Consider the following 72,089-nt stretch of genomic DNA (forward strand, 5'->3'; position numbering starts at 1 on the left):
TCTAAATGTATGTTAAATTTCACCTACAAATATAACACACTTTCAATAAAGATTAATGTTTCTATGGGTGAAATGCTCCTTTAAAGCAGGAAGTAGAGGGCTGTGGTCCAAACGGGCCATTCGCTGTAGGCTTTGAAAATAAATTCTGTTAAAGAAAATATATCGCCTGGCATTGAACATTGACCTTTATAATTTTACAGGTATTATTTATGCTTTTATAGCAACATTTCACAATAACTAGGGTTTTAAAAATGGTATCAGAAAGAACGTGAACTTTAAATCTTATTTTGATTGAATTTTCCCATCATAACAATCACTTTGTGGATAGTTTTATACAACTTAATCACGTTGTGACTAGCCGCACATGCTAACCACACATGACATCACATGTGATATTAGATATGATCATTCACCGAGATTCAGTGAATGTTCTTTCCGTCTCGGGATAAAATAAAAATAAACCAAAATCTCCAGCAGTTCCTTGAAAATATACACAGAAACTCTTAAACAAACTTTAACAAATAAACCGTTTTAAGCCATATTTTAACGAGTTAAGCTTCCCACTGTTCACATCTTAAGTTTGCATATCCCTCTGTTCTCTCACAAATCGACTCGCTCCATAAGTGGGCGGAGCTATAAATATTTTTAATCAATCACAAATTTCCTTCATAACTCACTCAGCTATCGCTAAGCAGATCTACAGAGTTCGGTTTTACACTTAACTATGACTGGTGGATTTTCTTGTATGTCACACACTAACAGAGAGATATAAACAAACACATTGGGCCCTGTCTTTGTCAGTGACGCATGTATCATTCGTATTTTGCACCGGCGCACAGCGGGTTTTTCCCTCCACAGACGCACGTCGGCAAACTAGGGAATGAACTTGCGCTCCCTGGGCGCTTCAGCGATAAAAAAGAGGCGTGTTCCGGCGCAAACCAACCCTGATGCTATTTTGCAGTTTCAAAAAACAATTGCGCCACTGACCAGAAAAAAAAAGTTTAAAGTCAGTGGCGCGTTGCGCGCTGTTCATTATGCTATTTTAAGGGCGCATGCTTGACCATAATGTATAGCGTGCACAGCGTGCATACACTTTGCATACAGATGCAAAAGCTATTTTTGCAAATCATAAATTTTTACACTTAAAAATATTAATACACGAGATAAGGGGAATCATAGTGGTGAGCATTGTGGTGATAATTTTTATTTATTGTGTGGCTGCGTTAAAAAATTCTCATGCAAATAACGATTAAAATATTTTCATAAGTTTGTTGTGTGGCTGTATTACGTTTTTTTATGTAAATAATAATTAAAATGGGGTTGAACCTTGCTTGCGTTTCTTGGGTCCGATTTCAAAGGCCCCAAACCCTTTCAGCGGTGAGGGTGGACGCAGCGATGTCCTCTGCTGGCGTCAGGTCATGTGTAGGCAGATCCACCTCCCGTTACACGGCGTGCCCGATTTATGCTGGCAAGCTTGGGATTCCCCCGTCTCCTGACATCATTGTAGCGCTTGGCGCAACGATGCGGATGCCAGCTGATGAGACTGTGGCTATTTCCTCTCACGCCTGTTTAACCTACACTGATTTGGGCAGGTTTCTCCTATCCCCATACAAAACAACTTCTCTGTCTTTGACTGCTCTTACAAGAACGTTGGTCTCCTCGACTGTGAACCGCTCCTGGCGTGCGCCTGATAAATCCGTCATAATAATAGCAACCCGCCATGGAACTTGCGCCCTTGCGTTTAAAGGGAATGTTGGATAGCGTTCTGATTGGTTTATTTGACGTTACGCCCAAACCACACCTATGAATAATGAACCTACTTCAGACCAACTCCTTATTGATTTGCGCCCGGCGCAAGAGTTATTTCTCACACCGGGACAATAGCAACAGCGCCCAAGATCCGCCCACAAACTCACTTGCGCGTTGCGCTTCGCACTTGCGTTTCAGATAGTTAAAATAGGGCCCATTAACTCCTTCATGTCAGGACCATTTTCCAATGGGGTTACACCCTCGCCTCTGAACCAACACGAGTCCTTTCATGTTATTAGACTACATAACAATTTGACATCATAGGATTCATTAAATTATTCTGTCCTTCTATTAAAGTAGCTTGATAAAATTCTAATACAGTCTGTGCAGATGAAATTATAGGCTTCCCTAATATTGGATAATGGAACAATCCACGAGGCATACAGATTATTTCAGATCTGCGTACCAGACATTCACCTGATTATACATTTATAGGGAACTCAGTAGCAGCTTCGGGTGCATTAACCTCAGAATCTGGCATATTGACAATAGTATCCAGTGGAATACTTTTTACAACTTTATAAAACTCAACTAAAATGTCAGGCAATTTCTCAGTCCTACTCACATTTCCAGATGTCTCAACTATATCTCTCTCATCAGTTGAAATAGGAGGTGAGTAGTTCTGATTTTACATCTCATTTTCTGTTTGGTTTATGACAACTGGGTCACCACCATGCGGTTCCACATCTTTCACTTCAGCCAAGGATTGGTCTCTTATGCCAACTTTTGGAACAGTTTGAAGTGAGTTTCCCTTGTAGTTTCCCATCTCATTGAACTGATTCGAAACATGAAAGTATACAACCAGTATTCTTCCTCATCTTCTGAATCAGGTTGGTAAAGCTGAATACAATCTTGTCTTGTTTTTGGCTTTCTAGTTGAAATGACTACTACCTCTGTCTATTTTGTTTCCGGAAGAAATCCACAGGGAAGAAGGTGATCACGTTTAAGCGCCCGTACTGCCCCAGTGGCATTCTCAGGTATAACGGAGTACACTGGTAAGTCTCCCATACATTTGGTCACAATGTAAACAGTAGATATCTTTAGTGTTCCGACTATCAGGCTCCAGTGATTGGAAATCCATGCACACCAGTTCCATGGCGCTGGTAGTGCATATGTTGACAAGAGGAGCACCTTAACTAGGCTGAGACTTCCTTTGGATAGACCTACCACAGGTTTTAACCTTCCGTTCTACTTCCAAAGACTTTTTGGGCCAATAAAACTTGGATCTTACTAGGTCAAGAGTTCTTTCGATCCATAAATGGCCCATATCATTATGATGTTCCTGGACTACTTGAGGTTGTATCACGTATGGCAATACTAGCTGGAAAACAGTCTGGCCATTACACAGCCGTGTGCGGTACAGTAGTTTGTCCTTCAGCTGAAGGCAATCCCCTCTCTCAGCATCAACTGGAGGCCAGAATTGTCAACCTTCTGTTATGACTTCGGTCTTTCGGCTGTTCTGTTTCTTTGTTTTGTTCTGTGTGTGTGTGTGTGTGTGTGTTTTGACAGTTCTCACGTGCGCGTCTGCCACCGGGGCGATCTCATCATCATCACTGATTTCATTCACCTGCGACACTCACCTGTTTCTCATTTACCTCCCCCCATTCGTTTGGTATTTAAACTCTCTGTGTTTGTTGCTCCTTGCAAGTTCATCATTGTTTTGTTACTTCAGTCCTGTCATGTCGTGTTCGCCGTTTTTGTTGGATTAATTTATTTTTTGCCTTTTTTGCTATTTTTTGCTCTGCCTGCTCTGTCTGCTTTCTCTCATTTCCTCTCATTAGGACTACAGCACCTCCGCTCCTCTCCGCTTCAGTGGATTATTTCTCCTCTCTCTGCCCTGCCGGTCATCTGCCCTGCTGTCTCTCGTGTGTCCGTTGCCCTGTTGTACTGGGTGAGCTCCTCTCCCCCGCTCTGCTGTTTCTATCGGACTTCATGCTGTTCGCTGTCCAGCGTACTGGTAATCCCTGCTGTCCAGCAGCACTGTGACGGATCGTTTGGTGTCCAGCCTGCAGCCGGCTATACTGCCGGGCTGTCATCTAATCTCTCCCCGATCCGAATCGGTGGTACCCCACACCGCGCAGGGCGCGCGATCTCCAGTGCACGACTGAGACTTCTTTCTTCTATTTCATCGCAGCGGCTGAGATCTTTGGACAGTTTTCTTGGACTATCTATTACCGGCAGAGCGGTGGTTGGATTCCCCGTGTGTTACTCCAGTTTATCTCTCTGGCTAGCCCAGTGATTTTCTCTGTCTATTATTTGATCTTTATTAAACGTTTTGTTATCTGCAATTGGATCCTTGCCTCTACGTGTCCTGACAGACGAACTCACCACAGATGGATCTAGCGGATGCTGACAACGTACGCTCTGCTCTGGCACAACAAGGACATGGCTGGGACAGCAGGATGCTCAACTCTCTACTACATCGTGGGTGGTGGAACGTCTTGCCGCTCGAGTTGCCATTCTCAGCTTGAATGCATGTGGTTGGAGGGCTCCGTCCCTCACCGTTCATCTGATCCTGAGCCCCATGTTACCAATCCACCCACATACGACGGAGATCCTAACGCCTGCCGGTCTTTTTTGTCCCAATGCTCTCTGATTTTTTCCCTACAACCACGCAGATATGCTGCAGAAGAGACACGAGTGGCATACGTCATCACCTTGCTGACCGGCAGGGCGAGAGAGTGGGCTACGGCGGTCTGGGATGCTCGATCTCCTTTCTGTCAGACTTTTGAGGACTTCCGTTTGGAGATGTTAAAACTATTTGATCGGTCAGCACAGGGTGAAGCGGCCGCACCTCATCTGGTTCGCCTAGCGGAGGGTAATCGCACTGTCACGGATTATTCTATCCATTTCCAGACGTTGGCGGCGGTGTATGGTTGGAATGAAACGGCTCTTTGGGCTCAGTTTGTAGAGGGATTAAGAGACGAGATTCAAGATGAGATTGCTACTCATGATCTCCCACAATCTCTCGATGGTCTTATTGAGCTCGCTCTGCGAATAGAGAATCGTCTCCTGAATCGTTGCCATCGCCGCTCATTACGTCATCGCGTATTGCAGGATGATGCGGTCGATTTACCCTCTCATTCTCCATCTGTCCCTTCACCTGTGCTGAGCGAACCTATGCAGCTGGGAAGAATGAAGCTGACATCTAAGGAGAGGGAGCGGAGGTTGCTAAATGGACTATGTCTGTATTGTAGCAAACCGGGACATCAGGCACGGAACTGTTCGCTAAAAGACACTGCCCATCGGTGAGTCCAGGAGTCCTGGTGGGCACGGCCGCTTATGAAATCTCCTCTGTTTCCAGCACTCTTCTTCCAGTCCTTTTGTCCTTCGACGGGATGGAACATCGCTCTCGAGCTCTTCTCGATTCGGGAGCGGAGGGCAATTTTTTGGATTTCGAATTGGCACAGAAGTAGGGAGTTCCTATCGTTCCTCTCAAGGTCCCGTTAACTGTATGGACTATGAAGGGAAAGCAGACAGCACAGGTTACCCATTGCACCCCACCCGTTATTTTGCACATATCTGGTAATCATCGCGAGGAGATTGTGCTGTACCTTCTGCATGATTCTCTTTCTCCCATTATTTTGGGACATGCATGGTTGGCACAGCACAACCCTCACCTTGATTGGCAGCATAATGTTATTTTAGCTTGGTCACCGTCTTGTCATGCGTCTTGTCTTCTTGGGTCTGCTCCTTCTGGTTCTGTTTTTTCTGTTTCTCAGGTTCCGACGGTCGATCTGACTGGAGTCCCGGCGGAGTATGCTGATCTATTTCTGGTTTTCAGTAAAGCCCGGGCCACCTCCCTACCTCCCCATCGGTCCTATGACTGTGCCATTGAGCTTCTCCCAGGCACTTCTCCAAATAAAGGTAGACTTTATTCTCTATCTGGTCCTGAAAGGGAGGCTATGGACAGTTATATCAATGATTGTTTGCGTGCTTGTCTCATTCGTCCCTCTACCTCTCCCGCTGGAGCTGGATTCTTTTTTGTTAAACCCGAACGCTCCGTCCGTCTTCCAGGCTCTGGTTAACGACGTGTTGAGAGACATGATAATCAAGTTTTTCTTTGTGTACCTGGATGACATTCTCATCTTTTCCCCTTTTATGCAGGCACACACTCAGCATGTTCGCAGGGTCTTACGATGCTTGCTTGAGAATCAGCTGTATGTTAAGGCGGAGAAGTGCGAGTTTCATAGGAAGTCGGTTTCGTTCCTGGGTTTTGTCATTGCCGTAGGGGAGATTCGTCCTGATCCGGCTAAGATCAAAGCGATCGTCGAGTGGCCAACCCCCGACTCGCGTAAGGAGGTTCAACAATTTCTGGGTTTTGCTAATTTTTATCGGCGATTCATCAGAAATTTCGGTCAGATTGCTAAACCTCTTACAGCACTCACTTCCTCTAAGGAGTGTTTTTGCTGGAACAGGGAAGCTCAGGAAGCCTTTGATATGTTAAAGTCCTGGTTTATCACTGCGCCTGTGCTTTCTATTCCAGATCCTACGGCTCAGTTTATTGTTGAGGTGGATGCATCAGATGTCAGGGTAGGCACCGTTTTGTCTCAGCGGTCCTCTAAGGACGGGAAGGTGCATCCTTGCGCCTTTTTCTCCCACCGGTTAGAGTTGCTGGCCGTCAGACTGGCTTTGGGCAATGGCGTCACTGGTTGGAGGGTGCCTCAGAACCTTTCCTTGTCTGGACGGACCACAAAAACCTAGAATACATCCGTTCAGCCAGGAGCGACAGGCTCGTTGGGCCCTCTTCTTTGACCGATTTAACTTCACTCTCTCGAACCGGCCGGGTTCTAAGAACACGAAGCCCGATGCTCTCTCTCGCTTGTTCGATTCTCCTAATACTAAGAGGACCGAAACCATCCTCCCGGAGGGGAGGGTGGTGGGTGCCCTCCGCTGGGGAATCGAGCAGCGGGTGAGGGAGGCCGGCCGAGAGGGGGAAGTGCCAGAGGGGTGCCCGGCGGGTCGGTTGTGGGTCCCTGTTGCGCTCCGTTCCGAGGTCATCCGGTGGGGCCATGAGTCCAAGTTTGTTTGTCATCCTGGAGTTCGGAGATCGTTGGCTACCGTCCGTCAACGATTTTGGTGGCCTTCTATGGCATCAAATGTCAGACAGTTTGTATTAGCCTGCCAGGTGTGTGCTCGTAATAAGACCTCTCATCAAGCTCCCGTTGATCTGTTGAAACCCCTTTCTGTTCCCTCCCGCCCCTGGTCACATTTAGCCGTAGATTTTGTTACCGGCTTACCTAATTCTAAAGGTAACACTGTTGTTTTGACTGTGGTGGACCGTTTTTCCAAGGCGGTTCATTTCATTCCCCTTCCTAAGCTGCCCTCTGCCAAAGAAACGGCCCAGATATTGATTGAATAGTTTTTCACTTACATGGTCTGCCCTCGGACGTGGTATCTGATATGGGTCCTCAATTTATTTCCCGTTTTTGGCAAGAGTTCTGTAGACAGATCGGCGCTACCGCCAGCTTATCTTCAGGTTATCACCCTCAGACCAACGGGCAATGCGAACGGGCTAATCAGGATCTCGGTCGAGCACTCCGCTGTCTGACTTCTCAATTTCCGAGCTCCTGGTGCCAACAGCTTCCCTGGGTTGAATATGCTCATAATTCCCATCCTGTTTCTTCTACCAACATGTCCCCATTCGAGGCGTCGATGGGTTTTCACTGGGACCGACACTGTGGACCTGCAACCCATTATATTTGTGGGCAGAAGGTATGGCTTTCCATCCAAGGATCTGCCTCTCCGAGAGCATTCTCGCAAATTGACTCCTCGGTTCCTTGGTCCATACAGTATTATTAAGGTCGTTAGTCCGGTGGCGGTTAAGCTCAGATTGCCTCCTGCTCTCGGTCGGATTCACCCTGTTTTCTATGTGTCTAAGGTTAAGCCTGTGTTCTTTTCTCGTATTAACCCCATTCCCTCTGCTCCTGCTCCCCCTATCCCTCTGCTAGTGGACGGCTCTCCTGCCTATTCTGTGAGAACTTTACTAGATATGCGTAGACGGGGCAGAGGTTTTCAGTATTTAGTTGATTGGGATATAAGAATAGGAGTTGGGGGTTTGGAGAGGCAGTTCAGCTGTCATATCTCTTTGATGATCATCAGGCTGAGCCAGTATTGTGCTTCTGCTGTCTAGATACAATTCTTTAATAAAGCCAATTGTTTTGCATATCTCTCTACTGCATCCATTATTCCATCTGGAAAATCCATGACAACTTTTCTTTGATATTAGGAAACAGTGTATCACTCTGACCTCTTTCAAATGTGAGGAATTGCCAAACACTCGTGCATCATGGACTTTTCCCGGCCAACCCACATTTATGTCCCAAAATTGAAGTTGATGGTCAACCACACCCTGCAGGATGACAGAGTAAAAACCTGTACGATTGTAATAGTCTGCACGGTAGTCAGGTGGAGCCAAGATCCCAATATGAGTACCATCAATAGCATCCCCACCAGTCACGGAAGCCCTGAATTATGGTTTGCATTTCATCCACTGAGGGTGTCCGGATATAAAGGGGCAGCAACTTGTCCACTATTACGCCTGTTTCACACATACTCTGTATGCAGTGCGTTTGCGTTGCGTATTGCAGTACGTATGCGGTGGGATCCGTCAAGCATTCGTTGTGCTTTCACACATACTCCGTTTGCAGTGCGTTGCTAACCGCTGCTTCTGCATATCAAATGATCACGTGATTGACACTTTCTGTTGAAAAGCGCCTCATCAATAAACAATATAATAGCCGGCTGTGTTTTTATCACAAAACAATATACTTTAGATATTATTTGATAGACTAGTTATGATGTTTAGAATCTCTAGTGTAGTGGTCAGGACACATGAATGGATCAAAGGTCTATTTATCTCCAGATATATCATAAATACAAATTAGCATTATAACTTTTGAAGAGAAAATATAGGTGACAGGCATGGTTACATTATAGGCTACATTTTCTACTATTTATATATTTGCATAGACGAGAGTATTTATATAATGGCAATGAATGTCTCATATGGCAAGAAATATTCTCACATAATTAAAATAACAGCATAATAACATGAATAAACAGACAAGGAAGCAAGAGTGACATGCAAATTGTATTATTATTACCGGAAAAACAGCAATATTACTGAAATAAACTCTGAAGTAAATATGCCAAACACGCTGTTATAACTGCAACAAGTCTAAATAAGCTCAATAACAATTGAAAAAAAAAACATTATTATCTCCCAAAACGTTATATGACAAACATTATATTTAAAGCAAATGTATTCTTACAATCATTCAAGATCCACACATCAAAGTCCTGCAACGGGTCGGGTACCCGCAAAGTGTCTCAAACGGGTGGATTGTGACATTCCTAAAATTCACGGGCGGGGCCGTGGGCGGATAATTAACTCCGTGCGGGCGGGTAGTAGTGCAAATGAAAATATGTGCAAAATTTGTATGTCTAAGGATGTGCACACCAAACTTTGAAACACGGCTGTTTTTTCAGCCAAGCGCTTTTTAGCTGTGATACCTAAGCTGTGAGCCGGTTGGTTGTTGTGATACTTGTCCCGCCCTTTCTCCACTGTGATTGGACGGCAGTGTGACAACTGACATTGACGAGCGGCGCATTTCACCCAAACTTGAATCTCTTTCAACTTTCGACGCTCAGCGCCGAGCGCGGAAAAACCGCTGACCGCCGGCTTATTTGAAAAACGGCCGCGGGGGTAAAAGCTTTGGTGTGCACGCCCTAATTACCATTACACGCGGAACATATGACATTTGACCCATCACGTCACCACACTACAACAGTGCGCGACCAGTTTGTTGATTCTTCTCGTAGCCTAGTTGGAGCGAGCGTTGCAGGACTCTGGCATAAAGTTTTGCTGTTGATAGCCGGAAGCTGAACGTCTTCTCTTAGAAAGCATTTCGAGACGAGACTTAGGAGCACAGCAGGGGTTGTGTAGGTAGGTTGTTCTTTTTCTTGTTTTTTTATTAATATGTCTATTTCTGTATGGTTATCAGGTTCCATTTGTACTACTTAAATGGCACAATACAGAGCGCACTTTAGCCTGTTTTATTAGCCTATTCATGACGCTGTTGTGATGTTGAGAGAGGTACCAGATAAAAAATAAAGCACCTTAATTGGAATGATTTTAGCGTGTGTGATTTATGCGGGTACGGGTCGGGTAACGGGCCAAATATTAACGGATCCGGATTTAATTTTGATATTATCACGGGTGACGGGTCGGATCTGGTGCTGAACTTTGCGGGTACGGACGGACACGGGTCTCCAAAAATGGACCCGTGCCGGACTCTGCCAGACATTATTCCATATTACTCCCGTTACTGAGCACGTTCGTCTCTAGCCTCGCTCTGTTATAATAGCACTGATTGACAGGTGCGCTTCCCCATCTTTCAAACAGATCATTTTAGGCTATAGTTCTCCTTAGAAAAAATAACCATAATTGTAATATAATGTAAACGGTTTTTGTCAGATTAATTACGATTTGTATTACCTTAGTTTAACAAAAAATTCCATGGTTATTGTGGTGAAACAATAGTAAATTTGGTTACTGTTTTACAAATAAAAAACTAAGAGACTATGTTAGTATAATTAAACAATAAAAATAAAATTAAAAGCATTCTTTATGTATATGTATATACATGGTAGAATATTTAACAAGATGTTATACATATCATTTTTCAACTCGTGGTAAGTTTTGCTTTAATTGCTTCATACTGGGATTAAACAAATAAGATTACAGAAAAAACTACTGAAAACTTTATTTACATCCATTTAGGGTGAAATTACTGCATTTTTGTTTAAATCCGTGTTCATTCTGACCACAAAACATGCGCTATAACTTTAAATCAGCGCATGCAGCTTGCGTGCTGTACAGCAAAAATAGACTCGCTGCCGAAACGATCGCAGCACTGCTGCACCGCACCGCATCTGCAACAGACCGGACGGACCGCATACGTATGCTGTGTGAAAGCTCTAACCTGTTAAGATGGCCACGTAAAAAATTACGCACCGCAAACGCACTGCATACGGAGTATGTGTGAAACAGGCGTTACTGATCCAACATGATTAGCAATAGTGACAGCAGTTGACTGTCCAATCGCAAATAAATGGGCGATGGTCCTGAACTCTATGTTTGTGGCTAGTCTCCAGATGCTGATCGCCACACACTGTTCCACAGGCACTGGTTTCCTGAAAGTTTTAGTCTCTATGAAGGTATGGCCGAAGGATGTTGCACAATTCCTAGAACATTGTCTTTCTCATTCTGAAATTGATCCTCCATTCAATGTCCGTCCAGCTTGTGAGAATGTGTTCCCACCACACACCATATCTGTCAGGAACAAGAGAGAGACTCAATTGCAGGTAAAACACAAATTTATTATAAAGTTGGAAAACAATGAAAAGTCTCTTAAAGCTCGGCTCAGGATTGGATGGATAGGCAGAAACAACCAGGCAGATGACCGGTGGAGAACCCAGATCCTCAGTGCTGACTACAAGGCCAACTGGAACCCCAGTGTACGGCAGCGTCAGCAGAGAACCATATATCCGACCTGGGTGGCGAGCGTTGAGGTGTAGAGGCAGAGAGGCTGGGCTGAAGAGTAGAGGTAGAGAAGCCTGGCTTGACTGAAGAGGCAGGGAGGCTCGACTGGACTGAAGAGGCTGGAGAGAGGATGAGACTGGTGGGCAAACTAAAAGAACAAAAGAAAGAAAAAAACAGCAAAAAAAACCAAAAAGGCAAGGAGTCTAGAACGAATGACAAAAACTAAACTTAAACCAAATCAAAGTATAAACAAAAGATAAACCTGAACAAACAATAAGACTGGAAGACTAGACTTAAAGATCAGCAATGCTAGAACAAGAGAACAACACGGTCTGACAGAGACAAAGGGAAACATGAGGAGAATTTAAATGGTGTTTAATCATTGGGAACAGGTGTGGTGATGAGTGAATGAATTAAGGTCAACGAGGGGGCGGGGTAACAAACGAGACACAAAACACATGTCAAACAAAGACCATGTGCTCCACAAACAACAAACACACAGCCATGGTTCATGACTGAGCTGACCTGACCAAATTCCTAACAGTACCCCCTCCCCCAGGAACGTCACCAGACGTCCCAGGAAGAGGACCATGATGCCGGCGGAAGTCCCGGATCAACGACTGGTCCAAGATGTCACGGCCTGGAACCCATGACCTCTCCTCAGGACCGTAACCCTCCCAGTCCACCAGGTACTGAAAGCCCCTTACACGACGTCGCACAGCAAGGATTCTCCGTACAGTATAAGCAGGAGAGCCATCCACCATGAGTGGGGGAGGGGGAGCAGGGGCAGAGACAGGAGTACTGTGGGGAGAAGACAACACAGGTTTAACCCTGGACACATGAAATACAGGGTGAACCTGACCAAGAACAGGGGGAAGCTTGAGCTCGACAGTCACCGGACTGGGACCTTAGTGATCCTGTATGGCCCAATGAACTTAGGAGCTAGCTTATGAGATGAGCCCCTGAGAGGCAAGTCCTTAGTGGAAAGCCATACTCGTTGACCACAGATATAGGTGGGTTGCTGGGTCCGATGTCTGTCAGCGGCTGCTTTGTTCCGTCTTGAGGTCTGGGCCAGGACCTTTTCCGCCTTCCTCCAGGTGCGACGACACCTCTGGACAAAGGCAAAGGCAGATGGAACAGCAGCGTCGGGTTCCTGTGAAGGAAACAGAGGGGGTTGATAACCTAAAGATGTCTGAAATGGGGACATACCTGTCGATGCCACAGGTAATGAGTTATGGGCATACTCAATCCAAGGTAGTTGTTGACACCAGGAGTTCGGATTATGAGACGACAGGCAGCAGAGGGCTCTTTCGAGATCCTGGTTGGCTCGTTCAGACTGCCCATTGGTCTGAGGGTTGAAACCGGACGACAGACACGCAGAGGCCCCGATCTGTCGACAGAACTCCTTCCAAAACCGTGAGACAAACTGGGGACCCCTATCTGAAACCAGGTCAACAGGAAGACCATGAATACGGAAGACATGTTCAACCATGATTTCAGCAGTCTCTTTAGCAGTGGGGAGTTTGGGAAGTGGGATGAAATGAACTGCTTTGGAGAAGCAGTCCACCACTGTCAGTATAACAGTGTTACCTCTCGACAAGGGAAGCCCTGTGACAAAGTCTAGAGCAATATGTGACCATGGGCGAGAGGGAATGGGAAGGGGCTGGAGCAGACCAACGGGAGGCTGATTAGAACTCTTGTTCTGGGTGCATACAGAACAAGCCAACACAAACTGCCTGACGTCGACCTGCATAGAAGGCCACCAGAATCGTTGACGGATGGCAGTCATCGTTCTGCGAACACCTGGGTGACAGACCAGCTTGGACTCATGACCCCACTGGAGGACATCAGGTCGCAGCACCTCCGGCACAAACAACTGACCCGCTGGACACCCCCCCGGCACTTCAACCTCTCGACCAGCCTCCCTGACCCGCCTCTCAATCTCCCAAGAAAGAGAGCCCACCACCACACCCTCTGGGAGGATGGTCTCAATCGGACTCTCCCCCTCAGGAGGCTCAAACAAACGAGAGAGCGCATCAGGCTTAACATTCTTGGGACCTGGACGATACGAGAGGGAAAAGTTAAACCGGCCAAAGAAGAGTGCCCAGCGGGCCTGCCGCGAACTAACCCTCCTGGCTGAACGGATGTCCAAATTCTTATGATCCGTCCAGACCAGGAAGGGTTGTACTGCTCCCTCCAACCAGTGGCGCCACTCACCCAATGCCAACCTGACAGCCAACAACTCCCGATTCCCTATGTCATAGTTGCGTTCGGCTGGGCTGAGCCGGTGGGAGAAAAAGGCACACGGATGCACCTTCCCATCTTTGGTTGAACGCTGAGATAAGACCGAGCCTACCCCGACATTGGAAGCATCCACCTCAACAATGAACTGGAGGTCAGGAACTGGAACAGAAAGCACAGGAGCAGTGACAAAACGGGACTTAAGCTTATCAAAGGCCTCCTGAGCTCTATCATTCCACTTAAACTGAACCGTAGAGGAGGTGAGTGCTGTAAGGGGTGCAGCTACCTGACCAAAGTTCCTGATAAATCGCCGGTAGAAGTTGGCGAAGCCCAGGAATCGCTGCAGAGCCTTTTTAGAGTCGGGGACTGGCCACTCGGCAACAGCCCTTACCTTAGCAGGATCGGGTCTAATCTCTCCCACCGCAATGATATGGCCCAGGAACGAAACTGACTCTTTGTGGAATTCACACTTCTCCGCCTTGACAAAGAGCTGGTTCTCCAGCAGCCGTTGAAGGACTCTGCGGACATGTTGAGTGTGTACCTGCTTAGATGGGGAAAAAAAATCAAAATATCATCCAGGTACACAAAGACAAACTGATTGATCATGTCTCTCAACACATCGTTCACCAGAGCCTGGAAGACAGCGGGGGCATTAGTAAGCCCGAAGGAAAGGACCAGGTATTCAAAATGTCCCGTAGGGGTGTTGAAAGCTGTCTTCCACTCATCTCCCTCCCGGATCCGAACCAGATGATAAGCATTGCGGAGGTCTAATTTGGTGAAGACCTGTGCTCCCTGCAAGAGTTCATAGGCAGAAGACATAAGAGGTAGGGGGTACCTGTTCTTAACTGTAATGTCGTTCAAACCTCGATAATCAATGCAAGGCCGCAGGGAGCCATCCTTCTTCTTCACGAAGAAGAAACCTGCACCCGCCGGAGATGAGGAGGGACGGATGAGACCAGCTTTGAGAGATTCTTGAATGTATTTCTCCATAGCCTCTCTTTCAGGACCAGACAGGGAAAATAAACCCTTAGGCGGAGAAGTGCCTGGGAGGAGATTGATGGCACAGTCATACGGCCGATGAGGAGGAAGAGATGTGGCTCGAGACTTGGAGAAAACCAGACGAAGATCCAAATACTCCCCCGGCACCCCAGAGACGTCGGCAGCCTCCACCTGAAACACAGAAGAACAAGACACAGAAGAAGAGGCAGCACCCAGACATGAACCATGGCAAGACGGACTCCAAGCCAAAATAGAATTGCCTGACCAATCAACGTGAGGATTGTGCTGCTTCAGCCAGGGATGCCCCAAAATAATGGGGGCATGAGGTGATTTCATCACTAGCAACTCAATTTCCTCACGATGATTGCCCGACACAACTAGACCTACCCGGGGAGTGCAGTGAGTGATAACAGAAATTAGACGACCCTCCAGGGACCAGGCATGAACAGGTGATGAGAGGGCGAGTAAGGGTATACCCCACTGCTTAGTTATGGCATAATCAATGAAGTTTCCTTCTGCCCCGGAATCCAGCAGAGCCAGAACTTGATGGTTGGACTCCTTAAAGAAGAGAGAAACGTCCAAATGAGTCCGAGAACAGGGAAAAGAAGGAAGACGGCCCACCAGTACTCCCTGAATTACGGGTGGACCCGGGCTTTTACTGGACATGTAATGGCAATGTGGCCAGCCTTCCCACAGTACAGGCATAACCCCCGAGTCAAACGGTCTTGTCTTTGCTGGGGAGTTAGACGAAGTCGCCCCACCTACATGGGCTCAGGAGCTGTCGGCGAGGAAGTAGCTGGTGAAACCGCAGGTACCAGAGAGGTATCCTCAACCTCCATCTGAAACGAATGGAGGCGACGACGGTGTTCACGCCGACAGAGACGAGTCTCAACACGCAGTGCAAGGGCCATAATAGAATCCAGACTGCTGGGTAACTCCAGTCCCATGATCTCATCCTGGATGGAATCAGCCAGCCCCTCCAGGTAACGAGAACGAAGAGCGGCCTCATTCCATTCACAAGAGGCTGCCAAAGTTTTGAAAGTAATGGAATACTCGGTCACAGAACGAGACCCCTGAGACAGGCGTGTCAAACGAGATGCTGCTTCCTCTCCTCTGGCAGAGCAATCAAACAGTTTTATCATTTCAGAGCGAAAACCCTCAAAAGAGTTACAAAAGGAGGCTTCAGAGTCCCAAACTGAAGTTCCCCACTCACGAGCTCGGCCAGACAATAGTGTTAGTACATAAGCTACCTTCGATCTCTCTGTGGGGTAGCGACGAGGTTGCAAAGCAAATACTAAGGAGCACTGAGATAAAAATGCCCGACAGGAATTAGGATCCCCATCATAAACGGGTGGGTTGTTGGCATGGGGTTCAGGCTCGTGACGAGAAACAGCAGATGATTCCGTGGATGCAGGACTGGCAGCAGCGCCCCGTTGGATCTCCTCGATCCGAATGTTGAGCTCCGCCACCCGGGAAGAGAGTTGGACTACCTCTCGTAGAGCAGCATCGAGCTGGGTGGCCTGTTGTCCTAAGAGTGCACCTTGCTGCGCGAGAGCTTGGCGAATCTGATCTTGACCTGCTGAGTCCATGTTGGTCAGACCGTACTGTCAGGAACAAGAGAGAGACTCAATTGCAGGTAAAACACAAATTTATTATAAAGTTGGAAAACAATGAAAAGCCTCTTAAAGCTCGGTCCAGGATTGGATGGATAGGCAGAAACAACCAGGCAGATGACCGGTGGAGAACCCAGATCCTCAGAGCTGACTACAAGGCCAACTGGAAGCCCAGTGTACGACAATGCCAGCAGAGATGGAGTAGATAGCTGATAGGCTCTGGGAGACAAAGTCAGTGCTGACTACAAGGCCAACTGGAACCCCAGTGTACGGCAGCGTCAGCAGAGAACCATATATCCGACCTGGGTGGCGAGCGTTGAGGTGTAGAGGCAGAGAGGCTGGGCTGAAGAGTAGAGGTAGAGAAGCCTGGCTTGACTGAAGAGGCAGGGAGGCTCGACTGGACTGAAGAGGCTGGAGAGAGGATGAGACTGGTGGGCAAACTAAAAGAACAAAAGAAAGAAAAAACAGCAAAAAAAACAAAAAGGCAAGGAGTCTAGAACGAATGACAAAAACTAAACTTAAACCAAATCAAAGTATCAACAAAAGATAAACCTGAACAAACAATAAGACTGGAAGACTAGACTTAAAGATCAGCAATGCTAGAACAAGAGAACAACACGGTCTGACAGAGACAAAGGGAAACATGAGGAGAATTTAAATGGTGTTTAATCATTGGGAACAGGTGTGGTGATGAGTGAATGAATTAAGGTCAACGAGGGGGCGGGGTAACAAACGAGACACCAAACACATGTCAAACAAAGACCATGTGCTTCACAAACAACAAACACACAGCCATGGTTCATGACTGAGCTGACCTGACCAAATTCCTAACAATATCTCTGCTGCACCCAGGTGAAAAAAAAGTGCACTAAAATACACTTTAAGTATGTCACCGGGTGACTTAGGGCGGAACCGAAAATGGAGAGGAGAGGTTCCGCCCGGCCAGAATTTTTAACGCACCCTTCACTTCCTGGTCTCCCGGGCAACGCAAATTATGCAGAAACGAGCCACAGGTGCAGCACATTAAAGAAGCAGCTCTGATTGGAGGAAGAGATGAGGACAGGACACATAAATGGAGCTGTAGCAGCACACAAGGGAGAGATGTTTCGGGCATGAGCTCCTTTTTATTGCCTAGGGCAGACTGAACCACACGCCCCGTCCTTGGAAGAGCCGGAGGGCGCCTTTGATCCACAAGAGCGCTTATAGCGAGAGGAAAGAGTGCGGCAGCCAGGATAGGCGAAAAGGACGGGGCTGTGAGTTAAAGGAGCACTGCACCACGAGGGTGCTTTTGGTGCTTAGTTCTGCAGTAATCGCTGGAGTAATAGTAAACCCTACGGGTGGAAGAAACACAGGTATAAGTGACACCTTTAGAGGAACAAAGGAGGAAGGAAACGTAACGGTTTTGCAACGTAAACAAAGGCGGACTGCTGTGAGTATTAACTCCTGTATTAGAACGAAGTGGAAAACTAACCTGTGCATTCGTTGAATACCTCCAGGAGGGGGAGTGCGGCCCTACCCCTGATCCAGTGTGTTAGGTGAGCCACAGGAACATTTTGTCTCAGCAGCCACAGCAGCAGAATTAAATACCCAGGCCGTATTGTCATCGCCCCCATCCAACCCAAGCGAAGTGGAGGACGTCGGACGTCTCTTATGTACACCTGTAGTGTGGTGGGTGAGTCCATGTATTTTTAGAACTTTTCACGTTGAAGTGGTGCTGTGTATTGCTGTGGGTTGCTGTGCAAGTGCTGTGTGTCTTGTCAGACGTAACCCACATCATCCATTTCATTGAGGAAGAGACGGAGAGGCTAACGGTTCTAGGGAGAACCATCTATCATATGCTGTGTGCGGTTCTGAGTTAGAAGTGACGGTGTGGGCCTCTGAAAGCTGCCCCCGTCTGCAGGTTGACAGATTTCGGAGAATGGCGGTGAAGATTTGGAAGCTGGCAGTGTGTGTGAGTACCACTACGGGCCTTTGTATTGCTACCTTACCTGTATATTTTCCCTTGTTGCAGAGTTAGAGGCGAAGGAACTCCGCCGTCCCGTGGTCTCTACGAAAGGGCGCCCCTGTCCGGTATTCGATCGCCCTACGGGTATTGAGGATAGGGCAGCGCTCGGCCTGGTGGAACGGTGTGATATTCCGCCCCTCTGCTGACCAGCGAACTCGCCGAGAGGGTCTTGCCCCCGGCGCCTTCTGGGAAATCATCGCCCGTTTGACCTTCTGTGTAGGCCAGCCGTCGTAAGCCCGCCCCCGTTACATTGTCGATCAGAACGCCGTACAGCGAGCTAAGGAAAAACTGCACTTACTAGGAGCTGTAAACAGCGGAAAGGTGAGAAGCATCCAAGTCTGAATTAACCGTGTTGTTGTGTCCAAGCTGCCTGTGGAGAAAGAGAGAACGGGAGTGAACGTCAGGAGAGCGAACTGTGGAAAATTACATTTACCAAGAGCTGTAAGCGGCAGAGAGGTGAGAACCATCCAAGCCCAAATTAAACGTGTCTTTGTTTCCCAGCCGCCGCCTGTGGAAAGAGGAAGGAAGGAGAGTGAGCTACATACAGAGAATTGTACGAGCCCGAGCAGTGAAGTCTCTGCAGAGCGCAACACAGGTACGCAGGTGGAGAGAGAGACAAACCCCAAAACCTCACACTATTGTATCTTTGCCTCCAGGAAAGAAGAGGAGGGCGCCACGGATAACGGGGACAGGCAGGAGCCTGTTTTCCACATCTTCCCCCCCCCCTCCGGACTCCCGTTGCCCCTGTTTCCCTTCCTGCCACTTTCCCGTGCCGTGGCCTGCCTGGAGGACAGAGCCAGAGCTTAGTTTTAATTGCCCCTTCCCCATTCCCCAAGACTTTTTAAATATTTAAATAAAGTTTGTTTTATTACTTACCTGTCCTCGTTGTTGTCTGGTCATTGGGTTGGCTTTGGGGACCTCCTCGAGGTGGAAGTTGAGAAGGGGCGTGGCTTAGTATAGCAGGGCCAGCCCCTTGGCCGTGACAAGTACACTTAGTACACTTTTCCACAATATACTAAAAGTGCTCTATTTTCGCACACTAATTTTGAACTTAGTATACTAAAAAGTTGTATTTAGTACTTCTTAAGATGAACTTAATACCATCTTAGTGTACTCAACTGTGCTATTTTGAGACACCATGAAGTTGAACTAAAATGTATTTTTAACATACTATGTCTGTATTTAAAAAAAATATATTTCATTATAACTTGAAGTACACTTGAACCCACCTTTAAGCATTTTTAAATATACTTTAAAGTATACTAATGTTATGTTAAAACAATATTCCAAATGTATTCCCAGGTGAAAAAAGTTCACTAAAATGCACTATTTAAGTACACTTTCCACATCATACTAAAAGTGCTCTATTTTCGCACACGAATTTTGAACTTAGTATACTAAAAAGTAGTATTAAGTACTTTTTAAGATGAACTTAAGACCATAGTGTACTCAACTGTGCTTTTTTGAGACACCATGAAGTTGAACTAAAATGTAATTTTAACATACTAGGTCTGAATTTAAAAAATATCTTTAATTACAACTTGAATCCACCTTTAAACATTTATGAATCTACTTTAAAATATCCTAGTAGTATGTTAAAATAATATACCAAATGGTGAAAAAAGGTGAAAAAGTTCACTAAAATACACTTTAAGTTCACAACCTTAAGGTACCAAAAGCTCTTTATTTTCGTGCAGTAAATTGTGCTTAATATACTAAAAAGTAGTATTTAGTACTTGTTAAGACAAACTTAAGACAATCTAAGTGTACTCAACTGTGTTATTTTCTAAAATTGTATTCAGTTACAACTTGAAGCACATTTGAACCCACCTTTTAAACATTTATAAATATAATTTAATAATTTCAGATATAATAATATTACATAAATAATATAGCATACAAAATGAACTAATAATATATTGCCCACACATTTGTATACATAAAATAAATAATTTCTAATGTACTTCTTGTTGACATTTTAATTAGAGTCAAGTATACTATTAGAATGTTATATATGTACTATTTTACCTGCATGTTTGCCACCAAAACATGTTTTAACTCATTCTAAAATGATACCTATTCTGTATTCATACAAACGAACCGGTTTCTTCCATCATTAACAACTAATTAAATGTTAAAGAAACAACTAAGTATATATTTACTGCTATTGAAATGATTTTACAATATAAAACAAAGATCATTGAAATGCAATGAGCTACTTTTATCAAATTGTGGAACATTAATACATCAATATGAAAAGTACACTATGAACTATGAATATGCAACCATTGAATAATTATATAATCATAATGATGTAATTCTCTAAACAAAAAGTTACTGGATAAATGCAGAAGTGCATTTGAACTAACTCGAGATAACCCTGCAAATGGCTGAACCAAAACACAGAGCACTTACATAATGTAGCCTATTTTAATGTTTGATGACAAGATAGAGACTTAAAGGCATTCCATGCAGTTTGACGTTTTTGTCAAACAGCGACCCCTAGAGTCACTGGGGAAAACTTGCAAGTCGTAATTTCGCACCCCCACTCTGTACGTACCTGTAAGGATAGTGTTGGGCGTGAATATGCAGAGATGGACTCCGAAGATAATGACCAAGTAATGTTTCACAATTTCATACAAATATTAGGCTACTGCATGTCTACTAAACTACAGATGATGGTAATAGGATAATAAGAAGTTTATGCCAAGTGTAGAGTAGGCATATAATAATAAAGTAGCCTACCGCGTTTGCTGGCTTATTACGTTTTTACAAGATTGCAGCTTAATCACAAGTAAACAGTCTATAGTCTAACGTTATGTCTACTGTATAATTTCATTTGTTATTTAATTGTAAACATTACAAAATGCATTGACAAAGTTAATTGTAATGTATACGTTGCATTATTTCATAACATTGGCCATTATTCGTTGGCCATAAGAAATCGAAATTAGACAAATGACTACGTACACATCACAACACTTGAGTTTAGATGGCAAAAAAAAACATGTAAGAGAAACGAGTGTTTGTTAGCAAGTCTGCTAAATGCTCTTATGATCGTAAGCTAGCTAGACCCATGTTGAAGTTATTTTACTGGTCTAATTATCAACACTGGATGAATGAACAGCAAAAAAATACGCAAGCAAGCGCAACCACATACAACATAGACCGCAAACAAATTTACAAATAAGAGATTTACTTACTTGTCCATCAACAAGATCGCCAGATCCGCATCTCTCTTGCATCCAGTGCTGTCTATTAGCTCACGCCAACGAGTTAAAACCTGACCGCGTGGGACTCTTGTCCGGTTCCTAACTCGGTCAGATTCTCTTTTTCGCTTTTTACTCTCTTCCGAACGGGTTTTCTTAGCTGTTTCCCTCATCGAGCATCACGTCACAAATGCGCGCGTGCAGTTGTTGTTATAGACTTGTTTGACTTCATGCAGCGCTGCAGGAACCGACAGCCGGATGACGTCAAAGTGCCGTCTCGGATCATTCTCGCGGTACTTTTACGTCATCCGACTGCCGGTTCTTGCAGCGCTGCATGAAGTCGAACAAGCCTAACGTGTGTGACGTCGTTGCCGTAAAGCAAGTCGTGATTCTCGCGAGATTTGTCAGGGGCGGTTCTCTCAAGCTTGCATTGCTGGTTTTGCTAGCGGCGTCCTCCCCGAGCTTCAACAGGAGGATGATTCGCCATACTATGACTTCGTTTACCATCGAAATGACTTTGAAGCTGTTATATTAAGGTAAATTAACTGCATAGTGTGTCTAAGGAAAATTATGTAGACTAATAATTTAAGTTTAATGTCCTAATGATCAGCCTAGTAATTTGTATGACATGGAACGTTATTAACCGGTTCGGGAGCTTTATTTTTTTGTTCTAACCGGTTCAGGAACGTCACTTTTAGGGTTGAACCGAAAGCCGGAAACGTTAAAATACTGTTTCTGTTTGTACAAACCAATTGGGGAAAAAATCTGGTTCAAAGCCCTGGTATTAGGAGTAGCCCAACTCGCAGCTCTGCAGATGTTTGAAAGAGGCACACTATGCAGTGCCCAGGAGGAAACTACACTAGCAGACAGGGCAAATTCTGGGAACGATATGCCAAAGAGATGGCATAAACGATCCGAGAGCGAGTCCCTGTTTGGAGATAGCCTTTCCTTCTGCTGACCTCCAAACAGACAAAGAGCTGATCAGAAATTGTAAAATTCTGAGCTTTGAATTGTAAAATGAAGATCCAAAACTGATTGAAATCGCCTACCGGCCTTTGTTTTATACCTGGATCTCCAGTCGGAGTCATGGTATGTAAATTTCATTTGTATTTTATTCGCAAATTCTTATTGGCCATTGCATAGAGAATCAGAGCAATTGGTTTCCCAAGGTCAAACCCCTAGTGTCACTTCATCGACACAACATCGAGTGAGTGACAGAAGGGGAACTCTAAACTACTAGATCCTGTTTTGAAAAGTTTTGGGAAAACATGTTTAGAATGAGTTTTGTGGACTTATATCAGTGACTTAAAAATTTAGCTTTTTCAAAAACGCAATTTTTTTCTCTAAAAAATACAAACATTTACATACATGTTGATCATATAATACAGTAGCCCAGTTTGTGCTGAAAACAGTGTTATGAGACTTTTGCCATTATTATGTTTCTGCCATTATTATGTTTTTAAGCAGCTGAAAAAAGCACAAATGTCAGTGCAAGTCTCAAATCTTCTCCAGGGCCATAAAAAACCCTTAGACCTTAGGGTTAAAAAAAAAATATTCTACGGTGTGCTTTTACACAAAAGGATGCGAGTAAAAATCAGCCATAGCCATTTAAAAGTTCATCGTACCGACAACAACAAAAGGAGAGCATCTTGAGCCCTCCTCAAACAGCTTAGAGGCAGAAACAACACTGACAGAAAATGAAACGCGAGGACAAAGCTGACCTTAAATTTGTCATTATCACGAATCGCAAAGCGACATCTAAACGATCCTGACGATTTATCAGTGTTTCGGTGAGTGCCCTCCTTTATGAGGCCACCAACGTCTGTCCTCACGGAGACCCCTCAAGAAAAATTTTATTAACCCTGCTGTTTATAACGCTTCATGCATTTTAATCTCTGAATCACAGGTTCATCAGTTTCTACCCATAAAGGATTTAGAGCCGAGTTGTTTTTGCACTGCCATTCAGTCACTTCAGGGAAAGAAACTCATACATCTCATATCTGAACCAAGCCTTAAGAGGCTTTTTCTTTTATCACATTTACACCATGAGTGGAGGAAATGACCACATCTAACACAATGACGACTTCTCCCTATCCACCTGTTTCTTCACGTAAATGCGGGCGCCGCCATCTTTGAGCTTTCCGGTTTATGACTTCCGGTGAGCCGGTTTGACTGGCTGTTTAATGTTTTTTATGAAATCCAAGAAGACTGACATAATTTGTGCAGTTAGGTGTTGCCATAATAGCTAATACAAACGCAGTAAATCTCTACAAAACATTTGTTTTAACCCAATGCACAAGAGCCGAATGTGTGGCGCACATGCACTCATGATCTGTATTTATAAATCCATCCAGTAAAACCTTTCATAGAAACTACCAGTAAACCATAAATACAATAGTTGTTTTAAAACAACTTTATTATGCTGAAAAAATATGCTGATTTAGCTGATTTATTTATTTTGCTACTATATATTATAAAAAATGCAATTACAGTACAGAATATATACGACATAATCTGCTTAGTTACCGTTTATAATAGTTGTAATGTGTTTGGGCATACTTTTGTTATGTTTTAAATCAAAAAGCAAATACTTTAAAAAGTAAGCAAATAATTTCATAAGCTAATGTCTCCACCTGCGTAAGAATCCATGTAATACTATTTTCATAAAATGAAAACAATACTCAATACATGGAGTAGTTTAATATGTTTATTAGGGTTTGTTCAAATAACAGTTAACAACACAAAGTCTTGGTAAAATCCTTGTACAAAAACTTGACTGACTTTCCCATTGTAAAGATACTGTTATGTTTCTCTGCTTGTATATTTGTGCATTGAAGACACGTCACCTCCGATCAAAACAACAGATGATTGAATACATCTTCATATATCAAGCCACTTCTTAATTTCATCCTCACACTGGATCATACATGGCAGGTGTAGTAAATATTAACTGTTTAAATCCATGTTTTATGCGTGCTCCCACTACGCCTCTGTATTGGCTGGCAATTAAAACAGAAGTATCGGAACGGGAAATACGGAAATACGTCACATCACTTACTTCCGCGTTCGAGAAACAGGTGGATAGAGAAAGGTTACAGCATTCAGTTCGCTGTTCATCTCCCTACATTCAAAGGGTTTTTATCCACCGAGGTGGACCCTATGCAGGCGAGGTTGTTAGAAAAAGTGATTTGAACTCTCCTGGAAAAAGGGGCCATTGAGTGTGTTCCCCCTAGAGATTTACAGTCCATATTTTAAAGTTCCCAAAAAGGATGGAGGGCTTTGGACAATTTAATCTCAGACATCTAAATCTGTCTCTTAGAAAATACTAAAAATTAGTTTAGAATGGTAACTACCCTGTGTATTGTGACTGCAATCAGATCAGAGGGCTGGTTCACCAGAATAGATCTGAGAGATGTGTACTTCCACATCTTCATCCTTCTACAAAATCAGAGGCTTCTGAGGTCTGCTTTGTGGGCAAAGCCTACCAATATCAAGTACTTCCATTCAGCCTGGCTTTCTCTCCTCGCACATCCCCAAAATGCATGGATCCAGCCCTTTCTTTACTGGGACTTCAGGGGATCTGCATACTAAATTATATAGAGGACCAGCTAGTAGCAATTTACCCCCCCCCCCAGCAGTGAACAATATTTCTTGGGGTGGTTTGGGATTTGGTGACGATGCAGGCACATCTGTCCCCTGCACGCACAGAGGTGATTCTAGCTACAGTCTTCAGGATCATATTAGGTTGCCTTTGCACTGTGAAGTTTTTTTCAAAGAATGTTAGGTGTGATGGCAGCAGCATCTGACATGATTTGCATGATAAGGGTTACGCGCAAATGCCTTCATGCCCTATCAATATGTAGAAAACCATGGTTTCTCAACCAATGTCTGACCTTGGGGGCACAATGTCACAAAAAAATAGTGACAACAGATGTGGCCCTCACAAATTGGGGAGCAGAAATGGAAGACTGCTCAGCGAATGGCCAGTGGAGAGAGCGGCATCTCTATTATGGCATAGTGGGTAATTGTTCCCCAAAGTGTAATTTCATGATGTAGTGTCAAGTAACCTCGAAAGGGAACATCTCTGTTCTCACTGTAACCTTGGTTCCTTGAGATAGGGAATAAGACACTGCGTCTCATTGCCATAACTCCTTGTGTCTGTAGTGCTCGTTTCATTTTCAGGAAACTGTAATGCATTGTTCGTACCTCCATTTTATAACTCCCGGTTCCGTTGCACTTGGACATCATCACTCATTGCCTATAAGACAGCCTAGTTTTATAGATTACTCAGATGCGCAAATGCTGTGGCTCCTTCTCCAAAGTGTCATTTCATGATGCAGCACCTTCTTATCTATATATTGCAATTTATACTTATGTACTCATGGGTCTTTCTAATGAGGATTTGAGCACAACGTCTGATGTGCCTTGCACAAAGCATGGTAATGTCCAAGACATTCTGGGAGACACAACATCATCAGCATGCATGGCAATTGCATAAAACGTTGGACCGTTTAACCTTCCAATGATATTAATTGCTTTTTCTGACTAGCACCTTGCATGTTTCTATGTAACTGTAGTCCGTTTAAAATTTTGTTCAACATATACTTCCTCAATCTAAACTTTACAAATACACCGGCGCAAAACCCTACTTCCTCCACTTCCTTTATCGCCAGCGGGTTTGTCACAACAGCTGGGTCTCTTTCAACAGAGTATCTCCGCTCAGCCACCCATCAGCGTAGTCAGGTTACTTTACACAACACAACACATTTCTCCACTTTGCGTTTGAGGGGCGGAATATCAGTACAAAGTCTTACCATTCGGGCTTTCTCTCTCTCCTCGTGTCTTCACGCAAGTTGTCGAGGGGGCATTAAAACCCCTGAGAGAGAAAAATGTGTGCATTCATGCGTATTTTTGACAATTGGCTCATAATAGCCCAGTCTCGTCAGATGCTTTGCCATCACACAGATCGTGTGTTCAAACACCTTGGCGGTCTAGGTCTTCAGGTCAACAGGGAAAAGGGCAAACTTTGTCCCTCCCAAAGGATCTCTTTTCTCCGTATGGAGCTGGACTCTGTCGATTTAACTGCACTTCTAACAGAAGCGCATGTACAGTCAATCCTGACTTGTCTGAACACATTCAAAGGCAAGAGCGCGGCCCTGCTGGAATAATTTCAGAAGCTCCTGGGGCATATGGCTGCAGCAGCGGCTGTGACACTGAGCGACACTGCTCAGTCTGCTCCATATGAGACCGGCATCTCGCCGTCCTCATCTGGAGTCAGAAGAACAAGTTGCCATTCAAGATGCTGATGTACAAAAGCATGTTTCAATGCATTTGTCCAAATGATTGGGGTTTCTTTGTGCCATTCACATCCCGCGGTCGCTCAACACAGTGGCAAACGAGCTTTTACAAGCGGCGTGCCCCAACAAGTGCCGACTCCACCCTCAGTCAGTCCAGCTGATTTGGAAATGTTCTGGTAGAGCGCAGGAAACAGGTGGTTTGCTTCCCCAGAGACAACCCACTGTCACCTGTTTTATTCACTGACTGGAGGAACACTTGGTGTGGATGCACTGGTGCACAGCTGGCCACGGGGACTGCACAAATATGCGTTTCTGCCAGTGAGTCTTATTGTACAGACATTGTGCAAAGCCAGGGAAGATGAGGAGCGCATTCTACTGGTTGCGTTGTTTTGGATGACCAGGAACTGGTTTCCAGAACTCTCGCTCCGCTTGACAGCCCCTCCCTGGATGATTACCCTGAAGAAGGACCTTGTTTGTCAAGGAGGGGGCACATTAAGACACCCGCATCCCGACCTGTGGAACCTCCCAAGTTCAATCAAGTGATTTATCACTAGCGGTATCTAACACTATCTCTGCAGCGCTAGCGCTGTCTATGAGACAAGCTTACACGCTGAAATGGAACCCGTTTATTGACTGGTGTTCATCTCAACGAGAAGACCCCTGAGAATGCCCGATCAGTGTCGTACTTTTATATCTCCAGCATTGTTTGGAGAGGAGGCTGTCACCATGTACTATTAAAGTTGATATTGTGTTGATATCTGCACACCACATTCCCATAAATGGTAGATCAATGGGTCCGCACGACCTGGCCATTATGTTTTTAAGAGGTGCATGAAGGCATGAAAGCTCTCCAGGACGCCCCCTTTGAGCCTCTGCAAACTGTGACTATCAAGTTTCTTAATATAAAAACTTAAACGCTCCTCGCATTGCCCTTCGTTAAGGGGATAGGGTACCTCCATGCATCGCCCATGCTTACGAAATGCAAGGCATTCCATGCCCTTTTAAGCTGAGAGCACATTCTACAAGGGCATAATCTTGGGAATTAGCTTGTGGATCCTCACTAATAGACATTTGTAGAGCTGCTGGTTGGGCGACACATAACACTTTCACAAAATTCTATGGTGTTCGTTTTAAGCCAGTATCCTCTTGGGTTCTCTCCTCAAACCAGTAATAACTCCCAGAGTCAGCTCATGTAGGCTTGCAGCTCCATTATGGAATGCCGAAAGCGTCAAACGTCACAAAAAAAGTTTTTGACTCTCCTCCATTGCCTTGATGGCCAATGTTGCGGAGCATGGCTGTTAGTCTCTCACTAGCTATATTCTCTGAAAACTTGTGTTTGGCTAGGCACCCGTATAGCACCCCCTTGAGGGTTCCTTGGCGTGCATTTTCCGTGGAGCTAATCTACCATGTAGGGTTGTGACAATTAATCGGGCAAATGCGCGTTTTCTCAATGAATGAATTTGAATGAATTACGGTGAAATGCCGCCACATTCAAAAGCCAGGGGGCGCTTTCGTGCAGAAACTCAATTTGTGCCACAGAAGAAGTATCAAAAACTATTCCAGGAAAGGTCTACAGGAATATTTATATCGCTGTTCTTCATATTGTTTCAGGTATTTTCATGATAATAGAGAATATTTTGAATGATTGTGTTTGACGAGTGTTGCTTTTTTAAATACTCGTTATAAACGAGTCAAACTCATAGTTATTTTAGATTGATTAGGACTTACTACTGATCACGGAGCCGTAGTACATGCACAAGCTGTGCATGAAACACTGAATCGGAGCCTTACGATTCAGAATTGATTTTTAGACAGGTCTTTTCAATGGGAACGCGATGCATTGATGCACATCCCTACTATCATGTGTTCCCTTAGCAGACCTCTCTCTAGTATGTGATAATATTTCACATCTATAGACTTGTTGGCTATTCAGCATCGTAGTGACCGATTGAAAGGGACCGTCTTGGTTACATATGCAACCCTCGTTTCCTGATACCATCTGGGAACTGATGCTTGGCTTTCTCAGCAAATAATAGCTGATTTGGTATTGCAACTGATTTGGCTGCACAGGCAGATGCAAATACCTGCATTCCAATTTCATTGGCATTTTACTACACCCCATTCCAAATTATTATGCACAAGCCATTTTTTTTCCAATAGAGTTTAAAATTTTATTTTACCCTCAACAATTAAATGACAGTGTGGATGTTATTATATTTAAATGAAATAAAAATGTCAAAAGATATTTTAAAAATTAATGCAAACTTCGCTGTTCCAAATTATTAGGCAAGTTGTAGTTCTCCTACAATACGGGTATTAAAAAAAAGATCTTTCTAAAGACAAAAAGTGTGCATTATCTTAAAAAAGCAAATTACTTTCTATAACAATTTATATTTTGTAGATCTAAACAGAAATCATTGAACTTCCATATTATAAGATTCATAAGGGATTCGAAGTACAGAAAGATTTGACTATATGAAGGCTTTTTAATGTTTAAGAAATATATTAGGAAAAGGCAGCAATTAAAATCCACAGTTAAAGCAACACCAAAGAGTTTTTTTTTACCTTAAAATAACGTTTCCAAAAACGTTTCAGTGGTTCATCCACTTGAAACAGGGTGAATGGCACTTTCACATTTGCTTTGCAGCCCTCTATCGGCGAAAACCGCACTAAAGAAGTTTCCAACCGTCGGGTAGTGGTCCTGTAGTTCGAGTAAAAACTACAAAAACTTGCTTTACGGCAGATCTACAATCCAATCAGAGCCAGCTATGCTGCAATATTTACGATAGTGGTAATGGACAATAAAGCTTCTAACCTGGAGGGGGAGCAAAGAGCAAAAACTCTTTAGTGTTGCTTTAAGAAGCAAACAGGTATTTGAACCTGCTGATGTCTCTGGAATCCCAAGAACCCCTAAATACAGGATCTTTCAGTGCATAAAGCTGTATTTCTACCCCTCCTCCAAACTAAACTTGCAAAAATTAGTTTTTTTTTTTTTTTGCTGTGAGCATATAGGAAGACTATTTTCAAACAGTTGTATTCATTAATATTAGCCTGACGTTGTCATACTCAATTCTAGTCAGAATTTGAGTCTGATACCGCTCCATTGAGCTATAATTATGAGGCGTGTCTCAACCGAAAAATGCCTCTGCACTCAATTGGATAGACCTACGACCAATCAGAGCAACGGGGTGTGAGACGTATGTTGAAATGACGTATTTGCAGCTTGACCGAACTGCTAGTTATTTCGCTACGACACACACTACAAGTCTGAGTTTGCGAACGTACATCAACACCTACTATGTTTACAACATTTCATTTATATCACATTAAGTCATACAGTAAGACTATCTCTTACCATTTGTACATTAGTTGAACTTCATCCACGACGATACCCATTACGTTTGCTTGTTATATCCATCTCGTCGTGCACACCGAGTTGCATCGCCGTGATACCCATTTTAGTTGCTTCTTTAACTTGATCTTTCATAAGTGCGACAACTTTTGTCGAATCCCGTAGGACGGCAAAAACATCAACAAATGCCTTGCTCGCGTTTCTCTGTTCCTCTTTTAAAATCAATGCTCTGTCGATATCTTTTAGAACAGACTCAATGTCAGAGTCCACACATCTGATTTCTACCGCGGCAGCCATTTCGTTGTAAACAACAGATTCAACACACGCGCTCTTTGGTGACGTGGTTGATTTACGTTACTGATCATCTGTCCATCATCATATAAAGCCCGCCCTGACAATTTGATTGGTTCGACCAGCTTTGGGTCGAGCATAGTAGCAACTCAACGGTGAAACTCCAGACCGATCTTCCCGTTCCTCAAAATGTTGTGGGCGGGGCTAAGATCGGCTGGCACCCAGGCTACATTAATATGCCATAATACACTGAATAGCATAGATGAATGTCATTTTGGATTGTTGGTAAATCACCACTATGTTCAAACAAGACTGTATCATTAGGGGGAGGGGGCAGAGTAATGATTTGGGCTGGAATATTTAGAAGACAGTGGGTTCCTTTAGGGTCCCTGAGGGGGTCAAAAGGACATCTAGAAGATATGTAGAGTTCCTAAAAGATAATTTTTTCACTAAGGGAAATAAAAGGAATCATGTCTTCTGAAATAAATGTACTTTCATGGATAATAATACACCATCCCATGCTGCAAAAAGCATCACTGACCATTTTAATTCATATGGGCATAAAATAAGAAATAAATCAAGATTTGACTACCATAATCCTTTAATCTTAGTCCTATTAAGAGCCTTTAAAGCATCATTTTATGAAAGATCTGTGAGGTGGAGAGCACTGTAATTCGAGACATCAACTTAGGCATGCAATACTAGCATATTCAAGTGAAATAAAGGCAAAACCAATACTTGTTTACTTACAAGTTGTGGCTCGGGTGCAGCAGCCATCTTGTGAAGTGGCTCGGGTACGGCAGCCATCTTGATAACTGGTGCCAGTACGCCAATGGCCCTCTGGGCAACAGGTGTAGTTATGGCAATGTCCCTCTTAATAACTGGTGCAGATATGGAAGTTGCCATCTTAAAAATGGGTGCAGGTATGGGGGTAGCCATCTTAGGGACAGATACAGACAGGGCAGTCCTTTTAACAAAGGGTTTCCTTCGAATTGCCCTTCTGGACATAGATACAGTCATTGTGCTGGCCATTTTAGGAATGGAGATAGACAAGGTGGCGGCCATTTTAGGAAGGGAGACAGGCATGGTAAGGACAGGACTGGACAGAGTAACCGTAGTGCATACAGGCATCCGTGGCTGGTCTGGCTCCCCATCCCACGGAGCCTGATGCCTACTGCCCCCCCCCCAAATTTTTTTAGGAGGGTTGTCCTCGTCAACCTCACATATGGTGAAGGGAGACCCGCTCAATGCCAGGGCTAGCTCCACACAGTTCTCAAAACTTCCCTGAGGATCGTATTGAGAAAGTCGTGATTTAAGTGGTTAGTTCAAACTGCATTGGTAAAAAACTATTAAAGACTGGGTAATGGGTGTGTGGAACAAGATCCAAGAAGTCCTGTGTGTGATCCTCAAGGGAGTGGGAAAACTGGCGGAGCATAAAGACTCTCAGGCCGGTGGCCAAAATAACTGCTGGATCCTAGGTGGTGATTCTGTAATCAGTGTTGCCAGGTTCGCGGGTTTCCCACACAATTGGGCTATTTTGAAAATCCAGTTGTGGGAAAAATTACGGAGCCGCGGGTTGAAGTTTTTTGGGCTACTTTTATAATTTGCCGCGGCCACAAAAATGTTTGTCTGTAGTTAAGAATAAAGATAAATGTAAATGGGTAAAATACGGGAAAAAATATCGCAAAGAATGGGAGATGGAAAAAGGATTAATGGAGTGGATTCGTAGTGTTCCAAATGACGATAAAAAAGCATTCTGCAAATATTGCAAAAGTGAAATTAGAGCTCACCACGGTGATCTGATAGCACATGGTGTTACAGAAAAGCACAGAAAAAATGCAGCTCCTTTCTCAAATGCAAGAACATTATTTGACACAAGCGGATCTTTTTTAAGAACAAATGTTGCGGTAAAAGAAGCAGAGCTGCAGCTGGCTGTTCATGTTGCTTGCCACTCAAGCACCTTAACAATCGATCATTTGGGTAGCCTCGTGGATGAAATTTCCAAGAAAGGGATCAGTTTACACCGAACTAAATGCACATCACTAATTAATTCAGTTGTAGGACCAGTAGTGCATGAAGACCTTTTGGAAGATATAGGAAGTGGACCATACTCTCTAATTGTCGACGAAAGCACTGATGTCACAACCAGAAAACAACTGTGCATAAGGTATTACAGCAAAAAGCTCTCACAAATCATTAGCACTTTTGCAGGAATGATACACATAGTAGCTGGTGATTCACTGACTATAGCAAATGCTTTGTTCAAATTCCTGGATGTCAACAAACTGTCCATTCTAAATTGCATTGGTTTTGCAACAGATGGTTGTAACACAATGTGTGGACAACATAACTCAGTGCTACAAAAATTCAGTGACCGTAATCCCCATATTGTGTACATAAAATGTGTGTGCCATTCTCTTCAGCTCTGTGCATCAAAAGCTGTCAGTGTCCTGCCCAGAAATGTAGAGTATATAGAGTAAATGCCACTCAACGGCTCCACAAATACTCTGAACTGTACCAGACCATAAATGTAGGTGAAAACCCTTTAAAGATCCTGCAACTGTCAGACACCAGGTGGCTCGCTATTAGTGAATGTGTCAACCGTATCCTTTCACAGTATAAGGAGCTTAAGTTGCATTTTAAGTTGACAAAAGATAGTGAGAGAAGCTATGCTGCAGAATTGCTGTACCAAATGTACAGTGATGATATAAATCTGGTCTACCTGAAATTCCTCCAACCACTTGTATCAGAGTTAAACAGGCTTAATAAAGTCTTTCAACTTGATAAACCCAATCCTGCAAAACTCCTAAACGAACTTTTGGCATTTTATCAGTCCCTTCTTGAGCGTATTGGATTTCCAAAGACATTTCAGAACTGGCAAGATGTTATGGAGTTTAACCTTTCTGATGAGAACCTTTTGCCCATTGATGCTGTTGACTTTGGGGTGCAGTTTCGTATGGCTCTGCTTGAATCAAAGGGAATAAGTGACCAAGCACTACAGGATATCAAGCACAGGTGCAGGGACTACATGCTAGAGTTATGCAAGGAGATTAGGAAGAGACTTCCAGATAACATGAAACAGTTAGATGCTCTCAAATTCCTGTCACCAAGTCATGTTCTGTCCTCCAGTAAGCCGAGGATTGATGACCTTCCTTTTTTCTACCTCTTCAAAGGAGATGTAGGAAAAGCAGAACAACAGTGGAGAGTCATTCACACACTAGAATGGAAAAATAGAGAAGACAGCAAAACTGAGGACTTCTGGGTAGAAGTTTCTGCATATACAGATACTGCAGGTGATAAAAGCTTTAAAGAACTTGGCAATTTTGCATTGTGTCTTCTTGCTTTACCATTCAGCAATGCAGCAGTTGAGCGTTCATTTTCACAAATGACACTAATAAAAAACAAGCTAAGAACCAGGTTAGAGCAGACATCTTTGCTAAATATTATGAGGATCCGAGCCTACATGCAAAAAGAAAAATCTGCTGCCATGAATTTAAACCATCACCACGGATGCTTTCTCTCTTTACTGCTGAAATGTATTCAGCATCAGTTGAGGATGGGGAAGCAAGCACAAATGTATAACAAAAAGCAGCCCTAAAGGATTGTAGATAGTTCTTCTTCAAATCTGTATTCAAAGGCCACACAGTTTGGTCAAATAGTTCAACAAAAGAGTTCTGAAAAGAGAAGAAAAAGCAAAACCAGAAACAATGTTCAAGTTCAAGTAAGCATATTGTCATTTACCTTAAATTGAGTGTAATGTATGTTAAGTAAGGTTTTTTATTGTAGGTTAATTTTATTTTGTGTTAACAGAACAAAGAATCTGGAGAGAAGATAAGAGGGAAAAGTAAGTACAATTCACTATTTCTTTAACACATATGCTGTACCTAAGTATTTGTAAGGTTTTTTTAAAGGTTCAGAAAATATCTGAGAATATGTTTTTGTTTTTTGTTCATATTTATATATCAGATTATAAAGAATTTAAAAGGAATTAAAAGGAATAGTAAACTTTAAGTTATTTTCTGTAGTCCTGCATTTGTCGACTGTGATTGGACAAAAGAAAAAATTGTGCTAGTTTTTGTTCCATTTGGGCGGGTTTTATAGCCTAGAAATCTAGACGCACCCTAGCGGCCGCAAAATATATTTGCTGCCAGGGTTTAGTCTAGGCACTCACAATACACTTAACAGCTCCAAAAACCAAAATTTGGTCAGGCCAATCACATCGTGTGTAGCGTCTGTGGGGCGGGCTTAACATGATGACGACAGAGCTGCAACGGTTCCTACTTGAAAACAAAGAATGGCGCTGCTGCTGGCGAACAGCTTTCTTTTGAAGCGGCTTTGGCCGCGACTCTGGAGGACTTAGACTTATGTTTTTCTTTGAGAGAAGAGCAAATAACCCTACTGAAGTCCTTTTTAAGCAAGAAAGATGTGTTTGGAGTTTTGCCGACTGGTTACAGTAAAAGTTTGATATACCAATTAGCTAGCCTGGTTAGCCAGACCTACATCAAGACCTACATCGTTGCTCTGATTGGTCATAGCGCTATCCTATTGCGTGCAGAGGCATTTTGAGGGACAACCTTATATCCCGCCCCTTGCATTGAGCCGTTTGTGTGAAGAGTTGCCAGACCTTACATCTTGATGTAGGTCTGGCTAACCAGGCTACGGGTTTTAGGCTTTTATTGGGCTGGAAATTTTTCTTGGACCTGGCAACCCTGTGTAATGTTTTTTTGCTTAAAGCAAGCGGTCAGAGGATCCTAGTGCAGTATTTAATATATAAAAGTAAATCCAAACGAACAGGTACAAGACAAAATCCAGAAACAGACATGGGTGAACAAAGACACAGAGAGAACATTACATTTAACAATCACCGACACGAGACAATGCACATGTCACAGGTCGGAGCGGACCCAGATGCTAAAGAGTCACGCCGCTTCCTAGTTTCCACCTCGAGGAGGTCCCAAAGCCACCCCAATGACCAGACACACAAAGTACAAGTAAATTAAAACAAGCTTAATAAATTATTTAAAATAGTTTTCAGGGAGGGGAAAGGGGACTTTTAAACAATGTTCCTTCTGGCCTCCAGGTAGTGCTTTCTCGGGGAGAGCGGGGACGGGACTCCCTTGCTGTTCTTCCTTGAACCCGTGGCGCCCTCCGCTTCTCCTGGAGGCAGAATTTTAAGAAGAAGAGGCTTCAGTTGGGTGGTGGACCAATCCACGTGGCCTTGCTAGGAACTCTCCTGGCGATCCACTCTGCTGTCCTGAAACTCAGCACAATACACACAAGGTAAGTAGTAGGTGAGTAGCTGGACCTTACTCCGCTCTTTCAGCCGCTTGTGGCTGTGGACACAGGACACACTCAATGGGTGACTGGATTTCTTTCCCTCCTACAGGTAGCTGGTAGCAGTAGCTGCGGTAGGTACATCTCGGGTAACTGAGCTTGTGGTTCCCTCCTGTAGAGGATTCGTGGCTGCAACACAGAATGACACTTTACTGATAACTGTTACCTTTCTCTCTTACAGATGGCTGGTAGAAGCGGGTACGGTAGGTACTTCTCAGTTAACTGGGCTCGTAGTTTCCTCCTTTATAAGGTTTGTGGCTGCAACACAGAATGACACTTTACTGATAACTGTAACCTTTCTCTCTTACAGGTGGCTGGTAGCAGTGGATGCGGTAGGTACTTCTCAGGTAACTGGCTCGTAGTTTCCTCCTTAAGGGGTTCGTGGCTGCAACACAGAAGGACACTTTACTGATAACTGTAACCTTTCTCTCTTACAGGTGGCTGGTAGCAGTGGATACGGTAGGTACATCTCAGGTAACTGGGCTCGTAGTTTCCTCCTTTAGAGGGTTCGTGGCTGCAACACAGAATGACACTTTACTGATAACTGTAACCTTTCTCTCTTACAGGTGGCTGGTAGCAATGGATATGGTAGGTACTTCTCAGGTAACTGGGCTCATAGTTTCCTCCTTTAGAGGGTTTGTGGCTGCAACACAATGGTAAATATAACACAGGTGACTGGAAACCCGTACCCCTGACTCTTCAGGGTCTCAATCCTCGGACGCTTCAACCTTAAATGTAAATCGTGGGCGGTGGCTTGTGATGGACTAACATCTACACAGTAAATAGGGTTACTCACAGACCTTTCGTTGTAAGTCGTCTTCTCACGGGCCTTGCTCCGAGGCCTCTGATACAACGGGGAACTTCAACACTGTCACAGTCGAGCCGAACGCTGCCCTCTCCTCTCTTCTACGTCTGGTTCCAGAGATCTAGACAGGGGCGCACTTTTGAAGAGGCTCCGCAACAGGCAAAGTTAATCCACACCATGCTTAGACAGCAATACAACTTTCTTCACACATGAGCAAATACTTTGGACCTCTACTCACGTACGGTCTGAATTCCCTGTACGATTTACCACTGTCTCCACAGAGCCAAAACGATTTCCAAGGCTAGAGATTTGGACGATACGCCTATCTCCACATGGTGTCGCTGGACAGCATATAATTGTAAAATACTTCACCAGCCTCACCTCGTTTTCTTCTCTCACAGCTAACTCCAATCTATAATGGCTTCTGACGACAAATACACAGCATTCCACTGCAATACATCAAGTGTACACACATTCAGGAAAGTCAAAGACTCACCCACAGCACTCCACACACTTTAAGTGAATAAATAAGGTCAGGCCATGATCTTCATGGAGCTGGGCTGGGGACCTATGGGGCGTTGTAATGGTGAAGGACCAATGGGTAGACGTAGCTGCTGCGACTGCTTTTCCTCCTAATATTTATGTGGTTCCCGGCTCACCCACCACTCTGCTCCGTGATAGGGCCGCTATTTCGGTTCGCTGAGGGCTCACAACACACGTTGAATAATGCACTTCTAACAATCACATCCAGCTTTAAGCTCTTCGTACTCACAGTAAATGATCACACTTTCTCCTTCGTTTCCTTCGCCTTCAAGCTGGCTGGTTCCGCTTCACGCTGCACGTGATCCGGTAGTATTCATCCAACTGTTGTACAAACACATCTATGAAGCATGCATGTCAATTCGTCCAATACAACAAGGAACTTCCAATACACTCAGCCCAGTCAAATATCCTCTTCGTTTGTTGCCAGACACCGTTTCATCCAGCTCTCCGTTCTCACACCACGACAGCTTAATAAGCACCCCACCGCTCGAGCCCAACATATCAACTGTACCACCAAAACACACAACACTAACCTTGGGTTTCCATGTTCTCTTTATACTCCTTCAATTCCTCTCATCCTCCAATCCCAGATCGCCGCGTTTATTTCACACACCTGCATTTGATCGGCTTGATTTCGCTCACGGTGTTTTCCCGGAAGTTCCGGTGTTTCCTCCGGGCGGAAACCATCTCCGGGCGGAACCAATCTTCTTAATTTTTGGTTCCGCCCCATGTAATCGTCACCCTGTGACACACACACTTGGCTAAATACACTAAGTTATGGTATACACCTGGGGGAACAATCAGCACGCAGATCAATTAAACAATAGACCTACACAGAACTACAAAACATGGCAGAAACAGACAGGAATTCGAAATAAGAGACATGACAGGGGAGACACAGACAGAGTTCATGACAGCACTCAGGGCTTGAGAATCATTAAAAAGATCTGCCTCAGAAAAATGATTTGTGGGATCAGAAAAAACGTGACCTTTAACAAAACTCAAGTTCCCAAAAAATGAACAGCAGCATTGCTGCTGGAAGATTGTGCATGAAATTCAGTATTTTGTAGTTTAGCTTCAATTGGTCTTTAGGTGGTTCAATATTTTCTATAAAACAATAAAAGCAAACTAATGTAATGACGCTGATCCCACATGGAATTTCAAAACACGATAAAGGACAGATCATTTCCTGTTCTGCTACAAAGGCTCCTGCTCTACCTTCACATGAACATGGCAAAGAAGACACTCCTGCTACTGCTGCTATATGGTGCTTGCATCCCAGCCACAGCAGAACTCTGCAAAATGCTTAGCCAGCCATTCCCACCACTTCTTTCTGCAGAAAGAGAAATCAACATTGGGGGGATTTTGTCAATTCATAGAACTGTTGTGCAAAAGTTGCATCCTTTCACTTCCAAACCAGAACCACCTACATGTGTCAGGTCTGTATGAAAATAATGTTGCATTATGAATACTGTAGTATTATGAATACTACTACTGGGACAGTTCACTCAAAAATGATTTACTCATCATCAAGTTGTTCCATACCTGCATGAATTTCTTTGTTCTGCAAAATTTTTGTAACCAAGCAGACCTGGAGCACCATTGCCTACTGTTAATAATATCTTAATTTGTAATTTGTGCAACCTAAAAGCAAACCACACTATGAAATTGTTACTTTTGCAGTGTATGATGCTTGTTTTCAGTGGGATGGAAAGTTTAGCTGTAAATATGACTTTAATTTTGGGGTCAATTTGATTTTTATGTTCAGCACTTTTTTTTCAGTTTTTTAAATGTGCTCTCTATATAAATGAACATGAACTGTATAAATAAACAGGTCATTCTAAAATTGGCAAGCTGCAATATTTGTTGCAATTGTCTGCATCTATGTGCAATGAGAGATGTCCGCCTGGCACTAGAAAGGCTGTGCAGAAAGAAAAACCTACATGTTGTTATGACTGTATACCATGTACAGAAAGTGAAATCAGTAAAACTACTGGTAAAATAAATCTGAATAACTATATTTGTAGAGGTGGATAAATTATTTTAAGCAAAACAAAGGAATGTATATAGGTTAAGAAAAACTTAAGGGTCAGTAAATTATGCCAGATTTATCAATTTTTGGTAAACTATCCCTGTGGTACTAAAGTGGTACTATAAAAATACCGTAATGATTATTTGATGGTAACACTTGACTGATGTTTATTGTCACAGCTTTAACTTGCGTGAGTTTAAAGTGGCTCAGACACTGATTTTTGCCATAGAGGAGATAAACAACAGCACACAGCTGTTGCCTGGTGTCACTTTGGGCTATAAAATATATGATGCATGTGGTACAATAAATCAGGCTATTCTGTCGAGCATGGCTTTGATAAATGGCATTAAAGAGACTTTGCATGATGAGTCCTGTTCTAGACCACCATTTGTTCAAGCCATTGTTGGAGAGACAAGCTCTTCTTCCACCATTGCCATCGCCTCTTTACTAAGCCCTTTCAGTTTCCCTGTGGTAAGAACTCTCTTATTGATTTGCCACATGTTGTCATGATAAATCAATGCATAATGAACCACTGCAAGATGCCCCAAATGTACAAGTACAGAAATATGTTATTATGAAAACAATTGGTCTAAATATCACAAGTTAAAATAATTGTTTTCTTTTGTTTTTGTAGATCAGTCAATTTGCCTCATGTGCATGCTTGAGTGACAGAAAAAGGTTTTCATCCTTCTTCAGAACGATAGCCAGTGATTATTATCAAAGCAGAGCACTGGCTCAGCTTGTCAAGCACTTTGGCTGGACTTGGGTTGGAACGGTCAACAGTCGCAATGATTATGGTACCTATGGAATCTCAACATTTGAAAAGACAGCACAACAATTGGGGATTTGTGTTGAATACTCAGAGACCGTATCAAGAACTGATACACAAGAGCAGCTCCTAAAGACACTGGAAGTGATTAAAAGATCAACAGCCAAGGTCGTGGTATCTTTTACATCTTTTGGAGATTTTCTCCCACTCCTGCAATTAATTGCACAACAGAATGTCACTGGGCTCCAGTGGGTCGGTAGCGAATCCTGGATCACTTCTCGAATTATTGCAGAAACAAAGGAATACAGTTTACTCACAGGAGCCGTGGGCTTTGCCTTACAGAACATGAAGCTCGACGGCCTGCGAGAGTTCCTTTTAACTGTGCACCCTGATCAAGATGCAAAAAATGAACTTTTGAAAGATTTCTGGGAAACAGCTTTTCAGTGCTCTTTCAGAAACACCGGAGGTAGCACAGGTGGCTGTACTGGCTCAGAACGCTTAGCAGAAGTGCAAAATGAATATACTGAGGCATTAGAGATGCGCATTGCAAATAAAGTGTACACAGCAACTTATGCTGTCGCACATGCACTGCATAATTTGATAAAAGATGTCAATTCCTCCACCAACAGCAGCAAAGTAGAGATGCCCATGCCAAGAAAGGTGATCAAGAAAACAGAGAATTAAAAGATAAAAGTCAAACTGAAACCAATTACGTTTGTGTTTATTCTCAGGTGCTGGACTATATGAGAGATGTCAGTTTCACTGCCAAAACAGGTGAGAAAATATTTTTTGATTCAAGTGGGGATCCTGTGGCGAAATATGATCTGGTCAACTGGCAGCCTGCTAAAGATGGAAGTATGCAGTTTAAACTGGTTGGTGCGTATGACCACTCACTGACTCCAGTGCAACGTCTTAAAATTAATCAGGAACTTGTGGTATGGGCTGAGAACAGCAGACAGGTACGTTAAAAATTTAAGAGGGCAAATTATGAGGGCATGATGAATAACTTGGCAATATAACAAGAAATATAAAAGCTGACTGAACAAACTATCGCTTTAATCCTCTGGGGTCTAAGGGGTTTTTAGGTTTTGACATGCACTGACATTTGTGCTTTTTCAGTTGCTTAAAAACACAATAATGGAAAAAGTTTTATAACACTGCATTCAGCACAAACTGGGCTACTATTTTATATGATTAACATGTATGTACATGTTTGTATTTTTTGAGAGAAAAATGTTTATGCATGGTTTTTGAAAAAGAAAAAAATTTAAGTGACTGATATAAGTCCACAAAACCCATACTAATCATGTTTTCCCAAGACTTTTCAAAACAGGATCTAGTAGTCTAGAGTTTTTTCTTTAAAATGATGTGAAAATCATTCTGCTTACTCATTCACATAAAACAAAATATTGATTCACAATTTCAAAGTCACTTTTTGGCAGGAAGGCAATATGCAAGGAGGCTGGAAACTCTTGGATAATCTGTGATTGACAGCTGAAGAACAATACACTTGCATACTGAGCTGCATAATGAGCCTTTAAGGCAGTAAGACGACGCCATTATTGTTACGTGTTTGTTTGTGAAAGCAACACAAAAGAAATGCCTTTCCATGCAGGATCCTGCGTTAAATAAACTTACTGTGCAGAGATATACACGAATAAACAAGGTTTTAGATGTGTTTAGATGCGTCTTAATACAAAGTGCGTCAAATATGAGGCATTGTGTGTTTGTGTGTGCGTTTGGCCGTCGATCGCGTCTGACCGATGCACAAAGAAAAAACTAGCGTCTGGAGATAACTTTTATTTACAGGCGAGAGTAAACAAGTAGTCTATCACACTGACGAAGCACACACACTCACGTCTGTCTGGAGATAACTTTAGGTGCGAGTAAACAAGTAGATGTGATGTTTGCAATCGCATCTTTTATAATGATACCACAAAGCGCGTCAAATATGAGGCATCATGTGTTTAGACTCATGTGTTTAGTGTCTCCAGACGCGAGTATAACAGTCGAGAGTAAACAAGTAGATGACATGTTTCCAGCACTCGGATTAAAACACATCACTGAATGGCTGCAGAGACGTATAGTCTCCAACTCTCCATTGACTGTGGGGTTGAATAATGAATATGGATGATCTTTGCTCTTCTCTTCAATGGAGCGGGGCGTGGCTCATTATAGATAATGATGTAACAGGAGAAAGACAGTACATCTCCCTCTTCTAATACAATTAACAACGAATTACAATATTTGTTTTCGATTTCACTTACATCTTCCAAAAGCAGACATTCCAAGCATTATGTAGACATTTATCTTTTGTTTCTATGACAAGTATTTGTTAAGTTACAGTTCATTTTTCTGACGTGTTTCTGAAAGGACTTCACTGAGGGAGAGAGAACAAAACGTGCATCATGTTTATTTTCTTAATTTTGTGAAAAGCACAACATTCTGTTTTTATTGGGAGTGGACAGAAAAAACTAGACAATTTAACGTTTTAAATGATGTATAAATCATATCTGTATGTCAAAAATCAGCAGAGTTACATAAGTCTCTTTGGGGAGTGATCGAAAAATAAAGAGTTTGCCGTGCCCACGCCGCCGTTGACCCCAGAGTGTTCAGGTCAAGCAATTGACTTGGTTTGAAATCATTATTTGGGCCTTATATGGCACTTCTCTTTTCACAGCTGCCTGTGTCTGTGTGCACTGAGAGTTGTCCTCCAGGCACTAGAAAGGCTGCACAGAAAGGAAGACCTATCTGCTGTTATGACTGTATTCAATGTGCACTTGGAGAAATCAGTAATGAGACAGGTAATAAGTACTCGCTCATGCTTTAATACTGTACAATGGCCAGAGACCTTGAAATGTGCTTTGTATTTATTTTTGTTTAATTCCTTCACAGATTCTAGTGACTGCTTTCCTTGTGATTTGGAGTATTGGTCAAATGAAAGCAAAGACAAATGTGTTTTAAAAGTGATTGAATTCCTTTCCTATACAGAAAACATGGGGATTGTGCTTTCTTTTTGTTCTTTCATTGGAGCATTATTTTCATCAATTGTATTTTTTGTGTTTTATCTTCATAGAGAAACACCTATTGTAAGAGCCAACAATTCAGAGCTGAGCTTCCTGTTGCTCTTCTCATTGACTCTGTGTTTTCTCTGTTCACTTACTTTCATTGGTCGGCCCACTGAGTTGTCCTGTATGTTGCGTCACACAGCGTTTGGGATCACTTTTGTCCTCTGTATCTCCTGTGTTCTGGGGAAAACAATAGTGGTGTTAATGGCATTCAAGGCCACACTTCCAGGAAGTAATGTCATGAAATGGTTTGGGCCTCCTCAACAAAGACTAAGTGTTGTTATCCTTACATTAATACAGGTCCTAATTTGTGTGCTTTGGCTAACAATATCACCTCCTTTCCCATATAAGAACATGCATTATTACAAAGATAAGATCATTCTAGAATGTCATTTAGGTTCAGCTGTTGGTTTCTGGGCTGTTCTTGCCTATATTGGCTTGCTTTCAGTCTTGTGTTTTATTTTAGCTTTTCTGGCTCGTAAGCTCCCTGATAACTTTAATGAAGCTAAATTCATCACATTCAGTATGCTCATATTCTGTGCTGTATGGATCACATTTTTCCTAGCTTACATCAGTACACCTGGAAAATTTACTGTAGCCTTGGAGATATTCGCTATTTTAGCTTCAAGTTTTGCTTTACTTTTTTGCATATTTTCCCCAAAATGCTACATAATTTTGTTAAAACCAGAGCAAAATACAAAGAAACATATGATTGGGAAATAGTTATTCTAAAAAAACTCGATGAAAATGTAGTAAGTAACTAAGTAAACAACAATTGACAACCAAACAAAAAACATTGCCATGGAATAAAAAAGCATGCAAGCACAAATATATATATGCTTTTGGCTTGTTAGAGAGACAAAATGACTGGAAGAGGTTCAACATTACTGCCTGGACAAACAGTAAAATCACATAGTTGATTAACAAGTCACACATCATCTATTTAATGATGTCTGCACTAGGGTTGTCTGACCCACAGATATGTATATAAAGGCTAGATGGCTCAAGGCGGAGTCAGCTGTGTCGTCACTTGGCGGCCATCTTAGGTCAGTGCTGCCATAGTGCTGCTCCCTGCTGCTGTGGACGGAAGGTGAGTGACAAACGCCAACTAAAATGCTCGTAACTTGCTGAATTCTTGACGGATTTACAAACGGTTTGGTTTTATACAAACGTTATTAACATGGCTATAATTCTGGATGCTTCAAACCAATCCATTTGAAAATCGGTAAAAAATTAAGCAAGTTATGGTCATTTAAAAGTACCTGCATCATTAAAACTCAATGCTACGAGTGAGCGAGCGCCCTGTCGTAAGATGGCCGCCAAAATACGGACGTTCCACTCAATTGGCCATCAGCGCGGACGAGCCATCTAGCCTTTAGATACATATCTATGGTCTGACCCATATGTCCTGCTCTCCACAGGCTGTGGCAGGCTCTGCAGTGCAGGCTGAGTCAGCACTAGGCACAATGGACTATCCCTATCCATGTTTCCATGGAAATGGAAATGCCAAATTTCGATTAATAATCCCTTCATTTACGCTCACTTGAGGTGGTTTTTGATTTATGCGAAAAAGAGTAAATGTAAAAAAAAATGGGAGCTTGAAACGCATATGCCGAATTAATTCTGACGTAGCCAACTTTTAACTCTCGTGACTGACCATCGAGCTGTCTCCCCTGGAGTTGTCTTTTACCATATATGGTGCTCGACATCATCGCAGTGTCCTTGCATTTTCAACAATGCCATATTCTGGACATATATTGTGTACTGCCTAATAAGAAATTACATTGACTTAATAAATAATTAATTATATTTAACCGCCTGTATTACTTACATTAAATAAAAAAACAATGCATTAATTTGGGTTATTATGGCCTAAACCCTCTGAAGATCAGTTTATATCTTGTTAGTGTGTTAAGTTTCATACAGTAAATATCTTCTGTCATAACTAATACAAGTCAAATTTGGTGATTTGAATTCCAATTACACTAAGTTATATTGCAACAATACACAAAACAAAAACAATCTAAAAAAAACCCCTTGGTAACACTTTATTTTAAGCAAAGTACCTACAAAGTACCGCGAAATTAAACCGAATTTACAGCGTACCTATTTGTAACAACAGAGTACCTCTACAGTACGTACTTGTAGTTATAAGGGAACAATATTTTAAGTTTGGGGTAATAAGGGGGTAAGAATATATGGAAAATTATTCTCTAAGTATTTCATAACTACAGGGTACCTATTGTAATATAACGTGGTATGTATGACTTACGTCTATGGGTAATATGGTCTATGTGTAATATGTTTTTTTTTTCATATTTGCTACTTACCTGATGAAGTGTTTTGTATAGCCTACAGTTGATGTCTACAAGCCACGTCTGTTATGATGGTGGTGGATGAACCCAAATGCAGACAACAAGGGGTTAACTTAGGATATTTATTAATGAACAAAACAGAAAACTAAACCCACGAGGGGGCAAAACAATATAAACAGGAAGACTTAAGAACACTAAACTAGACAGGACACTGGACTAAATTCTGACACTAAACTGGATACACTTAACAATTAACTAGACAAAACACTTGACATATAAACACTAGACTAGACTTGACTCTTAAACAGCGTACTCACAGGTATCTGGAAAACAATGCACAAGCACAGGACAACAAACACAAGGATCTTAAATAGAGGACAACTAATGAGGGCAACAGGTGACAGGAATAAAACAATAATGAGGAGGATGACAAGGGAGCGGGGTAAAAGAGACAAGACACTGGGAACACGTGGTCCAGTAAATCAATACTAAGACCACGTGAACCCACACAAAACATGGGTCTGTCATGATTCTGCCACAAGACTAGATTAAACAAAGGACAAGATGGCAGAACCATGACAGAATCCCCCCCTAAAGGAGCGGCTACCAGACGCTCCCCAGGGGAACACTAGACACGGGACAAGACAGACTGACAGATAGACAAAAACCAAGAAAACATGACAAATATACACAGGGGCAGACAAGAATACACTACAAAGGGGTTGGGGTGACATAACAAAAACAACAAACAAGGGAGGGGGGGCGGAGGCAAAACAGAGTTCATGTGAGGAAGTCCAGGTGGGGTGGAGCTGGGTGGGCAAGGGGTCTTGGGTTCAGGGGTAGTGGAGGGCTTGGGACGAGGAGTCCGGGCAGGCTTGGCGGGGAGCTTGGAGGCAACAGGCTTGGTTGGGGATGCAGGCTGGGAAAGGGGAACAAAAGGAGGCACGGCAGGGTTCCAGGGCGTGGTAGGGGTAGACGAGGGAGCAAAAGGGGACAAGCCAGGACTCACAGGGTAGGAGAGAGAGTCAAGGGTGGACATGGAGACAGTAGCGGGGGACCAGGCAGACGAACATGATGACAGTGCTGGGGAGGAAGCAACAGAAGGAGCTGGAGAGACAGGGGGCGCTGCGTCCGGCAGCGGAGACAAGACAGGAACAGAGACAGGGGGCGCTGCGTCCGGCAGCGGAGACGAGACAGAGACAGGGGGCGCTGCGTCCGGCAGCGGAGACGAGACAGAGACAGGGGGCGCTGCGTCCGGCAGCGGAGACGAGACAGTGACAGGGGGCGCTGCGTCCGGCAGCGCAGACGAGACCGGGACAGAGACAGTGACAGGGGGCGCTGCGTCCGGCAGCGCAGACGAGACCGGGACAGAGACAGTGACAGGGGGCGCTGCGTCCGGCAGCGCAGACGAGACCGGGACAGACACAGTGACAGGGGGCGCTGCGTCCGGCAGCGCAGACGAGACCGGGACAGAGACAGTGACAGGGGGCGCTGCGTCCGGCAGCGCAGACGAGACCGGGACACTGACAGTGACAGGAGGCTGCAGCGGAGGCTGCGCAGACGGCAGGGGCTGCAGCGGTGGCTGCGCAGACGGCAGGGGCTGCAGCGGTGGCTGCGCAGACGGCAGGGGCTGCAGCGGTGGCTGCGCAGACGGCAGGGGCTGCAGCGGTGGCTGCGCAGACGGCAGGGGCTGCAGCGGTGGCTGCGCAGACGGCAGGGGCTGCAGCGGTGGCTGCGCAGACGGCAGGGGCTGCAGCGGTGGCTGCGCAGACGGCAGGGGCTGCAGCGGTGGCTGGAGAGCCGAGACAGGGGGTTCAGTGGCTAGCAGTGACGCCGATGCTCCCTTTCTCCGCTTCTTCCTCCGTGGCCGTGGAGCCGAGAGAGAGGCAGTAGAGATGGGCACTGCGGAGGTGGCGACAGGCTCCGTGGAGGATCCTTCGGATGCCGACTCCCACGAACTCCTCCTCTCACGTTTCCTTTGGAGGTCGACAGGCGGGGTAGAGCTCTTTGAAGCAGAGGTGGTGAGAGCAGGGTCCACAGGCGTAGCAACAGCCAGGACTCGACCCTCCGGGATGGAAGGAAGAGGGGCATGACTGGAAGCTCCAATAGGATCCCTGGACTCCCGGTTCATTAAGAACTCCAACGTGTCGGAGAAGCCCAGGGGTTTAACAATCTCCTGTTCATACTTGGTGAGGGGCTCATCCAGGCAACTGTTAAAAATGAGCTTTAGCTCTGGCTCGCGAAACCCAGAGCCGCTCGCTGCTCTCAGGAAGTCGAAGGCAAAGTCCTTGACATCCTTGCCCCTCTGGCGAAAACCAAATAATACATGAGCCTGGTGGGCTCTTCTGAAAGAAAGGTTTGAGTCCATAGTCTGCTGGGTTCAGTTAAGGCTTGTGCATTCTGTTATGATGGTGGTGGATGAACCCAAATGCAGACAACAAGGGGTTAACTTACTGTAGGATATTTATTAATGAACAAAACAGAAAACTAAACCCACGAGGGGGCAAAACAATATAAACAGGAAGACTTAAGAACACTAAACTAGACAGGACACTGGACTAAATTCTGACACTAAACTGGATACACTTAACAATTAACTAGACAAAACACTTGACATACAGTATAAACACTAGACTAGACTTGACTCTTAAACAGCGTACTCACAGGTATCTGGAAAACAATGCACAAGCACAGGACAACAAACACAAGGATCTTAAATAGAGGACAACTAATGAGGGCAACAGGTGACAGGAATAAAACAATAATGAGGAGGATGACAAGGGAGCGGGGTAAAAGAGACAAGACACTGGGAACACGTGGTCCAGTAAATCAATACTAAGACCACGTGAACCCACACAAAACATGGGTCTGTCATGATTCTGCCACAAGACTAGATTAAACAAAGGACAAGATGGCAGAACCATGACAACGTCGGCAAATAAAATATAACACACAATAAAAATAATAGCAACATGTACCTCCCAGCAAACAGGGGACGTCCCCCGGACGTTGTGAACGTCCTTTTAGGTCCGCATAAGGTCCGCATTGTTACGTTCGCTGGCGGACCTTGTGGGGACGTCCGCAATTGGTCCGCATTGTAACGTTCACTGGCGGACCTTCCGGGGACGTCCGCAATTGGTCCTCATTGTAACGTTCGCTGGCGGACCTTCCGGGACGTCCGCAATTGGTCCTCATTGTAACGTTCGCTGGCGGACCTTCCGGGGACGTCGGCATAAGGTCCGCTTTGTAACGTTTTCTGCCGGACTCCCATGTCTGGGTTATCGTCCTTCATCTGACCCGTTGCTTTTCGGCATCATCAGAAAAGGCTCTTGAAACACGAAAGTTTCAAAAGAAAAAAACACCTGAACTAAGATTGGATTTTATCAGGAATGTGGCTATTCCTAAAAATATCTCTTTAAATTACTGTATAATGAATTTTAAGCAGATTAGTGTTTTGCATATTGGCACTTACTATGGTTTTAATACAAATGTACCATATAGTAATAGAAAAAACATACACATGTGCATGGATGTTATGTTTGTATTGTAACAATTAAAATAATAGTTACTATGGATCAATACCCTTTATTCAATATTGATCTAAAAGATTAGTGTTATTTCAAAGAATAATTTTCAAATATGCAAGAAAAGATTTGTACTCTTAAAATATTTATAAAAATATTATATAAAAATATTTGTTTAAACAGGAAATACAGGAAATAAGAGATTTTAATCTCTTAATAAAAACAAATAATAATAATCTAAACTAAAATATTAAATGCAGAGGGTATTTAGCGGTGGGACGACTCCTAACTAAATACGGAAAATAATATTTCATTATGCATAAATTATTAAAACATTTTTAAAAAAGTCATTAAACAATTATGAATAATAATATTAAAAATATTAGTGCACATCGGCTGAAAATAATTAGCCTAAACAAGCTTCTGCTACATATTCGAGTCATTCTATAGGTGACATTTCAGCACGTGACAAACGGATAGCGACTCTTAAGTAGCACTTAAAACCAGCTGGGAGCAATGAACAACGATTGTTCGTAAAGTAGCTCGTAGAAAGTGCTCTTAAGTGCTAAGTTCAATCGTTATTTGGAAACCCAGCCCAGAACGCTTATGGGCGCAAATGCATTTGCTATTTAAACAATGTAATAGTGAAAATGATAACTGTGCCGCATTGAAACTAGCAATACTTGCGTCGCGCTTTTCGCTGCATTGCGCCGTGTGTATGATAGGGCCGTGTGTATGATAGGGCCCTATGGGCTGCGTTCTCCGATAACGTTGTCTCTTAGCCTGCTACAAAGACTCAAAAGGTACACCTTAACTACAGGTATACCTTTCCTACGTGTGTTCTCCGAACTATACCTTAGGATTTTGCTTAATGTAAACCTTCTTAAGTTCAACCTTAGCGGGTGCTGTCCATGGTGGAGGAGGTGCTGAATAGGTTGATATCGATTGCTCGACAATCAATTATTCACTTCATGTAATAGGTTTCCCTGCGTTATGAGATAGCGGTGTTCTTTATTAAAGAAACATTTTAGAAATAGTTCAAGTTAAATTTATTAATAATATCTGGTAAAAAATATTTCAAATTGCAAACAACTAAATTCAACCTTCTAAATTTTATATCAAACCCGTGCAAAACCCGCAACTTTATTTCCAAACGTATGCATAAACTGCTCCATTGCATCCGCCATGCCTTCACTTGAAATGATCATTTATATTAGGGGTTCCCAATAAGTGCGTTGCACAGGGGAATAAAGTGGGTCGTGCAGGTACTTGGCTGTGCATTACACTTAAAATATATAAAAACAAACTGCTGTTGTTCATTAGTTCACACGTTTATTGTGCTTGGACATTGGATGCGCAAGCAGCGTGGTTACAATGCGGATAAAGCTTAATGAGCGCATTTCTGGAGCCTGTCTGTTTATTTCAAATATAACATATAAATATATATATTATATAATAGCCTTTATAAATATATAGTATGATTGCTTTAGATTTTAGCTTGATTAGTTTTAATGTGGACATTTTGTTGACCTTATACAAGCAGTAATCAAGTGCGCAGTTTATTTTGAATGTTTATAAAGAATATGGCATGCAGTTGCCTCAAAGTTAGAAAAGATTAAAAAACTTCGATGCAAAGTCGAATTAACATTAATAATCATAATTCGTTTTTTTTTTTGTAATTTTACCCGATTTATTTATGCAGCTAAAATACTTGCCGGTAGACTAAGATTTAACGGATATGAAATGCACTAATGAAATAGTAGGATTCGCTGTATAGCTGCCAGTTTCACCAACTCCATCACCCAAAATATATTTTTTAAATAGTTTCTTAATCCTGTAGCATTTAATAGTTCGCAGCTGATGTCCCTTTTGGAAAACATAAATAAAAATCTAACAACCATCAATGTAATGATGTCTAATTATGTGAATGTTTTATTCTTTAAATATAAAAATATTTGCCTAATTAAACACGGAGTGTATTGCTTTTTTTTTTTACAAATATTTAGTTATATAGAATGTAATGTAAGCTTTTATGAAAGTGATGGCCCCTAGTGGATTCATGTGGGATAAGGTATAGAGTGCTCCAGACCAACCTTACGAACGTATGACTTACAGAAGGGATACGTAACTAAGAACGTTTCGGGAAACACGTATTAGCAATAAGGTACAACTTAAGAACGACGTAGCGTTAAGGTAGTTTCGGAGAACGCAGCCTTGAAGTCTAAAGAACTTAAGGAGCGCATTAGTAATATGCGCCTATAAACGAGATGACAAACACAAACGTTTATAAATATGAAAAATTAAAGGATTCAAATGTAAAACTATTATTATTATTGTGTCTCTTGGACATAGCCTAAATGAGGACTGATTACAGGACGTTAGAAGCTTTTTTTTTTGCTTTTAAAAAGTGCTAATATTGCATTTACTTTGATTATTTTAAATGCTACCCCACGGATATATTGTATGACGACTTTGTACCTTTGGGTTGGGTGAGATGAGAAACATTTTAAGTAATATTTTTCAAAACACTCAAGGCGCTGTCCAAGTGCTGAAACGCCTCTCTACACGTTTGTAAATTCTTTATCTCCTGTTTGTTACAAATAAAGTATTTGTTCTTATGCAAATCTTTTTTTTTTTTTTTGCATATTTGTAAATCTTTTTTTGCATATTTGTAGTAAATCATTCTTATCGATCATTTTTTCTATCGTTACCAAAAGTGGATTCGACTGGGCCACTGATGTTTTGTACTGAATTGGAAATGATACTGTAAAAATTGTGCTAAATAGTACTAAAAGATCATAACCTTTTTAAGTGCTATGTCACCCATAGAGCACATATGGGGATGAACCGTAAGCGATGCACCACTTTAGCACCACTTACGGTTCTACATAGGATAATATGGGTTAGCTCAGTGGTCTGCCCGCAGCCAGGTTTGTGAGTTGGTCACCAAAGCGCATTCTACTAATAGCCTCAATTCCAATATTTATTTATTACATAATTTATATTAGCTTGTATTAAACCATATCAACAAGTAAAATTAAATAAAATCAACAAGTAAAACAAAAAAGTTTTGAGTAGACTATATAAAAAAGTAGCCCTCCAGATTGTTTTATTCATTGTGATAGCCCTTTCTCACAAAAAGTTTGGAGAACCCGTCATAGCTGCTATATAGCTCAAAAAGGGGTTCCCCTATATGATTACGACCAGTGAACCACTTTTAAGCACATTTTTAGAGTGATCTAGGATTACAAATATTTTGCACAAAAAGATTTTGCACAACGGTTTAAACAGGTTTAAATTTAGGAAAAAAATTAGTTAAATAACAAAATCTGAAGGTATATCATTATAGACCAAAGTCTTGGCTGTTCAGCAATTTACTGGTGCAACCTCCCCTGTTCGTATTTTTTTCATAAAATAGGCATTTTTCCAGTTATTACTCATACAACGTTTACTTTAAGCCTAAATATTAAAAGTAATGATTTTTTATTTAATAAACATATTTTTGTATTAATAGAGACTATTTATTTAATAACTCAACAGCACTAGAAAAAAACATATTGTAAGCATATTCATTTAAAACAAATAAAACTACGTCTAACGGTGGTGACATTGGCCTCATTATTCCAAAATGTATACCACTCAAGTCAATGGCTTCTTGCTTAAACTTCATGTAAATAATTGGTCCAAAAAATAACAATCCTGAGCACTGTGATGAACAAATATCAAATCATAACTTCCTAAAATACATAAAACCTGACAGAAAAGACAAAAAACCTGACGGTGGTGACATCTGACGGTGGTGACAAAAACCTAGTATAGATTAAAAATATGAACAAGTTTAAGAGAAAATAGCAAACATACAGGAGCTTGAGTGATCTTGAAGCATGCAGTAGAGCTGAAGGTTTGAAAATGGGGTCCTCAGGAATGCAGTTGACCCTGTAGTTGTCTGATTTTATTGCTTTTTATAAATATCTGACGGTGGTGACGAATATATGGGACACATTTTGAGCAATCACAAAATAATAGTAAATATTGTTCAAAACTCACTGTTTGTAGTTTTTAATACATATTACAATGTACTCATTCATGTTGTAAATATATTATTCAATTAAATTATTACTTTTGGGTTTTTTAATCAAGTTGAAATTATTATCTCTTAACCTAGGACAGCTGATTTTGTAGGCAATGGCCCAGCATATAATCATTAAATTAATAAAAAATAAAAATAAACTTATAAAAGAATCTTACATATGTGCAAAGGACTCCCTGATTATAACATTGATTGTTTTTCTTCATGAAAATGTTTTCATTTCCAACAGAATTAGCACTTTTCTTAGTGGGACATGTTTTTGCCAAAGTTTCAAGAATTAGTGGTATATTAGTCGTAATGAAAAAAATGTAAATGCTTTATTCAAATTATTAATAAAAATTGCAACTGTAAATACATACAATTTCAGGGGAAACAATTGCACATTATGAATGTATATTCTTAATTGTGTATATCTATATATGCATTTATAATCGATGAAAAGTGAAAGGATCATGGATTGATAGATGAATATCACACAATAGACAGATGTAAACAATGTCCAGCTAGCAAGTGTTACAACAAGCCCTCTGCCTGTTACTATGAACCCCACATATGGAATACTGTACATTGTAAGGCTTGCACTTCTGTCACTTTCGGTGTAATAACATAAGAATGATACATTGTAAAAAATGATTTACTTTTTAAGTAAATTTAACTTTTAAAAAAACTTTAACACAAAAAAAGAATAAAAAATAAGTAATTCTTAATAATTTTGTATTGAAATTAGTTAATTATTTAAGTAAATATAACTAACTACACTGTAAAAAATACTTTGCTGTCTTAACATTTTTTGTTAAATCAACTCAGATTTATCAGTCATGTCAACAGAGATGAGTTGTCACAACTTATAAAATATAGCTGAGAAAAGTCAACTTAATTTTATAAGTTATAACAACTTACCTGTAGTTATAACAACTTATCTCTAGTCGAGATAAATAATAGTAAATTGAAATGACTTGTAAATCTGACTGAGTTGAATCAACAAAATTTTTTAAGGCAGCAGAGCATTTTTTACAGTGTAGGCATTGGACTTGTACTTCCTAGCATGCTTTGCATGGGACTGCATTTGGAGAGTAAAATTTGAAATTAAACGCTATTTTATGTGTTTTTAACAAAAAAGAAAGACTTCTTAGTGTTTAATGTTAAATTATCTTTGAGATTGAGAAGAGTTTTTGTTTCTGTTTTGAGTTTTGTGGTTACTAATCATTCAGAAGAGTGGTGCTTGTGTATAGACAATATTTGCTGTCTTCCAGCTGTGGTTTATTTGTTTTTGTGACTAATGAGTTACATTACTGGCACTCTTGTTTGGGAGAGCAAAAATCTCTTAATAAAGGAAAAATTGAAAATATTGGGTTTGCTTTATTTGTCTAAATATTAATGAAAGTTAAGATAGAATAAGAGATAAAAAACTATTAGATTAAATTTAATTTTAGTATGTAGAAAAATTAAATTAATTTTAGTATACTGAACATAAAATAAATTCTACTCAAAATGGTTTAGCTTTTTATTTCACAAATATGTGATTAATCATAATGTAAATAAAATGTATTGTATGAGGCTATAATAATAATAATTGTATTTACTAATAATATTTATTAATATTTATTTAATTTAACTTTATATTATTACAAATACATATTATAATAATTTACTACACTTCAATGGTTTTTAGCCTTGGTCACATGGCTTTTTTATTTTATTTATTTTTTTAAGCGGGGGTAATCTACAACACAAGTGTGATTATATGTTTTTTTTTAATTATTATGAAAATAAAATATGTAAACTTTGCATACAAATCACAAATCTTATTTTTTATCGCGCGTGCAAACAAGCGCGAGACCCTGCCGTTGGTTCACAGCTCGCGGCACAGCCTGACTCCTGTGAGTAGCGTCTGACTGGATTACTGCAGCTGGCTTTAAGTTTTCCTGAGGTAGGTTCTTATTTAAGAAATTCTAAGCAAAATTCATTTACGAGTAGCATTTTAAAGGTTACCCCATCACAAAAATATCAGACGTTGTGAAATAAATAAATAGTTAATGGCTATTTCTATCAGGACTCAATCTGAGGGAACTGGCTTGTGGCGTCATTTATATAAAAAAACTATAAACTTTTCAATAAAATGACTGGATGGCTTTTTTGTAAGTTACTATACCACATCTAGCATTCACAACCAATTAGTTTCGTAGTTTTTTTTTACTACAACTCACTAGTCGGGTTAAAAGCCGTTAAAGTGCGTGACGTCAAATGATTCCTTATATGGCAGTCTGAGGCTGTGGCTCAAACGTCTTTTTTTTACTACAACTCACTAGTCGGGTTAAAAGCCGTTAAAGTGCGTGACGTCAAATGATTCCTTATATGGCAGTCTGAGGCTGTGGCTCAAACGTCTCTTTCTCTCAACCACTCACACACTCGCAGCTGGAGAAATTGATAATCAGCCGGCTCATTTACTGCCCATCAATGAAATAATCAGTGCTTGTGGGGCTACTATTTTTTATACTTCTCATATTTCTGATACTTGTACCGCTAGATTAGATATTTCGGAAAAGCATTAGGCCAGGGCCGTTTATATGAGAATTATACGATTGTTTAGCGTCACCAGCTGCAGGGGGCGACAATGAGCGCATATTCATTTGAGTAAGGCTAAAATAGCAATGCAATTGAGATTTTGCCTTTAATAAAATTATTCATAATTTAACTATAGATTTTTTATAGTAACCTCAAATTTACTATGGTATATTTATATTTATTGACCACACTAATCAAAAAAGCTGGGTTATTGTTTTAACCCAGAGTTGAATCAATAGGATTCAAAAGCGCCGGTTTGTTTTAAAGGGATAGTTCACCTTGAAATGAAAATTCTGTGATTTTTTTACTCATCCTCATGTTTTCTAAACCTGTATGAATTTATTTTTTTCTGATGAACACAAAATAAAATATATTTTGAGAAATTATGGTAAACACACAGCAGATAGTGACCATTTACTTGCATAGGACAAACATATTTTGGAAGTATTGTGATAAATGGTGAAGATATACTATGGAAGTCAATGGTCACTGTCTGCTGTGTGTTTACCATAATTTCTCAAAATATATTTTATTTTGTGTTCATCAGAAAAAAATAAATTCATACAGGTTTAGAACAACATGAGTAAATGATGACAGAATTAAAATTATTAGGTGTACTATCCCTTTAACCCAACTGCTGGGTTATTGTTACCTAACTATGAGTTGAAATAACCCAACTGTTTAGCTAAAGCAACCCAGCAGTTGGGTCATTTTAACTCAGCAGTGCATTTTTACGTTCTGTTCAATAGTGACTCAACCCTGGATTAAAATACAATGTCCTATCTTTCAGGATCACAGTGTCACAAATAAAACAATACAGATATACACACTCAGTTTAAACATTCTAAGCTTACACCTACCTGGCTATATAAACTGTTATAATCTATCTGTACAAATACAAAACAAAAGAAAGAAAATAACTTTTATATTAACTGTATACATATTCAACTTACAATGTTCAACATTTTTAACATAAAAAAGTGCAGTTACAAAAGACAGAAGATGTGCATATATGAATATAATAATGGCAGCATAAACAGGGAACTTTGTGACTTTTTTGATTGAAAAATTAAAAGGATAAATAATGGAGACTTGCTTTCACCGCCACTTTGCTCAAATTTAAATTTACACACATATATATATATACATACATATATTTCTATATAAAGATAGCTAGCTAGATTGATAGATAGAGATAGAGACAGAGAGAAAGAGAGAGAAAACATTAATTTATTATACTATATTATATTATATTACTATACTATACTGTACTGTACTACACTATATTATAATATTTTTATATTACCTTATTTACTTCTGTTTTCTCAGCATTTATACTTCTAGCAAATATGTCCTCAAAAAAGGTAAGTTCGTTCAGTACTAAATCAGGTTATATGTTAATGCTGGTACAGATTAAAGAAGAAAAGAAAAGATTAAATTTTTAAGTGTACTGAAATTTTTAATTAATTGAATTATTGGCAGAGACACCGGTACACTAGCTTGATGACATCTAAGGAGCGTAGGAGGCAGTACAACAAAATCTGGGCTAGAGTGTCAAGGGCACAAAAGAAGTCAAGCAACAAAGAACCTACAAGTTCAGTTGAGATGGCCAACATTGCTGAAACTGACAGCCTCAATCACAACCAGCACATTGAGAAAAACCATTTTGACATGTTTTCAGACCCAGCTCTGTCAAGTTCTGAGAGCGAGCAAGATATTGCACCCACACTCAGGGAAGAACTTTCCAAATGGGCATGCATGTTTCAGGTTAAACATAATGCTGTGGATGCTCTATTAAACATCCTTATAAGACATGGGCATGAAGACCTTCCCCATACAGCAAGGACACTATTTGGACACACAAACCATTATGAACTTACTACCAAAGATGATGGTGTTGAGTGTGTCCAGTTTAATGTGGCAGATCAGCTCTCAAAAAATCTGAGTAGGTATCCTGCATCTGTGACAGACCACCTGCAGTCACTTGACATCTCCCTGAACATTGATGGGCTTCCAGTGTTCAAAAGCTCAAACGTATCCCTTTGGCCAGTGCTTTGTTCAATAAACTTGTCTCCAGAATGCATTTTCCCCCTGTGCATATCCACTGCAGCTTCCAAACCCAAAACCCAAAAATTTGCCTCTGACACTGTTCAGCAATTGGCAGAACTTATCCAAAATGGTCTTACCTGGGAAGGGAGACGCTTAAACATCCAACTACGATGTGTTACTTGCGATGCTCCAGCTAAGGCTATGGTTAAGTGTGTTAAGCAGTTTTCTGGATACTATGGGTGCGATAAATGCAACCAGAGGGGATCTTGGGATGGTCGGATGACATATCCAGAAACAAATAACCTGACCATGAGAACGGATCAGTCATTCAGGGAATGCTGGCAACCTGAACACCACCAAGAAGAGGAGATCTCACTCTTCACTGTTCTCCCGATCGACATGATAAAATCATTCCCCATAGATTATATGCACCAGTGCTGTCTCGGGGTAATGAAAAAGCTGCTGCTCCTGTGGATAAGAGGGAGATCAGATTTCCGGATGTCATCAGGAGATGTGACGCGTGTAAGTGACAGGCTGAAGACCCTGCAGAAGTCCATTCCAGATTGCTTTGCTAGGAAGCCAAGGGGCTTGCAGGAAATAGATCGCTGGAAAGCAACAGAGTTCTGACAGTTTGCCATCTACACGGGGAAGATTGTTCTTAAGGGAATTCTCCAACAGCAGCTCTATGAACACTTCTTGAGCTTCAGCACAGCTCTTTGCATTTTGGTGAATCCTGATCTCACAAAGTCACAAGGACCTTATGCAAACCAGCTGCTTAAGTATTTTGTAGAGAGAGGACAGGAGCTGTATGGAGGGACCTTTTTGGTATACAATGTCCATTCCTTGCTGCACCTTGCAGAAGATGCCCAGAACTTTGGCAGCCTTGACAGCTGCAGTGCTTTCAAGTTTGAGAGCTATCTTCAGCAAATAAAAAAAATGGTCCGATCTGGAACAAATGTTTTGGCACAAGTTGCAAATCGTCTTGAGGAAGCATCCAAGTCCAAGATAGAAATGAAGGAAAAATTGATGTCATTCAAGTGCCCAAACAATGCCTTTTTGCTAGACCCGGAACGATTTTGCGAGGTGGTGTCAGAACAAGCAGAAGACACAGTGTTATGCAGGGTGTATGCAAATCTTCAGCCATATCTGATGACACCGTGTGATTCACGCCTCTATGGAACATATGTGGCTAACATCAGGCATTCTCAAATGCTTTGCTTAGAAAGAAAGTCCCTTCAGAGGAGGGCATTCATCGTGGAGGACAACTATGGGATTAAAATTGTGGTGACGATTCTTCATACTTTCTAGGGTGTGACAAAAATATAAACTCAGCAAGATAAAAAGGCAAGATAATGGCAATTTGTGAAATTACATACATTAAAGGATTAGACCATTTATAAAAAATCTAGGTAATTAACTCACCCCCATGCCTTTCTTTGTTAAGTTGAGAAGAAATTAAGTTTATTGGAGGAAAACATTCCAGGATTTTTCTATTTTAATAGACTTTATTGGATCCTAACAGTTTACAGTTTTAATGCAGTTTAAAAAAGCAGTTTGAACGCAGCTTCAAAGGGCTCTAAACAATCCCAACAAGGCATAAGGGTCTTATGTGGCAAAACAATTGTCATTTTTGGCAAGAAAAATACAAAATATGTACTTTTAAACCACAACTTCTCATCTTCCTCTGGCCGTGTGATGCGCCAGCGTGACCTCACGTAATTCGGCATCACTTCAAGGTCACGGATGACGTATGCGAAAATACCGCCCAAGTGTTTCCAAGTGTGGAGAAAGAGTACCGTTCCCACGTTGTTGTATGTGGAATGATACTAATTAATGTTTTTGTGTCTGTTTATTATTTAAAATGGTCCACAAATGTGTGTTTCATATATGTAACACGTGACCTTTCGACGTCATTATGCAATTACATGAGGTTGCGCTGGCGCATCACACCACCGGAGGAAGACGAGAAGTTGTGGTTTAAAAGTGCATTTTTTTTATTTTCTTGCCAAAAATGACAACTGTTTTGCTAGATAAGACCCTTATGCCTCGTTGGGATCATTTAGAGCCCTTTGAAGCTGCGTTCAAACTGCTATTTTAAACTGCATTAAAACTGTAAACTGTTGGGGTCCAATAGTCAATTAAAATAAGGAAAATCCTGGAATGTTTTCCTCAAAAAAACATTAATTTCTTCCCGACTGAACAAAGACATCAACATTTTCGATGACATGGGGTCAGTAAATTATCTGGATTTTTTTAAGTAAATTGACTAATCCTTTAAGTATTCCTAAGTTTCTACATCCTTCACCCCCAAGTCTCTGCCTCCTGAAGCTTTGTTCCCTGTGTGTCTTACTGCTTCGGCTTTACCCCTGAGTTTTTGGGTCCTGAAAGTTTTCCACTGAGTCTCTGCCTTCTACAGCTTCACCTTTTGGCCTCTGCCTTCTGAACATTTGCCCCATGAGTTTCTGCCTCCTACAGCTTACTCCTGTCTTCTGGTGATTTGCTCTCCAGTGCCATTCACTCGAACCTAGATGTTTCCAGTACGACAAAAAGTAACATTGGAAAACATTGGAATAAATTAATTATAAGGTTAGAGAAAGTAACCAGTCATTGTCTATTAATAGGTAATTGTGTATGTTTCTTTTGTGTGTTGGAAGCTGTACTTACAGATTTACCTAAACTTCACTTACAGGTTTATCTTCGCTATGTACTACTTAATTTCATTGAGCAAAATGAGGTTGAGGTGGCACCATCTTCATGGCTCGAAAGGATCGATGGGGTAGGAATTGTTATAAAACATAAATGATACGCATTAACTAAGATCAACTATATACATTTATACCACGAGGCTGTTAAATGCTTTATTCATTACAGAAAACATTAAGCAGTTGTCATTGTCTCTCTATGACAGGTACTGTTCTGCTTTTGGCCTAATTCAAATGTTGGGACCAAGGTCATAAAATGTGCCATTCCAGACAAACATCTCTGGACAAAATATGCTGTAAGAGTATTTTCTGACACAGGTAAAGTATAATACCAAGATTTTCTTTAATGTTATCAATTAACTAGCAAACATTCCTCAAATATAATTTTTTTTCATAAGATTTATTAAACAAAATGTGTGCTATTTTTGTAAACAGACAATTACAACATAGCAAGGTATCGTGCACAAAAAGCACTTGAAACTTCACATGTTGAGGACTCGGATGAAAATAGTGCACGAAAAATTTTACCACCAAGAAGATTTAGAGGTATAAGAAATTTGCCGGCACTGTAAATAAGGTAACATTTTTACACTGAGAGACAATTGCATTTCTAACCTCTGCTTCTTGCAGAAGAAGAACCTCGGCTCAGCAAATCTAAAAAAAACACAGCAGACAAAACGATGTAAGAATACATGCAAAACAAATATATTTGGAATGAAAAAGAAAAACCAAAATGCATGTGCAGTATATGTCTATGTTGTCATCTTCTTTAAATGCTAATTTTGTTTTACAGTTCTTGAGGACAGTGAATCATCCCAAGGTGAAATCATTATAATATCACTGTATTCTTTATTTAATACTAGGTTAAACATTGAAAATAAAAAACATTTTGAACAGTACCATCATGCATATTTTTTCTTACTATTTATTTCCCTGCTGCATTGGACCCTGAAGATGAGATTTCCAGTCTGAGAGCAAAGAAAGTAAACAAACGGCCAAGATCAACAGCAACTGCATCTATGTGTATGTAAAAAGTTAACAAAATCAATCAACGGTTGATGATAATCTAAAATGAAACGGTTGTGCAAAAAATTAGGCATGACAGCCATATCAATTAAAGGGATGGTTCACCCAAAAAAGAAAATTCTGTCATTCGCACCCTCAAATTGTTCCAACCCTGTTTTTGTTCTGCTGAACAGAAATGTTTACAGACATTCGTAACATAACAGAATTTCCATTTCTGAGTGAACTACTCCTTTAAGAAATCAAAATGTCCCTGCCAATATTTTGTTTTGTTTTCAGCTGGGGAGCCTGATGAAGGTAAAGTCATAATGATTCACTTTAATTTGTTTACTAGTCTGAAATTGTACAGTTGTATATATTATATTTATTGTGTGTGTGTTTTTATTATTAGATGAGGAGCAACCAGTTAAAAGAAAAAACAAATCTGTTATTTTGCCTGCTGCACCTTGCTGTGAGTAGATTAAAATCTCAATAGAATTAAGGAAATTTTAAGGTTAAAGTCAAGCTACCATATTTGTGTTATAATGTTGATTACTACAAAATTAAAACTTTTTATAAAAAAATGTGCACAACTCTAGACTATAAAATATTGATATATATTTTTTTTTTAAGATATTGGCTCATGATTTAAACAACATGCTAATATTAATCTATTTATGGCTATACAGCTTACCACTGTGTACAGCTGGAGTGTGGCTGTTGGACTAATAGGTCATGAATATTTACATTTAATTACTTTTTCTTGTAATGATTACAGTTCCATCTCTTTCAACACCACAACAGCAGCCACATCAATCAAAAGTTTCAGCCAACTGCCAGAAGCAAGGTACACTTAAACAGTTACAGTATATAAACTGATCAGCCATAACATTATGATCACCTGCCTAATATTGTGTAGGTCCCTCTTTTGCCACGAAAACAGCCCTGACCCGTCTTGGCATGGACTCCACTAGACCTTTCTGTCAGAACCAGCATTCACTTTTCAGCAATTTCAGCTCCAGTAGTTTGTCTGTTGGATCGGACCACATGGGCCAGCCTTTGGTCCCCAAGTGCATCAATGAGCCTTAGCACCATGACCCTGTCTGCGTTTCCATCCTGGGACCAATTTTGATAGATACTGACCACTACAGACCAGGAACACCCCACAAGTGCTGCAGTTTTGGAGATGCTCTGACCCATTCATCTAGCCATCACAATTTGGCCCTTGTCAAATTCGCATAGATAAATTTTTCCTGCTTTTAACACTTCAACTTTAAAACAAACATGTTAATGTGTTAGAAGCAGGAAAAAAGGGCAAGTTTAAGGATCTGAGCAACTCTGACAAGGGCCAAATTGTGATGAACTATTCATATACTCCTACTCAGGCGATATTGCTTTAATGTAACAGTTAGATGGCACAAGATTGAAAAAGAAAACTAGCAAACAAAAACTCTTTTGTGAGGAACTACTTTGCTTCCACTATGGACTTGAAGCTCAGAATGACAGGCAATCCTTTCAGCCGTTTGTTTTCCTTTTGGGCCATTTTTGCCTTTATTGTCAAAGCACCGTCCACTACACCATTGGCTCCGACTCACCGTTTGTTTTCAATGTCAGAACTCAATAGTATATGTAATAGCCGTTTTTCAATATTACTATTTCTGGGTCAGAAAATGTAGTTTTAAGATTAGTTCAGGTAATTTATTTGTAAAATGTGCAATGCATAAGTAACGCCTTCAAGCATTTGCTGAGGAAAAATTTGACGTGGGTTCCAGGCACGGCCAGTGGGCGTCAGTGTTTGCTTACCCCGTGACCACATCTCGGACACATATAATTTCCTACTGGCTCTGACGTATCCATGTCTGATGGTCAGAAATGAAATTTATTTATTTTCAATAGATCTTACCAAGAATCTTTGGTCTCATGAATTTATTACTTGTTTCTTTTATTCATTTTAAATCTTTACTTTGCTATCATTGTTTTGGGGGAGGTAAAAAGTTAAATATTTTAATATTTGATATATAATAATGTAACAATGTTTATTATTTCTATAACTTAAAAATACTAAATAGATTTTCTATTTAATTTTAATGCTGTATACTCAAGCACTGTCTTTTTTACTGTAATTTGATCTTGTCAGTGCTACATAACGATGCTTATGGTGTGGTCTCGTGTTTTAATACTCACATTATCGGAAAATAAGTAAACAAGTGTCTTGATGTGAGCCTGAGCCTCTGTATACTGGGTTAATTTCAAGATGCATTTTTGCTTAAGGGCACTTTGGGATGGGGACACGCATAAACAGACGTTCCAGATCAAGAGAGAATGGTTAATTTCATTTCTCTATTCGCCAAGTGTATTTTAATCGCTACGATATGAGACACAATCTCACAACTCCCTTAAAAGTTTAAACATCAATAGCTCTGATCTTCAAAGGAATAGGGCATAAGGATGATCAATTCATCCACAGATTCAAGGCCTAGGGAGCTAGGGAACTGAATGAGACATAAGCCCTTTTCAGACAGACATTCCAATATATATATATATATATATATATATATATATATATATATATATATATATATATATGATACAGATATTTAAAGATATATACAGATATTTACCTGATAAAATGTTTTTTTGTGCCTTGTTTTAGGAAGTTCGATTGATTCGCATTCCCCTCAAGATGGTAACTATGTAATTGCATGATAGTCAATATATTATTCATAATGGTCATGAATGTTTTATCTAATGATTTATTTTCTTGTAATGTGATTACAGTCTCATCTCTTTCAACACCAGAACAGCAGCCACATCAGACTGTTTCTGCCAACTGGCAGAATCAAGGTACACTAAAATACGCACGAATACAAACACACACCCACCCACACACCCACACCCACCCACCCACACACACACACACACACACATTGAATAGTTACCATCTCGAAGAGATTACAAAGCACACATTATCTAATAAAATGTTTCTGTGACTTGTTTTAGGAAGTGTGATTAATCCACAATCTCTTCGAGATGGTAACTATTCAATTTCATTATAATTATTCGATTATGTTGTCGTCTTATGGCAGACTAATGATGTCTTGGTAGTGCTGTTTTTATTACTGTTGTTTATTACTCTTTAATCTCTTTTATGCTTCAACATTAATTCTGCACAGACATCTACAAGTTATTTGAGAGTCTTGAAAGACGGATCATGTTAAAACTGGACCAAATACAAACAAGCATCACGTCAGCAGTGGACATAATGAGCCAGTCGATAAGCCAGCCAAGCACCTCTGTTTCCGATCTCACAGAGGTGCTAGAGCAGCCGTGTAAGAGTGTAGAAGATCTAGAGGATTTGTGTAACAAGCTAAAAGATGCAGAATTTCGAAAGAAGATGGTATGTGCCATAACACAAGCTACATTACTATACTTTTAATAATTTGCTGTTGTGTTTAATAACTGATTGTTATTGTTTGTAGATTCGTTATCTGTGTCTGCAGAGTGGTGGCAGCTTGGGAAATGGAATAAGGAGGATGCTGAAAAAAATTGGAGAAAATTCCCTATGGGGACTGTACAGTTATAAAGGCAGAAAGGGCAAACTTAAATTTCAGGATCTCCTTATTAATGACGTCATCATGCGTAAGTTGCAAAACTTGCCACTAATGACTAATAATCTGTCTATCTCTAAATCTTAAATTATTTGGATTACTGTTAAGAAAATATTGGTTCAACGTAAAAAATTGTGTCAACTAATAATTTTAAGTTAAATTAACTCCAAATTTAAGGACATCCATGTAACATACTTTTTTAAGTTGAACTAACATTTCTTTTAACAGTGTTGTAAAGAAGTTGTAAATAAGATTTGGTATGTTTTAAATGTTGTTCCTACTTTTAAATGTAAAAGTTGTAAGTTCTACTCAATACATATACAGTTAGGTCCAGAAATATTGGGACAAATGCACATTGTGTTATTTTAGCTCTTTACCAAAATTTATTCCAGTTACCGTTTTATTTCAGCTTTATTTATTCACATCAAAATGGGCTGAAGAATTTAGGAATTACAGCCATTTAATAAGTAGCTCCTCCTTTTAAAGGAGCCAAACGTAATGGGACAGTGGACTTAAAAGCTATTTTATTGCCATGAATCGTCATGAATCGAAATGTAAATACACACACAGACAAGTGAAAATGTGACACGTTTGACAAGTATGCAATGCATATTTGAAATGTGACCTATACATTTCACCCATTCCAGTGAGTAGTGAACAATAAAACAGGTTTAAAGGCAAGTGTAGACCTCAGCAATGAGTTTCCTCACAGTGCCATTTCAAATGTATGTGCACTTTATATTAGCGTAGATTTGTTTGGCTGTTATTGATTTATTGTTCATCAGTTGAAAAAAATAGCTCAGCAAGTGATTCCTACAATATCGTTTCTTGTTTCTTTATCATTATAGTATTCATGTGAACACCGCTATTCTCTTTAAAATAAAAAGATTTTTACTATATTTTATACTATATTTTTCATAGTTATCGTTATAATATAAATGGCCTTTTACTGTATATGTATATTCATAGCAGAAATAAGAATAATGTTAGATGTTTTTAGAACTTTAGAACTAATGGTGAACTCTGTTCTAAATCAAGGTGCCTGTAGCAAAGCATACCCACAACAAAAAACTCAGAGTGTTGAAGACATGATTGCTGTCACCCTAAAACATGCCCCGGATCGGGAAAAAACAGTTCATCAGGTAAGTGCATTATTCTGAAAATGCTATAAATGTATTGATTCGATATACAAATGTGCATTCATCTTTGCAGTGTTTTATTCATTTAGATGACTAGAGATGTACACTGATAAAAAAAACATTAATTGCATTAAACAAAGACACTTTATCATATTAAGAACACTGTCATTGTTGCTGTCATCCTTGGGACGTCGTTGCTGAACTTTTTTGACAGTGATCAGCTGTTAAATGTTTTGGTCATGCTCGATTGTCGTTGACTTCGAGTAAAATAATGTAACGTTTTTCATAAGATCCCCTGGGGTCAAATTGTTAGCATGACAGAAGCTTGATGCTGGTGTGTGAGAACAACCAACAATTATAAATAATTCAATCTTGATGGCTTACATTTCTTCCCCGCCGCAGAAAATAAATCCACGGTTTTATCAATGACATCTAAATTAAAATTTTGTTTTTGTTTGTTTGTTGATCACAAAGTACAAGGTAGATGAGGAAAACTAGGATTCCATGTGTATTCAAAGCGCCACCATAATTGCTGTGCTGTGATTGGTTAAGCACTTGTTACGGTTTAGAAAAAATGACAGGATAACACGGCGGATATCGGATTTTGCGTAAAATGAAGAATTTACGATTTATGATTGGTTTGTCTACACTCGTGCTGCATCATTCGCGCTTCCGTCGCCAAAGCTCAGCCTGAACGAGACGCGATCATGTGCATGATTATGCAGGCAGCTACCGGTAATGCCTGGCTCACACCACAGGATAATCGGGCCGAATTTACCCCGATTTTCCCCTCCCGAGAATCCGAGGGAAAATCGGGCAATGGACCTTGATCGGCTCCGAAGTTCGGCCCAGATTATCCTGTAATGTGAGACGTTTAAAAGTCTAAACTTACACCTTGCGATATGCTCTCAAGCAAATCGGGGCCGCCCCGATCTTATCAAACATGTTTGATATTTAGGATTTTAAATCCGCATAATTACGTCAGTACTTTCACAATAATCAATGAGAGACGGAGATGATTGACAGCTTTCGGGACCCCGAAACAAGCTGCAGTACGGGTAGACAGCGCAGCCGGAGAAATAGTTTGTGGAAGTTAATGTTTCATTCTACTTTCATTCCGCCACACAACTGCAGCTCGTTGGGGCAGACAGGCGATTTAAAATATCGAAATGAATTCCTCGCTTGATTCACGTTGTTCACTCTTTTATAAACATTATCTAAAATATCTTAAAAACAACAGAACATGATGATGGTCAGTCACATCACGCACCTGCAGCTATTCTGTGTATAGAGGAAATTTAATAAAATAAATAGGCATACACGAAATATGTTGCACTTAAATAATTAGCATATTAACAAAACGAATTTAAATTGATATGACGATTTTCAGTTCTTTTTTGTGACGTGCTCCACAAACGCACAGAAACTGATTGCTGAAACACCGCACACTTGTGAATCTGATGCGCCTCATATCCAGACTTACAACGTTTCACATTACAAGAACCATTGGTAATGTAAATACTGAATTTAACACTAGACATTACACTGCAAGATAGAATAGATTAGAATAAAATAGAAACTTTACTGTCATAATAAAACTATAATGAAATTTGTTTAGAAGCTCTCAAAGACCAGTAGCCTCAGAAGAATAAACAAGAAAAATAGAATTTACATAGTATATAGCTAAAAATAATATCACTGCAGAGCAGTATATATACAGTGGAATTAAATAATGCAAACAACAGTGCAAAATAGAGTTTAACCAAGCATAAGTCATTTAGCAGCAATGCTTATAAACCTACAATAATATTCCTGTTAGGAAGAAACAGAAAAACAGAGCATTGATAGAAATAGCATACATCACTTAATAGTAACTCCTAAATGTGCAAAAAAAAAAAAAAAAGTGATATATAGGCTAGCCAATTATATTTAAAATATGTTTTTAAATAGATGTTTAAATTTAAATACATCTTGCATAAGAATTAGACCTGAGTTGGTGCTAGATTGTGCACACATCTACAGTATGCATTCAAACACTGCCTGCATAACACATCCTTAAAACATATCATGATCATTGCCATAAACAAGAGCTGAGGAGGAGAAATCGCCTAGGTTTCAAAATGAAAGCTGCTACTTTGTAAATATTTAAAAAGAAATCATAATAAATGTATCATAATCTTCATTCCTTTATATACTCTTCTCCTGAGGTGACGTGAAGTGCTTGCTCTGGCAAGATAATCCTAATAATATCCTTTAGTGTGTGATGCACTAGGATTTTAAATTCCTGTAGTGTGAGCATGTTTAAGATTTGAGAGAAGAATATCTGACAAGATTCTCCTTATGTGTGTGCTGCAACCAGATTTCATAATCTGCCAGGATTTAAAAAATCCTGTAGTGTGAGCCAGGCATAAGTGTGTGAGGAAGCATTCGTCTATTAACAGTTTTATGCACAAAATATGGAACACGTTGTTACACATAACGATTCAGGGACATTGTTTTCCATGGCAATCCCATATTAAACTAAAGAGTTGTAAACTTGTAACCGTATAGTAGTATATGTATTTTAAACGGACTGCTCATAAAATAATAAAGCACAAACAATAAAATAATTGCTAACTGCAGTAGTAAGCTTTTTTGTTTGCGTTTTTTGTAATGGCAGTTAAATAAGTATAATGTGTTATACTGGAGTGCTGGAGTAGATTGGCAAGAAATGGTTCAGTATTTTACTTGCCCAGTCTGAATTTTCACTGACATCACAAAAAATATAACATACAAAACACAAATATAAAATACAAATAAAATAGGCCTAATCTATGTTTCTGACATGTGTAACCCTAATAAATATGAAACCTAAGATTAAAGGTGCCATAGGATGTGTTGTCATAATATGTTAAATTGTTCTTATACAATTACATAAAAGGTATGTTGCTTTATTAAGTGCAAAAATTATCCAGAAACGTTTTTACATGTCTATTTACAACCCCAGAATTTGTCATTTGAATGAAATGGTCTATTTTTCCCCTATTTGAAAGGGATATGATTAATAATGTTGAGCTCTGCTCTGAGGCTCATGCCAGAAGCTAACATTAGTAAACAGACCTTATATTTTGAGCCCTTATCAGACAAAAATACATTTTGAGTAACAACTAATCTGCTAAACGCTAGCATATGATACAGCATTTATTGGCATGTAGCGCTAACTTAGCAGTCACAACTTTGTTTTTAGCATTTTAACAAATTTGTAATTAATTTGTAATTTAATGTTTTCAAAACATGCACATTGTGTAATGGCTTCCTTTCCTGCTCTATAAACCTAGACTACTAAGGAGACCATGGTGTCTGTGTGAACTGATTATTTTGTAGACATCTTTTGAAAATTAAACAATTGCGTGAGTTTGAGGAAGATAAAATTAATTAACTTTTTTATATTTTTTTTAAAAATGAAGTCAGAATTGCGTTAATATATATATACTTTTTGTTTAAAAAAAAGAAAAAAATATACATAATTATAAGAAGTGCCCTTTATTTCACTTGAGCCCCTGCCCCTCAAAATGTCTGTGCACGTCCCTGTTTCCCAGCATCAAAATGTCTGGTTGTTGCATTTGGTTACACTAATATAATTTACTAATATACGTATACATGTATCTGGACACTTTATATTTGGTCATCTGCTAACGTCTTCTATCCACTCCACTATAGTACACGGAGCTGGTAGCTGTGTTGAAAAAGTTGATAAGTCAACTTCTTAGAATAACTTTGTCTGTGTTGCTTTACTGCTGATTCTTGGTTTACTTCCGTTGCCTAAATGCGCGAGCATACGCTGCCACATCATCGTGTACAAACAGTAAAAGGGTCTATTACACATGCTGTTTTGATTAGGGCTGGGTATCGATTCAGTTGTTCCGGATCGATTCGATTTCGATTCACAAGCTATCAAGTCGAATTGATTTCAATTCTCGATTCAATTTGATTTTTATACTCGATTCTCGATTCAACTCAATGAATATAGATTTAATACAAATACTATATTAATAAAAAAGAACAGTTAACAGCAGTTTACAAGTGGGTAATTAATAAAAAGAAATTAAAAGCCACGACACTATCATCGTCGTCTTGCTTGCAAAATCTAAAATGCTTCCATACCTCTGACTTTTCATGTGAAGGTGGCATCAACATCGATGAAGCACCTGAAACCGCCATTTTAAGCACTGAATGAATGAATGACAGGCTCGCCTCTCGCTCCTTGGTAACATTGCACAAGGCAAAAAAGAGTGTGACATCTACTGGAGAAGACTATTAATTAGATTTCATTAATCTTACGTTCAATGTTTGCGGAAATAAATATGAAAAGCTCTTTGAGAATTGATTTTGAATCGACCACATAAAAAAAACGATTAATCAAAAAATCTATTTTTTGCCCAGCCCTAGTTTTGATTCTCTTGTTAATGTTAAGTCACACTAATGAGGTCCTTACCACAGCCACTGACTGTTTCACGCAAAAGCTTTTCTAAATGTGTTTATTAGCACATTGTAGCATTAACAGCACATTACCAGTGCACACATAACACCATGTTTTTGCTCCCAGACAAATTGGGGCATTTTGGACATGTTATAACAAGTGATATGCAGGGTGTTTTTAGCTCAAACTTCACAGATACATTCTAGGTACTACTGAGAATTTTATCACATCTTGTAAAAATGCATTGTCAGAAAAAAAGTTACAAAACTGTAACTTTTTTTTCGCTGGGGTGGTACCCCCCAAGGTACTGTTTTGTACCTTTACAGGTATATAAACATAATACAATGTTGTACCTTTTGGGGTACATTACTGTTCCTTAAGGATCTATTTTGTACCTTTAAAGGTACAGTTAACTGTTTTGTACCCCTAAAATTTAACAAAAGGTCCTTAGAGTATAATATTGTACCCCATAAGGTACAACATTTCAATGTTTTTTATATCCATAAAGGTACAAAAAGGTGCCTTTTAGGGTTCCACCCCAGTGACAGAAAAAGGAACAAAACCTTTTTTTCTGACAGTGTTGGCATAAAAGTTCCCCTTTAATGTCTACATGCCAACACAATGTACTTGAGCTTGATCTAAAAACACACAAACAATTATAATCTTTCATGTCTATATTGAACACATCCCATTTAACCCTCATATTATGTTTCACAGCGAAATCTCTCGTGTTAAATGAACACTGCTTGGTGTTTATATAATCTACATAAAGATTGGTGTTAAAAACAGGGAATCAGTGTTACAGTTAATAAGATAATAAAGTGATTGAGTCATTAATGGTGAACACATTTTGGTCATTCTGTGTCAAATCAACTCATTTTTGGAATTGTTCCTGTCTTTAATTTATTTTGATGATTCTTTTTATGGAAAAAGTAATACTAAAATAATGAAAAAGGCCAAAATATTAAATACGATAGATGAAAGCATGTCTTAAATCCCAGGATGTCCTTCGAAAAGAGTAGGGGTAAGCCCCGGCATCCTGGCCAAACTTGCCCATTGGTCTACTAATCATCCCCATATATACTAATTGGCTATATCACTCTATTTCCTCTCCACTAATAAGCTGGTGTGTGGTGGGCGTTCTGGCGCAATATGGCTGCCGTCGCATCATCCAGGTGGATGCTGCACATTGGTGATGGTTGAGGAGATTCCCTTGTTCATATGTAAAGCGCTTTGAGTACTGAGAAAAGCGCTATATATAAATGTAAGGAATTATTATTATTATTATTAAATCATTTTGCGCTTTAAAATTACAGATTTTTGCAAGAAAAAGCTGAATCACAAAGAGCAGAGAACGCGTGATAAGGCAAAGGATTGTTTTAGCATGTAACAGTTTATTTGTAATGCCAGAGGAAAATATTATTCAAAAATATTGTTTGCCAAGCCATGTAATTGATTATTTGCTGAAGTAAATAAAATAGGAGTCACTAGAAGTCGTCACACAATACCAGGTGTTTTAAAACTTATTTCAAACCTTCACTTTTCAGTCCGTGGTGCTGAACTAAAGAGCATCACGCGTTAAATCGTCAGCTCTGCTTATTTGCGACCCTGAACTATTTTGTGCTGCTCTTAGTAGATTGGAGAGATCATTAATCAGCTGATGCGCCTGTGTCATTTAATTTGTGCTTTTTTAATAAATAACCCGCAAATATTACCATTCCC

General features: G+C 40.7%; 1 protein-coding gene across 1 annotated transcript; it reads left to right on the forward strand.

Moving 5' to 3' along the window:
* The first annotated feature begins 31,726 nt into the window (after positions 1-31,726).
* LOC135770539 (vomeronasal type-2 receptor 1-like) lies at positions 31,727-43,637 on the forward strand. The gene is made up of 14 exons (XM_065280201.2): positions 31,727-31,844; positions 32,787-33,656; positions 34,174-34,207; positions 35,527-35,643; positions 35,879-35,947; positions 36,008-36,044; positions 36,135-36,160; positions 36,264-36,353; positions 38,251-38,484; positions 39,257-39,548; positions 39,712-40,506; positions 40,578-40,805; positions 42,527-42,650; positions 42,742-43,637. The coding sequence occupies exons 1-14, from the start codon at positions 31,727-31,729 to the stop codon at positions 43,635-43,637; spliced, it is 3,930 nt and encodes a 1,309-aa protein (XP_065136273.2).
* Positions 43,638-72,089: the final 28,452 nt, after the last annotated feature.

Source organism: Paramisgurnus dabryanus, chromosome 8, assembly GCF_030506205.2.
Source record: "Paramisgurnus dabryanus chromosome 8, PD_genome_1.1, whole genome shotgun sequence".
NCBI classification, from domain to species: domain Eukaryota; kingdom Metazoa; phylum Chordata; class Actinopteri; order Cypriniformes; family Cobitidae; genus Paramisgurnus; species Paramisgurnus dabryanus.

What these genes read in the sequence shown, in the direction of transcription:
- LOC135770539 (XM_065280201.2), top strand. Translation starts at nt 31,727, where the DNA reads ATGGGTGTGTGGAACAAGATCCAAGAAGTCCTGTGTGTGATCCTCAAG. An exon ending in ATGCGGTAGGTACTTCTCAG is followed by an intron (nt 36,045 to 36,134) that starts GTAACTGGCTCG and finishes TCTCTCTTACAG; the next exon opens with GTGGCTGGTAGCAGTGGATA. An exon ending in GGGCTGAGAACAGCAGACAG is followed by an intron (nt 40,806 to 42,526) that starts GTACGTTAAAAA and finishes CTCTTTTCACAG; the next exon opens with CTGCCTGTGTCTGTGTGCAC.